This window comes from Mobula hypostoma, chromosome 9 (genome assembly GCF_963921235.1).
Source record: "Mobula hypostoma chromosome 9, sMobHyp1.1, whole genome shotgun sequence".
NCBI classification, from domain to species: Eukaryota; Metazoa; Chordata; class Chondrichthyes; order Myliobatiformes; family Myliobatidae; genus Mobula; species Mobula hypostoma.
This window is the reverse complement of record NC_086105.1, coordinates 149,539,915-149,612,003: the sequence shown is the minus strand read 5'-3', so window position 1 is coordinate 149,612,003 and position 72,089 is coordinate 149,539,915. Positions and strand designations below refer to the sequence as shown.

Here is a 72,089-nt window from a genome sequence, read left to right as displayed (position 1 = left end):
CATTGGTTGTGGGAACACCAGAAGTAGGAAACAACAGGAATTCTGCAGATGCTGGAAATTCAAGCAACACACATCAAAGTTGCTGGTGAACGCAGCAGGCCAGGCAGCATCTGTAGGAAGAGGTGCAGTCGACGTTTCAGGCCAAGACCCTTCGTCAGGACTAACTGAAGGAAGTAGGGTGAGTGTAGTTATCCCCTTTTGTTCAGGAGCCTGATGGTTGAGGGGTAGTAACTGTTCTTGAACCTGGTCGTGTGAGTCCTGAGGCATCTGTTCCAGACATCCCACCCTGCAAAAACTCATTTCAGGGAGGTCTCAACCGGAAGTCTCAACCTCATAGCAGTCTGTGTCAATGAATTTGTTAATTTTGCAAGATATCAGATTCACAAGTGTTTTGTGAGACAGCTGACTTCTGAATTCTGTCTTAATGTGCCAAGTTCACAATAGCTGCTGTCTTGGTTGATGAGCAGGCATAGTTTTTTGATATTTCTGAATCAGGAAACATTTTCCTGAATAGCTTGCCTGTGTGCTTAGACACCTGGAATGGCAGGTTATGCTCAGTGATGAAAGATGTAAAGTACACCTCAGCTCTAGTGACCTTCTCTGTCAGACTTTGGTTTTCTGCTGAAAAGAACTGTGAAATACTTCAGCAGCCTTCCCTGCGATTAGCGTCCCTAATATGTTGTGGCCCCTAAAAGAAATAAAAGCATAAGGTGTATCCGTATTACAGGTGTGCGCCGCTTAAAGTCCATTCGGACAACGTCTGATCGCATATACGTCTGTAGTCACGCACACCCACCCACCCCCTGCGATAGTCAGGATCAGAACTTACTTTTTTACTTCAAAATGGGGGATTTTAAATGAATGATTTAGAAGTTCTGTATCTTCAACTTCAAGTTTATTGTCATCTGGCTGATTGTCCACAAACAAAACAACCTCCGTCCGGACCATGGTGTAGCCACAATACATATATCACGCACACCACATAAAACAATATATTACCACATTATTTAATAAAGTGCACAGCACAGGTAAACAGTTCGCTGTCCTAATGACGAGACCTTGGTGGGGGCCGGGTATTTATTAAAATCGTTTTTTCTTCTGAAAATGGCTGCGCTTAAACCCAGCCCATTGCGGGCTTCGATGTACCTGTAAGTGGAAGTGTTTCAGGAAAAAACCCCCGAAGAATTTGCTTGCTGAGAATGTGTTTTTAAAGATGTCTAGGCGGGCGATTTTGGAATTTAGCTCCAATTTAAACCCCGCTCTAATCCCCTTTAAGACGCCAACACGCCCCGCCCGTGTAGGACAGAATCGCGTAGTCAGTTTGTCACCCCCAGCCTTGGGAATTTCTTCGTCAGGCTTTTGTACTTCATCACCGACAGTTATCCGGATGATTTCAGCGTCATTACAGACGGCAGTAACTGAACTGATGGAATATAGAAGAGAGAGAGAGGTTGACTGAAAGCCCGCCCTCAGAGAAAACTGATGGGTCTACTTAGCACAAAGAGAGATCGAACAGGATTCATTCATTTTCTTTCTTTCTTTTTTTCTCTCTCCCACTCCCTCTCTAAAAAATCGATTTCTGGGATATTGTATATAATTTACGGGCATCAGGGAGCTGCTATCGATATGCGGGAGACTCCCGGAACTCCCGGGAGAGGTGGGATGTCTGCTGTTCCTTCTACCAATGGCAGCAGTGAGAAAAGAGCACGGCCTGAGTGGGGAGGATCTTTGATGATGAATACTACTTTTCTATGGCAACATTTTGTGTTGATGTGCTCAGTAGTTCGGAGAGTTTTACCCAAGGAGCAGCACTGAGGGAGGTTGCTGAATCCAGGACCTTTTGTAGGACTTTCTGCTCAAAAGCATTGGTGCTCCCATACCAGGCTGTAATGCACCCAGTCAGCATACTTTCCACCGCACATCTATGTAAGTTTGCCAAGGTTTTTGAAGGTATGCGGACTCTCTGCAGTCTCCTGAGGAAGTAGAGATGCTGTTGTGCTTTCTTCACAATTATATTTTATGATAGGTCCAGGACAGGTTCTCTGAGATAGTGACACCCAGGAATTTAAAGTTACTGACCCTCTCCACTTCACATCCTCCGATGATCACTGGCTCATGGATCAAGAGGCCAAGTACACATCCCTGCAGCGCTCCTGTGCAGATGGAAATTGTGGAGGAGATGTTTTTGCCAGTCTGAACTGACTGGGGTCTATAAGTGAGGAAATCCAGGATCCAATTGCACAAGGGGTTATTGAGGCCCAGGTCCCAGAGTTTACTAATTAGTTTTAAGGGGATGATGGTGTTAAGTGCTGAGCTGTAGTCGATAAAGAGCATCCTGGTGTATGCATCTTTTCTGTCCAGATGTTCCAGGGATGTGTGAAGAGCGCTTGCACCTTGGCCCCAAAGTAACGCTGTTTTGTTTGGCTGTATTCATGGGTATTCATGTTTGGATGAATGACAATTAAACTTGAACTAGAAATAGGCACAATGGTTAATTTGTCTGAAAAATATCCAGTATATAAGTCGAAGGATAGAGTTTAAGAGTCACGATGTAATGATGCAGCTCTATAAAACTCTGGTTAGGCCACACCTGGAGTACTGTGTCCAGTTCTGGTCGCCTCACTATAGGAAGGATGTGGAAGCATTGGAAAGGGTACAGAGGAGATTTACCAGGATGCTGCCTGGTTTAGAGAGTATGGATTATGGTCAGAGATTAAGGGAGCTAGGGCTTTACTCTCTGAAGAGAAGGAGGATGAGAGGAGACATGATAGAGGTGTACAAGATAATAAGAAGAATAGATAGAGTGGATAGCCAGCGTCTCTTCCCCAGGGCACCACTGCTCAATACAAGAGGACATGGCTTTAAGGTAAGGGGTGAGAGGTTCAAGGGGGATATTAGAGGAAGGTTTTTTACTCAGAGAGTGGTTGGTGCGTGGAATGCACTGCCTGAGTCAGTGGTGGACGCAGATACACTAGTGAAATTTAAGAGACAACTAGACAGGTATATTGGAGGAATTTAAGGTGGGGGGTTGTATGGGAGGTAGGGTTTGAGGGTCGGCACAACATTGTGGGCTGAAGGGCCTGTACTGTGCTGTACTATTCTATGTTCTATATACAGTAATGTGGGATTGGAGAGTTTCATTTGTAACAGGCTGATGTGGTAAAGCATGTAATTAGGGAACTCAACAGTGCTTAGTGCAAGCAAAATTGAATATAAAACCAGTGAAATTACTGGTGATCAGAAACCCAAAACGGTCCCTGTCCACTGTCTGGTATGAGGGAGCCCAGTTCTGTGTCTGTCTGGTGTGAGGGAGTCCTGTATGGCATCCATCTGGTGTGAGAGAGGCCAGTTCTGCATCCATCTGGTGTGAGAGACAGGCATGATTTTCATTACTTCTTGTAAAACTGCATTTCCTACTGTCCAGGGTGAAAACAAGAACAGAAACAAGTACTCACTCTTGAAACCGTATTTCCTGCAAATACCTCACCCTGCGCTGTAAACCTCAGAGTTTTGGTGCTGTTGAAAGAGGAAGAAAAGATGGCAAAAAAGAACAGGGTTAGATTTTCTGTCAGGAAATAAGTGTTTAGTACGCCATCGTGAAATGTGCTCCACAGGTTGTCAGTTTCTATGTTCCTGTAACATCTACATCATCCACGTGGAGCTGCCTAATTTCTTCACATGAAGTGTAAAATACTTGCTGAGTTACACTTCCTGTGTTCCTGTTGCTCAGTTCCTTCCTCCACCCATACCCTCTCAGTATTGCTTAACTTTTCAGCTCCCTGTCCCACAACGTGTAACTCATTTCTTTCCAGCCCCTTCCTCTGAATAACAAACAAGAGGAGAAGTGGGATCTGCCAGTGGCCACCCATTTTAATTCCACTTCCCATTCCCATTCGAGTATGTCCATCCTTGGCCTCCTCCACTGTCGTGCAGAGGCCACATTTAGGTTGGAGGAACAACACCTTATATTCTGTTTGGGTAGCCTCCAACCTGATGGCAAGAACGTTGATTTCTCAAACTTCTGGTAATGCCCCCAACACTCCCCCCTCCTTCACCATTCCCCATCCCTTTAACCTCTCTCACCTTATCTCCTTGCCCGCCTATCGCCTCCCTCTGGTGCCCCTCCCCCCTTTTCTTTCTTCTGTGGTCTTCTGTCTCTTTCACCGATTTACTTCCCCGCTCATTACTCCATCCTTCCCCCTCCAGGTTTCACCTGTCACCTGGTGTTTGTCCCTCCCCTCCCTCCCCCCACCTTTTAAATCTGCTCCTCAGCTTTTCTCTTCAGTCCTGCTGAAAGGTCTCGGCCCAAAACATTGACTGTACTCTTTTCCGCAGATGCTGCCTGGCCTGCCGAGTTCCTCCAGCATTTTGCTCTAAATAGCAAATTGCTTTATTTCGTTCATTCCCAGTGTTGATATGCTTAATACCAGGAGACATGGATTTTAAGGTGAGAGGGAATAATTTCAAAGGAGATATGAGGGGCAAGTTTTTTTACACCGAGAATGGTTCCAAGTTCAAAGTTAAATTTATAATCAAAGTGCATAAATGTCATGGTTCAAGGTTGTTATGGCCAGGGGTGGTAATGGGGACAAGCTCTCACTACCCACTAAATGCTTCCAGTGGCGTGCACCTCAAATAGCCTCTGATGACCAAGTCCAGCTCCTGGCCTTCACGTGTGGCTTAGCTACCAAGCCCAATGGAACTGTTTCTACTGACAGGGGAAGGGGCAAAGGGGTGTCTGACACCTTAAAACCAGTCGCTTCAGGCAGATGGGGCTTGTCAGCCGTGGTTGTCAGCTCATCTAGGAGAAGGAAGTCTCTGATCTCAAACCTCCGCTGCCTAGCTTCGGGAGTAAACTCCGAGGGAAAAATCCGGAGCTGGAGTCCCAAAGGCAGTCCCACATTGAGTTCAATGCTGACCAGCAACTCCTGCAGTGCCTCAGAAAGACGGCGTCAATCATTAAGGGCCCTTCCTGACCCAGGACACGCCCTTTTCTCACTGTTACTGTCAGCAAGGAGATACAGAAGCCTGAGGGCACACACTCAGTGATTCAAGAAAAGCTTCTTCCCCCCTGCCATCCAATTCCTAAATGGACTTCGAACTCATGAACACTACCTCACTTTTTTTTATTATTACTTCTGATTTTACACTATTTTTAATTTAACTATTTAATGTACATATATATATACTTACCGTAATTTATTTTTCTATATTATTATGTATTGCATTGAACTGCTGCCACTAAGTTAACTAATTTCACAACATATGCAGGTGATATTAAACCTGATTCTGTGACGCTGCGGTGCCAGACTGCCTCAGTTTCTGCCCTTCCTCTGGGTTCATCAGATGTGTGGAGAAGGGGAGCTTGCTACTTGGGCAACAGCTTGCTCTCCATATTGTACTGCCCAGGCTTGCGTATCTAGACAGCTAGGATGCACTATCCATGGTCACCCTCAACCAACGAAGGCCTACTACTACAGACATCCCACCTCTCCTGGAAGTTCCGGGAATCTCCCGCATATCGATAGAGGCTCCCCGACGCCCGGAAATTATATACGGTATCCCAGAAATCGATTTTTTTGAGAGGGAGAGCGAGCATCCTGATTGGTCTCTCTTCGTGCTAAGAGTGGTCCCCAACCACCGGGCCGTGAGGAAACGATACGATTTGGCGATATGAGTCAGCTGCACCTCTCCTCATTCCCTGTCACGCACTGTTGAATTTTAATGCATGCGAGGTCAACAGTGACCCACGACGTGCAAAGGAATGGGTCCGTGACCCATTTGTGAATGTCCCTGGTGAATCATCCATGTCAACACAGGAAAAAGATCAACTGTTCAAGCTTGCAAGTGACGGTGGGCTGAAAAGTATGTTTGACATAACATCTCTGCTGGCATTCTGGATCAAAGTCAAGGCTAAATATCCTGAGATAGCCACAAAAACACTGAAAACATTGCTTCCATTTCCAACATATTTCTGCGAAGCAGAGTTTTCTGCAATGAATGCAACGAAAACTAAATTGCGGAATAGACTGGAACCCCCTTCGAGTATCGCTGTCTCCCATCACCCCTTGATAGGACTGTGTTGTTGTAGGAAAACAAGCCCAGGGCTCCCACTGATTCAGCGATATTGGTGTGTTGCAATGATTTTATATGTTCATATGAAGAAAATATGCACTGTGTGTTTAATATCCAAACGTTACTTAAAATGTTATGATGCTATTGACTTATAAGTGACTTATAATTCAGTGGTCCCCAACCTCCGGGCCGCGAAGAATACAGCGGTGGCCAGAACGCACCCAGCACATCTTTAGGAAAAAAGCCGAAATAAACAAGCTAATTAATTAGGTGCCGCCCGGCACGTAAATGTTGGCCCAGATCAGAGGCGATTGCCGATTGCGTCGTCTCAGATCTGGGCCGACATTTATGTGCTGGGCGGCACCCAGTCAATTAGCTTGTTTATTTCGGCTTTTTTCTTAAAGATGTGCTGGGTGCGTCCTGGCTACTGCTGTACCACTGCATTCTTTGCAGCCCGGAGGTTTGGGACCACTGTTATAATTGACTTATCACTACATTCATGCGAGGAAAATATACGCTGTGTGCTTAATATTAAATTTATTAGATAAACCCCTTTAGAAACGAAATTGAGTGTATTAGCCACTTACAAGTGACTTATAGTTGACTTTTCACCTATATTCCGGTGCTGTTTAACACCCCCCCCCCCCAGGGTCGGCTGGTCCGCGCTGCAAAAAGGGTTGGGGACCCCTGATTTAAACTAGCTGGCTAGCTGCCAAGGAGCTACGCTATTGATGCCCTACGTGATGAGGCCAAACTCCCTGTAGACTTGCTTAAAGTTGTAATAGAATAAACTTGATGATATAATATAAGTACATATTTTAATGTCACATTTGCTCCATATACCCAACTTGGTTTACAGATTAGACAAGATCACTAAACAAAGTATTATATACACCCTTGGAGGTCGATGGGGGCGGGGAAGGGGGATATGGGGTTGCGGGGGGGGCGGGGAGCTACCTCCCTGAAATGAGTTTTTGCAGGGTGGGGTGTCTACTACTACATTTATGTCATCGTATACAACCCTGAGATTCATTTTCTTGTGGTCATACTTAATAAATCCAATACTGTAACCATGATAGAATCAGTGAAAGACCACACAAACAGTGTGGACACCCAGTGTGCAAAAGATAACAACTATGCAAATACAAAAAGTAAGTAAGTCAGTAAGTAAATAAATAAATAAATAAGCAAGCAAGCAAGCAATAAGTAGCAAGAACATGAGGCGAAGAGTCCTTGAAAGTGAGTCTATAGTCTATGGAAACAGTTCAGTGATGGGGCAAGTGAAATTGTGCGAAGTTTTCCCCTCTGGTTCAAGAGCCTGATGGTTGAGGGTTAGAACTGTTCCTGACCCTGGTGCTGTGAGTCCTGAGGCTCCTGTACCTCCTTCCTGATGGCAGCAGTGAGAAGACAGCATGGCCTGGGTGGTGGGGGTCCCTGATGATGGATACTGCTTTACTGCTCTGGGTGGTCCTGTTCAGTGGTGGGGAGGGCTTTACTACTCATTCACTACTTTTTGTATTTGTAGTTGTATTCACTACTTTTTGTAGGATTTTCCATTCAAGGGCATTGTTGTTTCTATACCCGGCTGTGATGCAGTCAGTCAATATACTCTCCACCACACATCTATAGAAGTTTTCCAAAGTTTTAGATGTGGTGCTGAATCCTTGCAAACTCCTCAGGAAGTAGAGACGTTGCCGTGCCTTTTTTTGAAATTGAACTTACATGCTGGGCCCAGTGCAGGTCCTCCAAAATGATAACACAGAGGAATTTAAGGTTGCTGACCCTCCCCACCTCGGATCCTCTGATGAGGACTGGCTGATGGACCTCTGGTTTCATCCTCCTGAGGTCAACAATCATTTCCTTAATAATGGTTGGTGCCTTTTTGAGCCATCACCTTTCGAAGCTGTCCTTGATGCAGGGGAGGACATAAACTTCTATATACTGTAAAATATATAATATTATACTATAACAACATGGATGTAATGCAGATGCCTCACTTGGAGAATTTTAAGCAGTTTTGTGCTCCTTATCTAAGAAATGATGTGCTGACATTAGAGAAGGTTCAAAGAGTTTCACAAAAATGATTCCAAAAAATGAAAGACTTATAATATGAGGAAGGTTTGATGGCTCTGAGTCTGTACTTACTGGAACTTAGAAGAATGAGGGGTGACCTCATTGAAACCTAAAAATGTTGAAAGGCCTAGATAGAGTGGATGTGGAGAGGATATCTCCTGTTGTGGGGAGAGTCTAGGACCAGGGGGCACAGCATCAGAGTAGAGGGACGTCCCTTTAGAACAGAGTTGAGGAGGAATTTGCTTAGCTAGAGGGTGGTGAATCTGTGGAATTCATTGCCACAGTTGGCTGAAGAGGCAGAAGTTGGTAGATTCTTAATAAGTCAGGACATGAAAGGTTACAGGGAAGAAGGCAGGTAAGAATGTCACCGAGAGGGAAATGGATCAACCAAGATGGAATGGCGGACCAGACTCGATGGGCCAAATGGCCTAATTCCGTTCCTGTGTCTAATGGACTTCCGGAAATATTTGGGAAGCTTCTGAGAGATTGAAGCAGTCAATGTTTTGGGTCATTTACCTCGGGGCCCGAAGTATGGTGAATCAGAATTAGAATTAGCTGCATTATCATTGACTTACAGGACATGAAATTTCTTGTTTAGCAACAGCAGCAAAATTCAAAAACATGGAGTTGTTATTAATTACAAAACCATATCACGCAAAACAGAGGAATGGTGAGGTAGTGTTCATGGGTTCATTAACCATTCAGAAAATCTAGCAGAGGGGAAGAGATTGTTCCTGAACCATTGAGTGTGACTCTTCAGGATCCTGTACCTCCTCCCAGATGGTAGTAATGAGAAGAGGGCATGTCCTGGTTGGTGAGGGTCCTTAGCGATGAACACTGCCTTCTTGAAGATGTCCTCGATGGTGGGGAAGGTAGAGCTGACTGACTCTACAACCCTCTGCAGCCTATTTCGACCCTGTATCACTGGAGCCTCCATACCAGTCAGAACGTTGTCCACTGTACTTCTGTAGAAATTTATCAGAGGCTCCTCAAACTCATAATGAAGTCGAGTCACTGGTGTGTTTTCTTCGTCATTCATAAATGTGTTGGCACCATGACAGATCCTCTGAGGCGAAGATGGGAATGATACTCCCTCCCCTCCCAGAGGGTCAAGAGGATCACAAGAATGAGAGGGTTAATGCACGAAGCCTCTGGGACTGTACTCGCTGGAGTTTAGAAGAATGAGGGGGGATCACATTGAAATCTATCAAATATTGAAAGGCCTTGAGTGAATGTGGAGAGGATGGTTCCTATAGAGGGTGAGTCTAGGACAAAAGAGCACAGTCTCAGAAGGTTGTCCCCTTAGAACAGAGATTAGGAGGAATTTGTTTAGCCAGAGGGTACTGAATCTGGGGATATTTAAAGCAGAGGTTGATAGGTTCTTGATTAGTCAGGGTGTCAAAGGTTACAGGGAGAAGGCAGGAGAATAGGTTTGAGGGGGATAATAAATCAGCCATGATGGAATGGTGGAGCAGACTCGATGGGCTGAATGGCCTAATTCTGATACAATTTTTTATGTTCTACCTGGCCAATATTCTCAGCAGTGAGGTTTCACTCTGCAGCCTCACATCAGACTCCAGAGGTAGACACCCTGTCCTAAGCTCTGTGGTGGGATGAAATGGCCAGGTAGACTGAAAAGGATTCAGGGATTTGCTCGAAGTGCAGGTGGAACCCCTCCTTTGCCTACTCCACCAGCTGGCTGTAAGTTTACAGAAAGCTGCAGATTAACGTAATGCCATCATTACAGGCTGTACACTGTAAACTATATTTGTGTACAGTAAAAGCAACATATTCTGCTCTTGTAAACACGTGCAGTATCATTCTGAAGTTTCAGGTTGTGGCTGAGATCCGGCAGCCTCAGAGCTGACCGTTAATCAGGTGTACCTCCTCTGCCTAATGAAGTGATTACTGGGTGTACGTTCGTGCTGTAGCCCGTCCACTTCACGTGTTGTACACTCAGAGATGCTCATCAATAAATCCAATAACCATAATAGAATCAATGAAAGACTGCACCAACAATCAGGGTGCAAAAAAAAACAAAGAAAAAACTGAGCAAATGTAAAGAGAAAGAAAAAAATGAGAAGAATAAAAATAAATAAATAAGCAATAAATATCGAGAACATGAGATGAAGAGTCCTTGGTTGTGGGAACAGCTCAGTGATGGGGCAAGTGAAGTTGAGTGAAGTTATCCCCACTGGTTCAACAGCCTGATGGTTGAGGGGTAACAACTGTTCCTGAACCCGGTGGTGAGAGTCCTGAGGCTCCTATACCATCTTTCTGATGGCAGCAGCGAGAAGAGAACATGGCCTGGGTGTTGGGGGTCTTTGATGATGGATGCCGCTTTCCTGTGACAACACTCCATGTAGATGTGCTCAATGGTGGGGAGAGCTTTACCTGTGATGGACTGGGCCAAATCCACAACTTTTTGTAGGAATTTCTGTTCAAGGGCATTGGTGTTTCCATAGCAGGCTGTGATTCAGCCAGTCAGTGTACTCTCCACCACACATTTGTAGAAGTTAGTCAAAATTATAGATGACATTCGAATCTTCACAAACTCCTAAAGAAGTAGAGCTTTCTTCACAATGGCAAAAGTGCTGGTCCCAGGACGGGTCCTCTGAAATGATAACACCAAGGAATTCAAAGTTGCTGCCCCTCTCCACCTCTGAATCCCTGATGAGGACTGGCTCATGGATCTCCAGCTTACTCCTCCTGAGGTCAGTAATCAGCTCTTTAGTCTTGCTGACATTGGATAAGAGGCTGCAGTTGTGCCATGCTCAGGCAGATTTTCAATCTCCCTCCTTTGTGCTGATTGATCACTGCCTTTGATTCGGCCTTCGACAGTGGTTTCATCAGCAAATGTTAATATGGTATTGGAGCTGTGCTCAGCCACACAGTCATAAGTGTAAAGTGAGTGGGAGCAGGGGGCTGAGCACACAGCCTTGGGGCGCACCTATGCTGAGGGAAATTGTGGAAGAGATGTTGTTGCCAATCTGAAATGACTGGGGTCTGCAAGTGAGGAAACCAAAGATCCAATTGCACAAGGAGGTATTGAGGCCTGGGTCTTGGAGCTTATTGATTAGTTTTGAGGGGTTGATGGTATTGAATGCCAAGCTCTAGTCGATAAAGAGCATCCTGATGTATGCATCTTTACTCTCCAGATGTTCCAGGGTTGGGTGAAGAGCCAATGAAATGGCATCTCCTGTGGGCTTGTTGCACCAGTAGGCAAATTGGAGTGGATCCAAATCACTTCTTGGGCATAAATTGATATGTTTCATCACCAACCTCTCAAAGCACTGCATCTCTGTGGATGTAAGTGCTACTGGACGATAGTCATTGAGGCAGGCTACTATGTTCTTAGGCACTGGTATAATTGAAGCCTGCTTGAAGCAGGTGGGTACCTCAGACCTGCGAAGGAGAGGTTAAAGATCTCAGTGAACACTCCAGCCAGTTGATCAATGCAAGCCTTTAGTGCTCAGGCAGGCACCCCGCCTGGGCCGATGCTTTTCGTGGGTTCACCCTCTCACATGCCCTCCAATGCTCTCACATCGGCCTCAGGGACTGAAATCACAGGATCATCATGGGCTGTTGGACTTGGTAATGGTTCCTCCATGTTCTGATGGTCAAGGTGAGCACGGAAGGAACTGAGCTCATCTGGGAGCAAACTTTCCTGGTCACCAAACTGGAAATGCCTCTGACCTGGCCCCCAGCAGATTGTGGATCTCATGGTTCATCCAGGGCTTCGGGGTAGGGGAGACTCTGAGTGAGATTGTGGTGACACACTCGTCTACGACTGTTTTTATAAAGTCTATGATTACCATGGTGTATTCATTCAGATCCACAGATGAGCCCCAAACACGGCCCTGTCCACTGACTTGAAGTTTGGAGGACCATACTCTGTGTAAGTTTCATTATGGTCAGGTATTACTTCCCTTCACTTCCATCCTACACTGCCCTGTCCTCTCTTTCTTACTGTCCCACTCCCACCATCTTTCCCATCCCATTCCTTCTATCCTTCACTATCCCATTCTGTCCTGTTCCCTCCATCCCTCACTATCCCATTCCCTCCATCCCTTCCCATCCCATTCCCTCCACCTCACTCTGTCGCATTCTCTTCATCCTTCACTATCTCATTCCCTCCATCTCTCCCTGTCCTGTTCCCTCCATCCTTCACTATCCCATTCCCTCCATCCTTCCCACTCTGTTCCCTCCATCCTTCACTATCCCAATCCCTCCATCCTTCCCACTCTGTTCCCTCCACCCCTCACTACCCCATTCCCTCCATCCCTCCCCGTCCTGCTCCCTCCATCCCTCACCATCCCATTCACTCCATCCTTCCTACTCTGTTTCCTCAACCCCTCACTATCCTGTTCCCTCCACCCCTCACTATCCCATCCCCTCCATCCTTCCCTCTCTGTTCCCTCCATCTCTCACCATTCTGTTCCCACTATCACTCTTGGTCCCGCTCCCTCCGTCCAACATGTCCCTGCCCCGGGCTGAGTCACTCCTGACTAGACTGCCCTGTCGTAGGTGGGAGAGACGTGCGCTGGACGACACGCTGTACTGCCATCCTGGCCTCAGGAAGGCCAATGCTCCCAGTCCTCCAGAAACGTAACCGAGCCAGGCTGGGTTGAACAAAATGCACCGACTAGGCCCTGGCTTGGGAATAGTCTTCTGTCAAGCTGACCACTCGGCTGAATTTGCTGATTTTGGGCATTGTTCTTTGTGTGAGGGCACCTTAGTTCAACACGTGTCACTTCAGGAGAAGACACGTGGATATGAATTCTGCTTCCTTGTCCCTGTTCTCTCTCCACTTCCACCGTGTGATTTCATTGCTGACTACCGGCGCAGTGGCTGTTGTTATCTATCGACCGAAGCTTACAGAGGCTAAAATGAGGCATTGTTTTAAATATTTCAATTAACCCTGACATGTAGAATTATTCAGGGATCTACATGGCCATTTGGCCTATTCAATATATGCAGTTACACTCAGTGGCCAATTTATTAGGTACACCTTTCCACCTCGTTAATATAAATATCTAATCAGCCAATCATGTGGCAGCAACTCAATGCATAAAAGCATGCAGACATGGTCAAGAGGTTCAGTTGTTGTTCAGACCAAACATCACAATTGGGAAGAAATGTGATCTATGTGACTTTGTCTGTGGAATGATTATTGGTGCCAGACAGGGTGGTTTGAGTATCTCAGAAACTGCTTTTTTTAATTGCAATGTTTTAATTGTCCTGAATTTTTCCCTCTTTGGACTTGTTCTCCCATCCTCCATGACTCAGTTCCTAGAATGGTTTCCATTATCTGACTGGACTGTCCCACTAATGGGAACATCCAGCAGGCTGGAGTAGATTTAGATTTCAGTTTAGAGATACTGTACAGCATGGTTACAGGCCCTTCCAGCCCAACGAGCCTGTACCACCCAATTACACCATGTGACCAATTAGCATACAAACCTCTACGTCTCTGGTGTCAATTTAGGAAAAGGGAAAGTACAAAGAGATCTAGGTGTGCTTGTTCATCAGTCACTGAAAGTAAGCATGCAGGTACAGCAAGCAGTGAAGAAAGCTAATGGCATGCTAGCCTTCATAACAAGGGGAATTGAATATAGGAGCAAAGAGGTCCTTCTGCAGTTGTACAGGGCCCTGCTGAGACCACACCTGGAGTATTGTGTACAGTTTTGGTCTCCAAATTTGAGGAAGGACATTCTTGCTATTGAGGGAGTGCAGCGTAGATTCACGAGATTAATTCCCGGGATGGAGGGACTGTCATATGTTGAAAGATTGGAGCGACTAGGCTTGTACACACTGGAATTTAGAAGGATGAGAGGGGATCTGATTGAAACATATAAGATTATTAAGGGATTGGACACGCTAGAGGCAGGAAACATGTTCCCGGAAGAGATTTGAACCAGAGGCCACAGTTTAAGAATAAGGGGTAGACAATTTAGAATGGAGTTAAGGAAAAACTTTTTCACCCAGAGAGTTGTGGATCTGTGGAATGCTCTGCCTCAGAAGGCAGTGGAGGCCAATTCTCTGGATTCTTTCAAGAAAGAGTTAGATTGAGCTCTTAAAGATAGTGGAGTGAAGGGATATGAGGAGAAGGCAGGAAAAGGGTGCTGATTGTGGATGATCAGCCATGATCACAGTGAATGGTCGTGCTTGCTGGAAGGGCTGAATGGCCTACTCCTGCACCTATTGTCTATTGTCTTTGGGATGTGCGAGGAAACCAGAGTACCCAGAGGAAACCCACTTGGTTGCGGGGACGGTCTACAGATCCCTTACAGACAGCGGCAAGTTTGGAAAATGGAAGGATGTGGACATTGTGTAGGCAGAGGGATTCGTGTAGTTGGCCTTTTGTTGACTGATTTAATTGGTTCAGCACAACATTGTGGGCCAAAGGGCCCATTTCTGTTTTGTACAGTTTTATGTTCTATGTTTTAATGGCAGAATTGAACTGGGGTTGCTGGTGCTGTAAAGTATTACGCTACCTTGCCGCCACGTGGTGGAGTCTGTCCTCTCTGCCAGGGGAAACTGTTGTACCACATGAGACTTGCCCTATAATTATCAGCCTTCTCAGCTGGACGAACCCAGCACCACTGCCGGGCTGATGGGCCGTGAGGAGAGCCGGGTGCTGAGACATTGGACTTAACGAGGTTGAAGACAACCCTGCGAAGGGCCAGTCTGAGGAGGCAGGTTCACTCTCCTGCCTCGCCACTGGTAATGTGGTGACCAGACTGCACATAATATTCCAATCAGCTGCAAAATGACATTCCCAACCCTCATACTCAAATCTCCCCGTCTGTGAAGGCAAGTAAGCCAGACACCTTATTCACGTCCCTGTCCACCTGTGTCACCATTCTCAAACCTCTGCCTCCAATCATCTGCTTAATAGTTGACCCAGTTGCTCAAAGCACCTTCAATCCCACATGTCCCATCTGACCTGTCTACCATGCAGCATCTAGTCAAATGCTTTGCTAAGGTCCATGTAAACCAAGTATCTTGTCTCGTTGCCATCTAATCAGTTTCTTAGCGACCTCCTCAAGAAGGCAGAATTTCCCACGCAGAAAGCCATCCTTACTGCCCCTATGGTTCACCTCCCCTGGTGCCCCTCCTCCTTCCCTTTCTCCCATGGTCCACTCTCGTCTCCTATCAGATTCTTTCATCTCCAGCCCTTTACCTTTTCCACCCACCTGGCTTCACCGATCACCTTCTACCTGTCCTCCTTCACCTCCCCCCACCTTTTTATTCTGGCATCTTCCCCCTTCCTTTCCAGTCCTAAAGAAGGGTCTCACCCTGAAATGTCGACTGTTTATTCCCCCCCATAGGCGCTGCTTGACCTGCTGGGTTCCTCCAGCTTTTTGTGTGTCCTTGCCTTTAGACTGATTATTGATCTTTAAATATTTTTCCCTACCACTGATGCAAGGCTCACCATCCTACTGTCTCCTGGCTTAACCCCACCGCCCTTCCTGAATATAGGAACAACATTCGCTTCCCTCCAATCTTCGAGTACCTCACCCCATGGCTAAAAATTGCGCAAAAGCTCCAGCAGAGACCCAGCATTCCCCTCCCTTGCTTCCCATGGAATCTATTTCAGCAGGCCATGAGGGTTTGTCCACCTTAAAGAACATCAATATCTCCAACTCTCCCTCTTTGCTGATAACAAGAAGCTCAGAGACCTCGGCCTTGACCCTTCCTTGAGCAGCTGGATCCTGGACTTCCTGTCAGATCACTGGCAGGTGGTAAGAGTCAGCTCCCTCACCTCAAACCCTCTGACCCTCAACACAGGTGCCTCTCAGGTCTGTGTCCTAAACCCCCTCCTTTACTCTCTGTATACCAAAGACAGCTCCAATCTGCTAATTAAATTTGCTGATGATACTATGCTGATTGGCCTAACCTCAAATAATAATGAGGCAGCCTACAGAGAAGAAGTCATCACCCTGACACAATGGTGTCAAGAAAACAACCTCTCCCTCAATGTTGCAAAAACAAAGGAGCTGATTGTGGATTACAGGAGTAATGGAGACAGGCTAACCCCTATTGACATCAATGGATCTGGGGCTGAGAGGGTAAACAGCTTTAAGTTCCTCGGCATACACATCACCGAGGATCTCACGTGGTCTATACATATCGGCTGTGTGGTGAAAAAGGCACAACAACGCCTCTTTCATCTCAGACGGTTGAAGAAATTCGGTATGGGTCCCCAAATCCTAAGGAGAAGTACAATCGAGAGCATCCTGACTGGCTGCATCACTGCCTGGTATGGGAATTGTACTTCCTTCAATCGCAGGACTCTGCAGAGAGTGGTGCGGACAGCCCAGCGCATCTGTAGTTGTGAACTTCCCATGATTCAGGACATTTACAAGGACAGGTGTGTAAAAAGGGCCCAAAGGATCACTGGGGACCCAAGCCATTCCAACCACAAACTGTTCTAGCTGCTAACATCTGGGAAACAGTACTGCACCATAAAAGCCAGAACCAACAGACTCCGGGACAGCTTTTTCCACCAAGCCATCAGACTGATTAATTCATGCTGACGCAATTGTACTCTATCCTATATTGACTGTCCTGTTGTACATACTATTTATTATAAATTACTATAACTTGCCCGTTGCACATTGTGATGGAGACATAACATAAAGATTTTTATTTTTCATGTAGTTGAAGGAGGTAAGTAATAAAGTCAGTTCAATTCAGTGTGCAGTACGCATGTTCCAGACCATCAGCAGACAACTCCCCTGGCTCTCCAAAGCATCCTAAATGGATGCATCCTAGCTTTGTTATTAATTCTCTGCCCAAGGCTGAAAGGAACTGCAGAGTTGTGTGCACAGCTCGGCACATAACAGAAACCAGCCTCTCCACCATGGACTCTGTCTAAACTTCTCCCTGCCTCAGTAAAGCAGTCAGCGTAATCAAAGATCCTACCCACCCCAGATATTCTCTCTTCTCCCCTCTCCCATTGGACAGAAGGTACAAAAGTCTGAAAGCATGTACCGGCTGGCTGAACGACAGCTTCTAGCTTGCTGTTGTGAGATTATTGTCCCTACTGTCTCTTCCTCTACCACCATCCTGGCAGCCAATTCCAAACCCCCATCACTCTTTGTTTAAAAAAACTACCTCCGACATCCCTCAGACACCTTCCTCAAAAATGCTTAACGTTATGCCCCCTTGTATTACTCACTTCTGCCCTGGGAAAAAGCCACTGGCTGTCAACTCTGTCTATGCCTCTTTTATGTCTCTACCCAAGGCTGGCGGGGTGGTGGGGTGGAGATACATCTCTACCAAAGGAAGCGTAAGGGGCTCCTTCCCTCCGCTAGCCTGCAGGTCACCCTTGGGCGAGGTGTAGCCCCCGATCAGGGTCACGTGAAGCCATGGGAGCAGGTGGTGGATGGTCGTACGAGCAGCCGGTGCAGATCACAAATCCTGGTTATGTGACCACTGACACCAGGCAGATAATCTCTGAAGAGTATTGATAATGGTTGGGGTCACCCATCGTGTAAAGACACTGCCCAGAGGAAGGCAATGACAAACCACTTCTGTAGAAAAATTTGCCAAGGACAATCATGGTCACGAGACTGTGATGTCATCGTCACAGCGCATAATGATGATGTCATATGGCATGGTGCACAATGATAATCTCATATGACATGGTACATGATGATGATGACACTTCTATCAAGTTTCCTCTTCAGCTTTTTTTCTGACAGACACACACAAGCTTTGTACTTTCAGAATTTCACTTTTGAAGGCCTCTCTCTTACCAAGTACACTTTTGTCAGAAAACAGCCTTTCCCATTCCAGATTGACAGATCCTTTCTGATACTGTACCATCAAAAATTGCCCTTTCTCTAATTTAGAATCTCAACCTGTGGACCACACCTATTTTTTTTTTTTGCAAAACAACCTACCTTTTTGCATCCTCCCTCGCTCCAAAGAGAAAAGCCCTCACTCTCTCAACCTCTCCTCATAAGACATGCTCTCTAATCCGGGTAGCATCCTGGTAAATCTCTGCACCCTCTCCAAAGCTTCCACATCCTTCTGATAATGAAGCAACCAGACCTGAACACAATACTCCAAGTGTGGTCGGTCTTGCCAGGGTTTCACAGAGCTGTAAATTTACCTTGCAGCTCTTGAACTCACTTACCCACTCACTTGATAAGTCTCTTATACCTGACTTCCTTCTTTGTCCTGAATAACCCCTCAGTTTTCTGTGTTCCCTAATCTTATCCTCTTTACCTCCTACCCATACAGGGACACGCTGACTCGAGCTCATACTGTTTTACTTTGCTAGACACGAGAGGAAGTGGTTTAAATGGGTTCTCCACACAGAAAGTGGTTGATATCTGCCAGAGAGGGTGGTGGATTCAAATTGCAAAGTTCAAAGTAAATTCATGATCAGAGTGCATACATGTCACCACATACATGTCACCACACAATGAGATTATTTTTCTGTGGGTATACTGAGCAAATCTATAGAAAATAACTGTAAACAGGATCAAAGAAAAACCAAGAGCATAGAAGACAACAAACTGTTGAAATGCAATGATAAACAAATGGCTATAAATATTGAGACCATGAAATAACAAGATGAATTGTCCTTAAAGTCAGATCATTCGTTGTGGGAACATCTGAATAGATGAGTGTAATTATCCCCTTTTGTTCAAGAGCCTGATGGTTGAGGGGTAGTAACTGGTCTTGAACCTGGTGGTGTGAGTCCTGAGACTCCTGTACCTTCTACCTGATGGAAGCAGTGAGAAAATAGCATGGCCTAGGTGGTGAGGATCTTTGATGATGGATGCTGCTTTTCTACAGCACTGGTTTGCCTTTCTTCTGGGCAGTGTCTTTACAAGATGGGTGACCCCAGCCATTATCAATACTCTTCAGAGATTGACTGCCTGGCGTCAGTGGTCACATAACCAGGACTTGTGATCTGCACCAGCTTCTCATACGACCATCCACCACCTGCTCCCATGGCTTCACATGACCCTGATCGGGGGCTAAGCAGGTGCTACACCTTGTCCAAGGGTGACCTGCAGGGTAGCGGAGGGAAGGAGTGTCTTACACCTCCTTTGGTTGATACGTATCTCCACCCCACCACCCCGTCAGCCTTGGGTAAGGGAGCCTAAAACTAGAGGGTGCAAGTTTAATGTGAGAGGAGAAGTATTTAAGGAACAGCTGAGGGACAGCGTTTTGCACGCAGAAGGTGGGTGGGTATTTGAAATGAGCTGCTAGATGAAGTAGCAAGAATGGATACAATTGCAAAGTTTAAAAGCCACTTGGACAGGTACGTGGACAGGAAGTGTTTAGGGGGATACAGGCCAAACTCAGACAAATGGGTCTTGATCAGGCATGAGTCAGTTGGGTCGAAGGGCCTCTTTCTGAATTATATAACTAAGTATTTATATAGCTCTCTAAATGTGCAGTTTCAATAATAAAAAGACCATAAGACAGAGGAGCAGGATTAGGCCACTCAGCCCATCAAGTGTGTTCAGCTGTTCCATTTGTTATCCCTCTCAACCCCATTCTCCTGTCTTCTCACTGTAACCTTTGACGTCCTTAATAATCAAGAACTACCAGCCTCTGCTTTGAGTATACTCAAAGCCGTGGCCTCCACAGCCATCCGTGGCAAAAGCCACGAAACTACAGAGTGTGGTGAAGATCCATCTGGCTCCCCAAGGTCCTGCAGGGAAGGGAATGTGCTGTCCCCGTCAGTGGCTGCAAAGCCCAGAGCAAAGTGTTTGATTCAAACTGGTGTCCTGACGAAGGGTCTCGGCCTGAAACGTCGACTGCGCCTCTTCCTATAGATGCTGCCTGGCCTGCTGCGTTCACCAGCAACTTTGATGTATGTTGCTATCTGAAGTGACCTGGCAGGTCACACAGAGAAGGACAACCCAGCCTTCAAAAACAAAATTGTGGAAACCCCCTTGTTATTTTATAGTCATGCATTATACATGAAAGAAATTGATGTCACACTGATAATGTAAATTAGCATGGACTGATCTGTCTTGTAAGTTCTAGTTCAAGTTTATTGGCATTCAACCGCACTCATGTGAACAGCTAAACGAAACAACGTTCCTCTGCGACAAAAATGCAAAACACACTACCTCGGTCACATACACATAAAATAATTTTTTTTAAATTTATTTTTTATTGAACATAAAATAATATTAACAGACAAAATAATTTTAAAAACATTCTGCAGATGTGCAAGTTGATTGCCCTCTGGTCCTAGATTCCCCCACTATTGGAACATAGGAAGGCATGTATTCAGTACTATATTAGATTATCAGATTTTATTAAATAAATATATTTCTGAAAATAAATTAGAGGCTACCTATAAATGCTGGGTCCTTCCAATGTCAATCCAGCCTGATAAATAAAGCTCTCATTCTCTTAAGCTTCAGGAAGTACAGGTTTAGTGCATTTAGGCTCACCTCCTAGGACAACCACACGTCCTCCCACTCCCTCTATTGCATCGCTACACCCAGCGGTCACTTTATTAAAGACCTCCTGTTCCTAATAAAGTGGCCACTTTGCTTTTCTGTATGTTCATAGTCTTCTGCTGCTGTAGCCCATCCACTTCAAGGTTCAATGTGTTGTGCATTCAGAGACACTCTTCTGCACACCACTGTTGTAATCACGGTTATTGAGTTACTCTCATCTTTCTGTCGGCCTGAACCAGTCTGGCCATTCTCCTCTGATCTCTCTCATTGACAAGGCCACTCACTGGATTTTTTTTTGTTTTTCACTCCATTCTCTGTAAACTCTAGAGATTGCTATGTGTGAAAATCCCAGGAGATCAGCAGTTTCTGAGATACTCAATCCACCCCATCTGGCACCAACAACCATTTAAAGGTGAAAGTCACTTAGATCACATTCCTTCCCCATTCTGATGTTTGGCATGAACAGCAACTGAACCTTTTGACCATGTCTGCATGCTTTTATACATTGAGTTTCTGCCACATGATTGGCTGATTAGATATTAGCATTGACAAGCAGATGTACAGGTGTACCCAATAAAATGCAAACTGAGTGTATTTAGTCTAGACAGGAAGACTAGATCTGCATGTAATATTACCAGTGTGTTCTTACCAGAACTCTGTACAAAACAGGAGAAACATATTGTTTTCAAATTCTTTTGCAATCGAGCTCTACATATCATATTCTTTAATTTCCTGATTGCTTGCACTTAAAATCAATGTAATTGAACTTCACTTCCATGAGTCCCACTCCCATCAGGGAGGAGGTTACATAGCATCCACACCAGGACCACCAAACTCAAAAACAGTTACTTTCCCCAAGTAGTAAGGATGATCAACACCTCCACCCACTGACCCACCCCTAACAATCACTATTTAATCATTTCCTGTCACCTTAAGTACAGACAATCCTGTGCTTAGCATCACCTTATGGACATACAACTGAAGTGAGGCCTCCATCTTTTAGAGTTGGCCATGGATATTGTGTCCTAGCTGTCTAGATACCCAAGTCAGGGCAGTATGATATGGAGAGCGAGGTGGTGCCCACGTAATAAGCTCCTCATCTCCACACAGCTGATGAACCCAAAGGAACGGCAGAGACCAATACAGTTTGGCACCAGCAACGTCACAGCAATTGCCAGTCAGTGTAGGTCTGCCTTAGAGACATACAAATAACTTACGTATCTCAATTATCTATGCATTTATACTTACTGTGTTTTTTTGTGCTGCATTGGATCTGAAGTAATAATTATTTTGTTTTCCTTTACACTTGTGTACTGGAAATGGCATTAAACAATCTTGAAGTAGATTCTGTCTCACACATTGTTTAATCCCTGGGACCGAGTTTAAATGCTTTGTTTAATGATCTTGATGGAGCAATAATATCAGCTGTAACATCATGAAGAACTCCCCTGTAAATTAAAAAAAATTGTCTTGGGATCTTTTCAATCCATCTGAGATGACAGATTTAATTTTACAACCAAAATGCGTTGGAGTCAGCTCGAACTGGTTCACGTGCTCATGATTCAGGAGTGGGTCTTCAATCCATAAACCTCTGACCAGAGGCAGGAGTGATATCAGCTGATTCATCCATCCAGCCTCCTCTTTGAGTTTCTACCATCAGGCAGGAGATTCTGATTTACAAAAACAACAACAGTCAGGATTTTAAAGGTTTCTTCCCCCAGGCCATTAGGCTTCTGAACTTCCTGCCCGCAGTGTATTCTAGTCACTGGTTAATCTGTTCTATATCTTACAATGTTTAATGTATGCACTTTTCTTTGTTTGTTTATGTGTAATTCTTCTGTAGATTTTATCCTTACTTCCCTGAATTATTGTGTGTTACATGTACTACAGTGTTAGTCATAGTCATACTTTATTGATCCCAGGGGAAACTGGTTTTCATTACAGTTGCACCATAAATAATAAATAGTAATAAAACCATAAATAGTTAAATAGTAATATGTAAATTATGCCAGTAAATTATGAAATAAGTCCAGGACCAGCCTATTGGCTCAGGATGTCTGACCCTCCAAGGGAGGAGTTGTAAAGTTTGATGGCCACCGGCAGGAATGACTTCCTATGACGCTCTGTGTTGCATCTCAGAGGAATGAGTCTCTCGCTGAATGTACTCCTGTGCCCACCCAGTACATTATGTAGTGGATGGGAGACATTGTCCAAGATGGCATGCAACTTGGACAGCATCCTCTTTTCAGACACCACCGTCAGAGAGTCCAGTTCCATCCCCACAACATCACTGGCCTTACGAATGAGTTTGTTGATTCTGTTGCTGTCTGCTACCCTCAGCCTGCTGCCCCAGCACACAACAGCAAACATGATCGCACTGGCCACCACAGACTTGTAGAACAACCTAGACTCATAGACTCGTTTTGCACCCCAGTCTAGAGAAAATGATTGTGTTACATGTACTACAGTGCTTTACACCCCAGTCTAGAGAAAAATTTGCCAAGAACAGCCATGGTCAAGACCATGATCGCCCACATCAAATGTCACAGCACGTGATGATGAATGAATGAATTATAACTTACAGTGATTTTTAATACCTAGCACTGTACTGCTGCTACAAAACAACAAATTTCATGACATGTCAGTGATGATGAACCTGATTCAGAATCTAACTTTTTGCCAATCATTACGAATCCCATTATCCCACATTAGGGCCACCTCCTTCTCTGCCCTGCAACACACACAAAATGCTGGTGGAAAGCAGCAGGCCAGACAGCATGCATAGGAAGAAGCACAGTTGATGTTTTGGGCCGAGACGAGGTAAAATCCTACAAGAGGTAGTGGATTTGGCCCAGTACATCACAGGAAAAGCTCACCCAACCATTGAGCAAACCACTTGCCAAACACCCTCTTTGCAGTCCTGTTTACCTGTGTCACCACCTTTAGGGAACTGTGAATTTCTACCCCTTGGTTGGCTTGTTCCACAGCAATCCCCAGGGCCATCTCATTTACTGCAGACATCCTGTTGTGTTTTAACTTCCCAAAATGTATCACCGTTCACTTGTCTGAGTTAAACTTTATCTGCTAATCCTTCGCCAACTTTCCCAATTGATGTAGGTCCTGTTGTAACCTAAACAACCTCCTTCCCTGTCCACCATACCAATTGTTGTGTCATCTGCAAACTTAGTGATCATTCCACCCACACTCTCATCCAAACCATTAACAAGCACTGATCCCTGCAACACCGCTGTTCACAGACCTCTGGTCTGAAAACCAACCCTCAACCTCCTTCTACCAAGCCAGTTTTGTCTTCATTTGGCTAATTCACCCTGGATCCAATGTGATTTAACCTCCTGTAGCAGCCCGCCAGGTGCCCTAGAGTAATAAATCATAGAATATCAAATTCAGCATTAGCATCCATTTTGAGAGGACTGGAATACAAAAACAAGGATGTAATGCTGAGGCTTTATAAGGCACTGGTGAGGCCTATGAGGGAACATGCTATCTTGGATCTGGTCCTGTGCAATGAGACAGGTAAAATTAGCAATCTTTTAGTTAGGGATCCGCTTGGGAAGAGTGATCACAGTATGATTGAGTTTCTCATACAAATGGAGGGTGCAATAGTTCAATCAAAAATCAGTGTATTATGCCTAAACAAGGGAGACAACAATGGGATGAGGGATGATTTGGTTAACTAAGGAAGTAAAAGAAGGCATCAGACTACAAAGTCAGCAAGAGTACTGGGAAGCTGGAAGATCAGAAAAACTTTGAAAAACAACAAAGAACCACAAAGCGAGCAATAGAGGAAGGAAAGATACATTATGAAAATAAACTAGCACAAAATATAAAAATGGATAATGTAAGTTTTTATAATTATATAAAGCAAAAAGGGTGGCTAAAGTGAATTTAGGTCCTTTGGAGGATGAGAAAGTGGAATTGATATTGGGTAATGAGGAAATGGCAGAGGCTTTGAATGACTATCTTGTGTCGGTCTTCATGGTGGAGGACACATCTAACATGCCAAAAAGAGATGATATGGATGTGATGGGAGGTGAGGTCCTCCATACAATAGCTATCACTAAAGAGGTAGTGCTGAGCAAATTTGTGAGCCTGAAGATAGACAAGTCCCCTGGTCCTGATGGAAAGCATCCCAGGGTACTGAAAGAAATGGCAGAAGTTATAGCAGAGGGTTCGGTGATGATTAACCAAAATTCTCTGGTCTCTGGCCAGGTCCTGTTGGATTGGAAGAAGGTGAATGTCACGCTACTGTTCAAAAAAGGATGTAGACAAGAGGCAGGTAACTATAGGCCAGTTAGTTTAATATCTGTAGTTGGGAAATGCTTGAAGCTATCATCAAAGAAGAAATAGCAAGGCATCTGGAAAGAAATGGATCCATCAGGCAGACGCAGCATGGATTCATCAAAGGCAGGTCCTATTTGACAAACTTACTGGAGTTCTTCGAGGATATAATGAGTGCAGTGGATAAAGGGGAACTGATGGACATTATTTACTTGGAATTCCAGAAGGTGTTTGATAAGGTGCCACATAAAAGACTTATCCATAAGATAAGGATGTATAGAGTTGGGGGTGTCGTATTAGTAGGGATAGAGGATTGGTTAACTCATAGAAAGCAGAGAGTTGGGATACATGGGTGTTACTCTGGTTAGCAATCAGTGGTGAGTGGTGTGCCGTGGGATCGGTGCTGGGCCTGCAACTGTTCACAATATACATTAATGATCTGGACGAGGGGACCAAGTGTAGTGTATCTAAGTTTGCTGATGATACTAAATTAAGTGGAAAAGCAATTTGTGCAGAAGATACAAAGAGTCTGCAGAGAGATATAGATAGGCTAAGTGAGCCGGTAAGGGTCTGGCAGATGGAGTACAATGTTGGTAAATGCAAGATCATCCACTTTGGAAAGAAAAATGAAAGAAAAATTATTTAAATGGTAAAAAATTACAGCATGCTGCTGTGCAGAGGGACTTGGGAGTACTTGTGCATGAATCACGACAGGTTGGTTTGCAGGTGCAGCAGGCTGTCAAGAAGGCAAATGGAATCTTAGCTTTCATTGCTAGAGGGATTGAATTTAAGAGCAGGGAGGTTATACAGGGTACTGGTGAGGCCACATCTGGAGTACTGTGTGTAGTTCTGGTCTCCTTATTGAGGAAGGATATACTGGCTTTGGAGGTGGTGCAGAGAAAGTTCACCAAGTTGATTCCAGCGATGAGGAGAGATTGAGTCACCTGGGACTGAACTTGTTGGAATTCAGAAGAATGAGAGGAGATCTGATTGAAACATATCAAATTATGAAAGGGATAGATAAGATAGAGGCAGGAAAGTTGTTTCCACTGGTAGGTGAGACTAAAACTAGGGGACATAGCCTTAAGATTCGGGGGAATAGATTTGGGATGGAGATGAGGAGGAACTGCTTTTCCCGGAGAGTGGTGAATCTGTGGAATTCTCTGTCCAATGAAGCAGTGGAGGCTACCTCAGTAAATATAGTTGAGACAAGGTTGGATAGGTTTTTGCATAGTAGGGGAATTAATGGTTATGGAGAAAAGGCAGGTAGGTGGCAATGAGTCCATGGTCAGATCAGCCGTGATCTTATCGAATGGCGGAGCAGGCTCAACAGGCCAGATGGCCGACTCCTGCTCCTATTTCTTATGTTCTCACTTGGAATACTGAGAGCAGTTTTGGGCCCCTTGTCTAAGAAAATGAATTATCTTCACCCACCAGAGATAAGTCTCTACTAAAGGAGGTGTAAGGCACTCTATCCTGCAGGTCACCCTTTTGGCGAGGTGTAGTGCCTGCTTAGCCCCCCGATCAGGGTCACATGAAGCCATGGGAGCAGCTGGTGCAGATCACAAGTCCTGGTGATGTGACCACTGTCGCCAGGCAGACAATCTCTGAACAGCAAACACAAGAAAATCTGCAGATGCTGGAGATCGAAAGCAGCGCCCACAAAACCAGCTGGCCAGGCAGCATCTGTGGAGAAGAATAAACAGTCAACATTTCAGGCCGAGACCTTTCATTAGGAATCTCTGAAGAGTATTGACAATGGCTAGGGTCACTCATCTTGTACAGACACTACCCAGAAGAAGGCAATGGCAAACCACTTGTGTTGAAAAATTTGCCAAGAACAATCATGGTCATGGATAGAGAAGATGGAAGACCATAAATGCCCACATTATTGGACATGGCTCATAATAGAGTCATAGGAAAGTACAGCACAGAAACAGGCCCTTCCACACTCACACATACACAAACACACACTCACCCGTACAGAAACACACTCACCCGTACAGAAACACACTCACACATACACAAACACACACTCACGCATACACAAACACACACTCATCCGTACAGAAACACACTCACCCGTACAGAAACACACTCACACATACACAAACACACTCACGCATACACAAACACACACTCACACATACACAAACACACACTCACCCGTACAGAAACACACTCACCCGTACAGAAACACACTCACACATACACAAACACACTCACGCATACACAAACACACACTCACACATACACAAACACACTCACACATACACAAACACACACTCATACACAAACACGCTCACACATACACAAACACACTCACACATACACAAACACACACTCACGCATACACAAACACACTCACCCGTACAGAAACACACTCACACATACACAAACACACTCACCCGTACAGAAACACACTCACACATACACAAACACACTCACCCGTACAGAAACACACTCACACATACACAAACACACACTCACGCATACACAAACACACTCACACATACACAAACACACTCACACATACACAAACACACTCACACATACATACACACACACACACACATACACAAACACACTCACACATACATACACACACACACACACACACATACACAAACACACTCACACATACACAAACACACTCACACATACACAAACACACACACATACACAAACACACTCACACATACACAAACACACACTCACGCATACACAAACACACACACATACACAAACACACTCACACATACACAAACACACTCACACATACACGAGCACACTCACACACACATACACACACACGCACACATACATACACACACACGCACACACACATATACAAACACATTCACACACACATTATGAACTCCTTCATATACACCCCAGTTTAAAGCATACAAATATTGCCACAAAACTTGCATTTTTATGGCATGTGTAACATTTATTCAAATACTGTATACACAACGTGCTGACTTTGGTATTAAATAATAAATTCAGACACAAATGCTGAAACTTATATTCAGATACACACCCCAGTAATTTACACAGTGCTGTAGTAATTTTATGTATTGCACTGTACTGCTGCCACAAAAAAAGTACATTTCATGACACATGTGAGTGATGATAAACCTGATTCTGATCTGGGTCTCTATTGTGGACTGAGGGTGGGAAGAGGGAGAGGGAGAGGGGAATCATGATTGGGAAAAGGAGAAGGGAAGGTGAAGTTGAGTGGGAAGCACCAGAGGGACATAATATAAATGATCAATAAACCAATAGTTTGGGATCAAATGACCTTGCCTGGTATCTCAGGGCTGGGCGTGTCTGGATCCAGATCACCCCCTCTTCCCGCTCCTTCTGTGCCAGCCGTCCCACACCCCTCCCGCGGCACTCCACCCTCACCATTTCCTGCATTGTTTGCTCCTGCCAGATTTACAGACTCGTTCTCCACTCCACGTTGACAAATACAGTGCTGTGCCAAAGTCTTAGGCACCCTAGCTATATATATGTACATGGCCAAGATATTTGCACAGTACAGATAAACTCACTGGACAGAGATACGAATATGAGGGGGCATAATTTTAAAGGTGATTGGAGGAAAGTATGGTGGGGGTGTCAGATGTAGGTGGGTGGGTGAACACCCCGCCAGGGGTGGCAGTAGAAGTAGATACATCTGGGACGTTTAAACAGACAGGAAAAACCATCGAGAAGATCACTGGAGTCTCCCTCCAAAGTCTGTGACATTTACCAGGAGCGTTGTAGATGAAGGGCATGAAACATTGCTGAGGATCCCTACCACCCATCCCACGATCTCTTTGACCCACTACTGTTGGGAAGGGGGGACAGGAACATCAGGACTAGGACTGTCAGACTGGGTAACAGCTTCTTCTGACTGGCTAATGAGGTCTGGTCACTGGGACAGCGAGCTGTTTACTGTTTACCTGTGCTACACACTACATGCATCTTTCAATTATATTTTATTAACTTATTTGTGGCAATATTTTGTTTTCTATGCTGTGTGTGATATATGTTGTGTGTGACATATGTTGTGTGTGATATATGTTGTGTGGGTGCAGCGTGGTCCAGAGTAACATTGTTTCGTTTGGTTGTTTATATACCCAGTCTGAGGACAATAACCTTGAACTTGAACTTTAGAGACTCTTTAGACAGGCACATGGATGATAGAAAAATGGAGGGCTATGCGGGAGGGAGGGGTTCGACTGATCTTAGAGTAGTTTAAAGGGTCAGCACAACGTTATGGGCCGAAGGGCCTGTACTGTGCTGTGGTGTTCTATGTTCATTAATAACACAGTAGCTGCACTAATCTCTTTCAGCCCTTTGATCAAAATACATAAAGCTATCCAGAATTGCTAAATTACAGAATTATCTTCTGTCCAACTATGGAACAAATTCCTTCGTTCTCCTCCACAGCCTCACCCCTCACAGGGAGAAAAGTGCACTGTAGTCCTAGTTCTCTTGGTTTCCTGTAGGGAACTTCCTCCCCTTACTAATGCAAAGCAATGCACAGCCAGTGCAACGTTCCAGCCGTGGGCAACACCCTCTCACTTCATCTGCTGCATAGTTTCCAAACCTAGAACATAGAACAGTACAGCATGACGTTCAGCCCATGATGCTGTGCTGACCCTTTAACCTACTCCTAAATCAATCTAACCCTTCCCTCAATTTTTCTTTCTAAGAGTTTCTTTAATATCCCAATGTATCTGCCTCTACCACCACCCCTGACAGTGCTTTCCACATACCAACCACTCTCTGTGTAAAAACAACCTCTGACTTTCCCCCTATACTTTCCTCCAATCACTTTTAAATTATGCCTCCTTGTATTAGCCCAGGGAAATGGTGCCGACTGTCCACTCTGTCTGTGCCTCTTATCATCCTACACACCTCTACCAGTTCCCCTCTCACCCTTCTTCAATCTAAAAAGAAAAGCCCTATCTTGCTTAACCTATCTTCATAAAATATGCTTTCTAATCCAGGCAGCATGCTGGTAAATCTCTGCACCCTCTCTAAAGCTTCCACATCCTTCCTGAGGCGTCCAGAACTTTATAGGGATATCCAAGCTGTTGAGAAGGTTTTTGAGGAGTCCTCCAAAGTCCACCAAGTTTGATCAAAGCTCCAATAAAACACAGAATGTACATGCTTGGGGAACTTTCAGCTGCGATCCTGAGCAGTGAGTCCCCAGAGCTTGAGTTTTGAGTATACCAGGGTCAAGTGGGACACTGATTTCCACCTATTGATGTACGAATTGCCCATTGCTTCTCTGCACTGTCTTCCTACATCTCTTTCAAGCCTTTCTACACCTGTTTCAAGACCTTTGCTGTCCATACATTCCAGGGTTGGGTGAAGGCCCAGTGAAATGGCTGATCTGTTGTGCCGGTAGGCAAACTGGAGCTTCTTATACAGGAGGTGACATGTTTCATCACCAGCCTGTCAAAGCGGTTCACCACGGTGGATGTAAGTGCTACTGGGTGATAGTCAATGAGGCAGGTTACAACGGTCTTCTGACACACCGGTATGAAGCATGTGACTACCTCAGACTGCCGAAGCAAGACGTATGTATTTGTTATACATAAACAAAGACTGACAAAAAACGAATGTGCGAAAGAATCGTGCACATGAAAAAGATACTACTGGGAATATGAATGGTAAAAAGTCCTTGAAAGTGAGTCTGGAGGTTGTGGAATCAGTTCAGAGGTGAGGTGAGTGAAGTTATCCACACTGGTTCAGGAGCCCGATGGTTGTAGGGTAATCACTATTCCTAAACCTGGTGGAGTGGGACCTAAGGATTCTAAGAATCGACCCTGTAAAATGTCCCCTGCCTTCTTGGAACACCAGGATTGCACAGCGAACCTTATAATCTCCACCCGTCTACAGCATGATGATTGTTCAATCTCCACTAAATTGTTCACAGCCCCTCCCTGCTTCACTCTTATCTCCGACTTTCACCAACAATCTATTTTTGAACTACACACGCAAATTACTGGAGGAGCTCAGCAGCTCAGCCATTGTTGGCAGAACCTAGATGGTGATGAACGGGTGTACAGGAGCAAGATATGCCAACTAGTTGAGTGGTGTAGCAGCAACAACCTTGCACCCAATGTCAGTAAGACCAAAGAATTGATTGTGGACTTCAGAAATGGTAAAAATGAGGGAACACACTCCAGTCCTCATAAATGGATCAGAAGTGGAGAGAGTGAACAATTTCAAGTTCCAGGGTGTCAATATCTCTGAGGACCTGACCTTGACCCAACATGTCCATGCAGCCATAAAGAAGGCAAGACAGCGGCTACAGTATGTTTCATTAGGAATTTGAGGATATTTGGTATGTCACCAAAAACACACACAAATTTTTGTTGTAAAATCAGCTCTGTCATGGGCACTAGCCTCCATAGTATCCATGATATCTTCAAGGAGTGACGCCTCAGAAAGGTGGTGTATATCATTAAGGACCCCCACTACCCAGGGCATGCCCTTTTCTCACTGTTACCATCAGGGAGGAGGTACAGAGGCCTGAAGGCACACACTCAGCGATTCAGGAACAGCTTCTTCCCCTCTGCCATCCGATTCCTGAATGGACATTGAACCCTTGGACACTACCTCACCACTCTTTTATTTCTAATTTTTCAGCACTACTTATTTAATTTAACGACTATATATATATTTACTATAATTATTTTTTTTCCTCTATTATCATTGTACTGGTGCCACAAAGTTAACTCATTTCATGGCATATGCTGGTGATACTAACCCTGATTCTGATTCAGGTCGGGCAGCATCTATGGAGGGAGAGGAATAAGCAGTTGACACTTTAGGTCAAGACCCTAGGATTCCTCTTCTCCTCACCTGCCTATCCAGTGCCCCTCCTTCTTCTCTTTGTCCCATGGTCCACTGTCCTTTCCTGTCAGAATCCTACACCTTCAGCCGTTTTACCTCTTCCCCCTAACCCTCTCAGCTTCGTACTTCAACCCCCCCTCCTCCACCCTCACGTGCTTTCACCTATCATCTGCCAGCTTGTACTCCTTCTCCTCCCACCTTCCTGTGTTTGGCCGAAAGGCTTTTAAACCTCTCCTATCTGGATGGGTTTTAAATGGTGCTAATGCGCTCACCTCAACCACCATTTCTGGCAGCTCATTGCAAATACCCTGCACTACTTGTATCTGCCTACCTGGACTCCATTTTGTCACTCATAGTTCAGTCTCTCCCCACCTACATCCGGGATACATCCCATGCCCTCCACCTGTTCAATAACTTCCAGTTCCCCAGTCCCAACCGCTTCATTTTCACTATGGATGTCCAATCCTTAAACACTTCCATTCCCCATCAAGAAGGCCTCAAAGCCCTCCGCTACTTCCTGGATAATAGACCTCACCAGTTCCCCACCACCACTACCCTCCTCCGGTTGGCAGAACTGGTTCTCACACTTAATGACTTCACTTTTGGCTCTTCCCACTTTCTTCAGACTAAGGGTGTAGCTATGGGAACTCGCATGGGACCCAGCTACGCCTGCCTCTTCGTTGGTTATGTGGAACAGTCTGTGCTCCAAACCTATTCTGGTACTGCTCCCCAACTTTTCCTTCGCTACATTGACGATTACATTGACACTGCTTCCTGCACCCATGCTGAGCTCGTCAATTTCATCGACTTTACTTCTAACTTCCACCCAGCCCTCAAATTCACTTACTCTATCTCGGACATTTCTCTCCCCTTTCTCGATCTCTCGGTCTCCATCTCTGGAGACAGACTGTCCACTGACATCTCCTACAAGCCCACTGACTCTCATAACTACCTCAACTATACCTCTTCCCACCCCGCCACATGCAAAAATGCCATTCCCTATTCCCAGTTCCTCCGTCTCCGCCACATCTGCTCCGAGGATGAGGCTTTCTGTTCCAGGACATCTCAAATGTCCTCTTTCTTTAAGGATCGTGGTCTCCCTTCTGCTGTCATTAATGATGCCCTCACCCGCCTTTCCTCCATTTCCCACACTTCGGCAATCACCCCATCCTCCCGCCACCACAACAGGGGCAGAGTTCCCCTTGTCCTCACCTACCACCCCACCAGCCTCCGGATCCAGCACATTATCCTCCACAACTTCTGCCACCTTCAACAGGACCCCACCACTAAGCACATCTTTCCCTCTCCAACTTCCACAGGGATCAGTCCCTCCGCGACTCCCTGGTCGACACATCCCTCCCCGCAGATCTCCCACCTGGCACTTATCCCTGTAAGCGCAAGTGCTACACCTGTCCCTACACCTCCTCACTTGCCTCCTTTCAGGGCCCCAAACAGTCCTTCCAGGTGAGACAACACTTCACTTGTGAGTCTGTTGGAGTCATCTATTGCATCCGGTTCTCCCGGTGCGGCCTCCTCTACATCGGTGAAACCCGACGCAGATTGGGGGACCGCTTCATCGAGCACCTCCACTCCGTCCGCCACAACAGACAGGATCTCCCGGTAGCCATCCACTTCAACTCTGCTTCCCACTCCCATTCAGGTATGTCCATACATGGCCTCCTCTACTGCCATGATGAGGCTAAACTCAGGTTGGAGGAGCAACACCTCATATACAGTCTAGGTAGTCTCCAGACCTTTGGTATGAACATAGAATTCTCCAACTTCCGGTAATTCCCTCCTCCTCCCTTCCCCTATCCTTATTTCACTCTGCCCCCTCCCCCAGCTGCCTATCACCTCCCTCATGGTTCCACCTCCTTCTACTACCCATTGTGTTTTCCCCTATTCTTTCTTCACCTTTCCTGCCTATCACCTCCCTGCTTCCCCTCCCTCACCCCTTTATCTTTCCCCTTACTGGTTTTTCACCTGGAACCTACCAGCCTTCTCCTTCCCACCCTCCCCCCACCTTCTTCATAGAGCCTCTGCCCCTTCCCCCTACAGTCCTGACGAAGGGTTCCGGCCCGAAACGTCGACCGATCTTTTCCACGGATGCTGCCCAACCTGCTGAGTTCCTCCAGCATGTTGTGAGTGTTCCCTCCACTATTTGTGGCCACGAAGCTGCCTCTGATCTCCCTTTTAAAATCTCACCCGTGATTTTTTTGCCCCCCCCCCGGTGTAAAAAGACTACATGCTTTCACCTTGTCCCTATCCCTTATGATCTTATATACAGGTATATAAATCTCAATCTCTTACGTTCCAGGGAATGAATTCCTACTCTACGCAGCCTCTCCTTGCAATTCAGACGGCGAAGTCCAGGGGACATCCTGGTAAATGATTTCTGAACTCTTTCCAGTTTAATGACCCAAGATGTACACAGTACTCCAAGTGCGACCTCGCCAACAACTTACGCACTGCAACCTAATGTCCCAGCTCCTGTACTCCCTGACTGATCAATACCAGCGTGCTAAGAGAAACTTGTTCACCATCCTGTCTACCTGTGACTGCTTTCAGTGAACTATGCTCACGGGCTCCTCTGCTCTTCTATCCATTGCACTCCCCCAGGCCGTATCATTAACTGTATGAGCCCTCTGCCGAGCCTGTTAGTTTCATTTTCAAGCACCCATACTCAGCCTATCACCTTCTAGATATCCTCCTCCCCCCACCTTTTCATTCTGGCGTCTTCCCCCTTCCTTTCCGGTCCTGAAGAAGGATCTTGGCCTGAAACGTCAACTGTTCATTTCCAGGGGTGCTGCCTGACCTGCTGAGTTTTGTATGTGTTACCGTGTACTAAGTCCTGCCCAACATCACAAGCATTAACTAATAGTTTCTATTTTACAGGTGACGATGAGGCCACAGTAAGTTTTCCGTTTCATGTTATAGACCATGAGTCTGTACACTTGTGTCAGCTCCTTCGTGAGTAATCTGCCGTTTCTCGAGGATGTAAGGTCCTACAAAGGAAGTTAGTAAACAAATTTTATGCATGGAAACTGAGGGGTGGATTGAGAATCAGACAATAGAAGCCAAAGAGCATCAGAATCACAATCAGCTTTAGTACTACTGACATACAATACTGAGCACCCTAGACTTTTTAATATGGTTTCAGATGGTACGGGCTCCACAGAGCCCTGATCGCAACATCATCAAGGCTGTCTGGGATTATCTGGAGAGACAGAAGCCAGTGAGAAGACAGGGATCTTTGGAATTCTGGCCTGGGGGCCAGTGGAGATCCAGTCACTGAGTTCTGGACAACAGAGGAGGCAAGGGTGCCGGGGTGGGCATACGCTTGTACAATGAGGTAGTAAAGTTGAGAGGCCCAGGAGCTGAATCCTGCCCTGGTCTGTGCTTTGCCATTACAATCCACACAACGACATCATCACAACCCCGATCGTAGACTGCCCTCCAAACACCGATCTCCTCTGGATGGTCAGGAGGAACTTCGTGGGTTTCATAAGAGATGTTGATTTTAGGCTGAATTGGAGACCAGAAATCCAACAAAACAAACATTTTCTATGGTCATCAGCTGGTGATTCAAGCCTTTACCCCCTCTCCCCGTTTTTTACTGTGAACTTGAGTCCTAGTAATGCAGGCATGTTGACCACTGAATATCGTCAAATGAGATTCTGTGAATAATTGTGGATGTCATTACATTGCGATGACATCTTGTCCTGCAAAATGAATGAAATCTCACCGGCCTGTGCATAATGACAAAACAAGTGCCAAGTCTTGGAGGCAGAGCCATGCCAATGCCAAAGATGGCTGCACCCAGTGCCCAGGGCCCGCATGCTCTGTAACCTTCCCCATCCGGTGTCCAGGGCCTGCATGCTCTGTAACCTTCCCCATCCAGTGCCCAGGGCCTGCATGCTCCATCCAGTGCCCCACATACCTGTATCCTTCCCCACCCAGTGCCCACATACTCTGTAGCCCTTCCCATCCGGTGCCCAGCCTTTGCAACCCTCTCCCATCCAATGCGAGTGTTAGCACATGGTGTAACCTTCCCCATCCAGTGCCCAACCCCTGCATTCTCTGTAACCCTCCCCATCCAGTGCCAAGTGACAGCATTCTCTGTAATCTTCCCCAGCCAGCCCCCCTGCAGTTGTCTCTGTAACCCTCCCCATCCAGTGCTCCCCACCATTGCATTCTCCACGACCACCCCATCCAGTGCTCCCTGCATCTGCGTTCTCTGTAACCTTCCCATCCAGTTCCCACATAATCTGTAGCCTGTCCCATCCAGTGCCCATGGCCCCTGTGGCCCTTCCCATCCAGTGTATGCATGCTCTGTAACCCTCCCCACCCAGTGACAAAAGTGCCTGTGATCTCTGTTAACCCCAAATCCAGTGCCCAGTGGTGGCAGGCTCTGTAACACCCCCCCACCACCAGTGCCCAACATCTGCATACTCTGTAAACCCCCATCCAGTGCCCCCACAGTTGATTTCTCTATGACCACCCCATCCAATGCCCAAATTCCCAGTAACCTTTCCATCCAGTGACCCAGCACCTGCATGCACTGTAACCTTCCCCATCCAGTGCCAAGTGACAGCATTCTCTGTAATCTTCCCCAGTCAGTCCCCCCTGCAGCGCAGCTGCATTCTCTGTAACCTTCTTCATCCAGCGCCCAGTGTTGGCATGGTCTGCAACCCTCCCCACCCAGTGCCCAGTGTCTGCATGTTCTGAAACCTTTCCCATCCAGAGATGGCAGCCTCTGTAACCCTTCCTACCCAGCGCCCACATTCTCTGTAACCTTTCCCACCCAGCGCCCACAAAACCCTTCCCATCCAGTGACCGTATACTCTGTAACCCTCCTCACCCAGTGGCAAAGTGGCTGCTCACTGTAACCCCCCCATCCATCCGGTGGCCGGCAGGTTCTGCTGCCCTCTCCCGTCCAGTGCCCAACGCTGGCATGCTCTGTCCCCCCCCCCCCACACACACACCAGTGCCTGGCGCCTGCATACTCTGTAACCCTCCCCATCCAAGCCCCAGAGTTGAATTCTCCACAACCACCCCATCCAGTGCCCAATTTCCCTGTAACCTTCCCATCCAGTGACAAAGTGACCACAATTTCTGTAACGTTCCCCATCCAATGCCCAGCGCCTGCATGCTCGGTAACCTTCTCCGCCAGCCCCCTCCCACAGTTTCATTCTCTGCAACCCTCCCCGTCTAGCCCCCCCCCACCAGCTGCATTATCTCTAACCTTTCCCAGCCAGTGCCCCCTCGCAGTTGCATTCTCTGTAACCCCCCACCCAGTGTCCCACAGCTGCATTCTCTGTAATTTTTCACATCCAGTGCCCCGCAGTTGCATTCTAGGTGGCCTTTCCCATCCAGTGTTGTGCAGCGGCACTCTCTGTAAACTTCCCCAGCCAGTGCCCCCACTGCGTTCTCTGTAAACTTCCCCAGCCAGTGCCCCCCACTGCGTTCTCTGTAACCTGCCCCAGCCAGTGCCCCCACTGCGTTCTCTGTAACCTTCCCCAGCCAGTCCCCCGTTGCATTCTCTGTAACCTGCCCCATCCAGTGCCAAGCACCTGCATTCTCTGTAACCTGCCCCATCCAGTGCCCCACTGCGTTCTCTGTAACCTTCCCCAGCCAGTGCCCCACTGCGTTCTCTGTAACCTTCCCCAGCCAGTCCCCCCCCACTGCGTTCTCTGTAACCTTCCCCAGCCAGTGCCCCCACTGCGTTCTCTGTGACCTTCCCCAGCCAGTGCCCCCACTGCGTTCTCTGTAACCTTCCCCAGCCAGTGCCCCCACTGCGTTCTCTGTAACCTTCCCCAGCCAGTGCCCCCACTGCGTTCTCTGTAACCTTCCCCAGCCAGTCCCCCCCCGTTGCATTCTCTGTAACCTGCCCCATCCAGTGCCAAGCACCTGCATTCTCTGTAACCTGCCCCATCCAGTGCCCCACTGCGTTCTCTGTAACCTTCCCCAGCCAGTGCCCCACTGCGTTCTCTGTAACCTTCCCCAGCCAGTCCCCCACTGCGTTCTCTGTAACCTTCCCCAGCCAGTGCCCCACTGCGTTCTCTGTAACCTTCCCCATCCAGTGCCAAGCGCCTGCATTCTCTGAAACCTGCCCCATCCAGTGCCAAGCGCCTGCATTCTCTGTAACCTGCCCCATCCAATGCCAAGCGCCTGCATTCTCTGTAACCTGCCCCATCCAGTGCCAAGCGCCTGCATTCTCTGTAACCTGCCCCATCCAATGCCAAGCGCCTGCATTCTCTGTAACCTGCCCCATCCAATGCCAAGCGCCTGCATTCTCTGTAACCTGCCCCATCCAGTGCCAAGCGCCTGCATTCTCTGTAACCTGCCCCATCCAGTGCCAAGCGCCTGCATTCTCTGTAACCTGCCCCATCCACTGCCAAGCACCTGCATTCTCTGTAACCTGCCCCATCCAGTGCCAAGCGCCTGCATTCTCTGAAACCTGCCCCAGCCAGTGCCTGCATTCTCTGTAACCTGCCCCATCCAGTGCCAAGCGCCTGCATTCTCTGAAACCTGCCCCATCCAGTGCCAAGCGCCTGCATTCTCTGAAACCTGCCCCATCCAGTGCCAAGCACCTGCATTCTCTGAAACCTGCCCCATCCAGTGCCAAGCGCCTGCATTCTCTGTAACCTGCCCCATTCAGTGCCAAGCGCCTGCATTCTCTGTAACCTGCCCCATCCAGTGCCAAGCGCCTGCATTCTCTGTAACCTGCCCCATCCAGTGCCAAGCGCCTGCGTTCTCTGTAACCTGCCCCATCCAGTGCCCGCATTCTCTGAAACCTGCCCCATCCAGTGCCAAGCGCCTGCGTTCTCTGTAACCTGCCCCATCCAGTGCCTGCATTCTCTGAAACCTGCCCCATCCAGTGCCAAGCGCCTGCGTTCTCTGAAACCTGCCCCATCCAGTGCCAAGCGCCTACGTTCTCTGTAACCTGCCCCATCCAATGCCAAGCGCCTGCATTCTCTGAAACCTGCCCCATCCAGTGCCAAGCGCCTGCATTCTCTGAAACCTGCCCCATCCAGTGCCAAGTGCCTGCATTCTCTGTAACCTGCCCCATCCAGTGCCAAGCGCCTGCATTCTCTGTAACCTGCCCCATCCAGTGCCAAGCGCCTGCATTCTCTGTAACCTGCCCCATCCAGTGCCTGCATTCTCTGTAACCTGCCCCATCCAATGCCAAGCGCCTGCATTCTCTGTAACCTGCCCCATCCAGTGCCAAGTGCCTGCATTCTCTGTAACCTGCCCCATCCAGTGCCTGCATTCTCTGTAACCTGCCCCATCCAATGCCAAGCGCCTGCATTCTCTGTAACCTGCCCCATCCAGTGCCAAGCGCCTGCATTCTCTGTAACCTGCCCCATCCAGTGCCAAGTGCCTGCATTCTCTGTAACCTGCCCCATCCAGTGCCAAGTGCCTGCATTCTCTGTAACCTGCCCCATCCAATGCCAAGCGCCTGCATTCTCTGTAACCTGCCCCATCCAGTGCCAAGCGCCTGCATTCTCTGTAACCTGCCCCATCCAATGCCAAGTGCCTGCATTCTCTGTAACCTGCCCCATCCAGTGCCAAGCGCCTGCATTCTCTGTAACCTGCCCCATCCAGTGCCAAGTGCCTGCATTCTCTGTAACCTGCCCCATCCAATGCCAAGCGCCTGCATTCTCTGTAACCTGCCCCATCCAGTGCCAAGTGCCTGCATTCTCTGTAACCTGCCCCATCCAGTGCCAAGTGCCTGCATTCTCTGTAACCTGCCCCATCCAATGCCAAGTGCCTGCATTCTCTGTAACCTGCCCCATCCAGTGCCAAGCGCCTGCATTCTCTGTAACCTGCCCCATCCAATGCCAAGTGCCTGCATTCTCTGTAACCTGCCCCATCCAGTGCCAAGCGCCTGCATTCTCTGTAACCTGCCCCATCCAGTGCCAAGCGCCTGCATTCTCTGTAACCTGCCCCATCCAATGCCAAGCGCCTGCATTCTCTGTAACCTGCCCCATCCAGTGCCTGCATTCTCTGTAACCTGCCCCATCCAATGCCAAGCGCCTGCATTCTCTGTAACCTGCCCCATCCATGCCCAATTCTCCCTGTCACCCTCCCCATCTCTGGTGATCTCCCTATTAATTGACAGCATCTCCCTTAGCCACGGAGAGAGGGGGCGCAGGCAGGCAGCCCGGCAGGAAAATAAACATAACAACAACACATGCATGTTTGAAGCTATTCCTGCGGATATTACTAGCAGTAATTTGCAGACGATGGAGGCGGCAGAGCTGGCGGCAGAGCACAGGTCAGGATGGCGATAGGCAGCCGCGGACGCTCCCCCCACCCGTACGCCGGTGGTAGAGTCCCCGGGCGCGGTCACGTGGGGGCCCGCGCCGCCATTTTGTCCGAGTCGGTATTTAGGGCGCAGCCGGGACGGAGCGACCGAGTGCGGAGCGGCGTCGGGACCGGAGGGAGGATTCGCAGCGCCTCAGTCGGCAGCCACCAGCCCCTAGCCCGCTTTGTGCCCGCCTCCTGGAGCAGGTCGTGCCTAGGCCTCCCTACGCCCGCTGCGAAAGCCGCTGACAAGATGTCCACTCCCGAATCTCCCGAGTACTCTCCCTTCTTCGGCGTGATCGGCGCCTCGGCCGCCATGGTGTTCAGTGGTGAGTCGGGCAGTAAGGGAGGGAGTACGTGGTGCTCAGTGGTAAGAGTAGGTGGGGGTACGTGGTGAGGTGGTGAGGGGGTGAGGGAGGGAAGGAGGGTGGGGGGTACGTGGTGAGGGAGGGAAGGAGGGTGGGGGGTACGTGGTGCTCAGTGGTGAGGAAGGGTGGGGGTACGTGGTGTCAGGGCGAGTGGGGGTACGTGGTGAGGGTGGGGGGTATGTGGTGTTCATGGGGGGGAGACTCGAGGAAGTGTGATAGTGGGGGTGTGGGCAGGTGTACCCTGGAGCTGTGTGTTTTGGGAGGGTGGGGGGGTACGTGGTGTTCAGTAGAGAGGGTGGGGGGGTATGTGGTGAGGAAGGGTGGGGGTACGTGGTGTTCATTGGGGGGGAGACTCGGGGATGTGTGATAGTGGGGGTGTGGGCAGGTGTACGCTGGAGCTGTGTGTTTTGGGAGGGTGGGGGGTACGTGGTGTTCAGTAGTGAGGGTGGGGGTACGTGGTGTTCATGGGGGGGGAGACTCGGGGATGTGTGATAGTGGGGGTGTGGGCAGGTGTACCCCGGAGCTGTGTGTTTTGGGAGGGTGGGGGGTACGTGGTGCTCAGTGGTCAGGGAGGGGGTACGTGGTGTTCATGGGGGGGAGACTCGGGGATGTGTGATAGTGGGGGGTATGGGCAGGTGTACCCTGGAGCTGTGTGTTTTTTTGGGGGGGGTAACTGGTGGTGCATGGCGTTGGGGAGGGTAAGGCCGGGCTGGGGGGGGGGAGTGTGTGGGGGTGCAGACCGTGGGGTTTGGGGTGGAGGTCACCGAGAGGGGAATGGGGGGCCCGGACCAGGGGGTGAGTGAGGAGCAGACGTGGTGGTAAGGGTGGGCAGGAGGCGGACTGAGGGTGGACGGTGGTAGTGGTACTGGTGTTTTGGGGCATGTTCCGCGGTTTGGCACCCCGGGTACGCTCGGTTCGGTATCGGTGAGGACACCCCCAGCTCTCGGGGTTTAAATGCTTCCGCACTCCGAGCCATCTCGGCGTCTCCGTGGACGTGTCGCCCCGTCCCGGCGCCGGGCCTGCGGCGGACTCTCCCCTCGGTCACCTGACGACGGCGGACGGCTCGGCACTTTCCGTGACCGGCAACGGGGCGCTCGGGTGTCTCCGCCGGCAATCTCGGTGCTGCAGAGCGGAGGCGGGCGACGCTCGGCAATTTCCGGAGCGACCGTCCCGAGTCGGTCATATGACTCGGTGCGGGTGCGCGGTCTCGCCTACGTGGACTGCAACATTTTACTCTCTGATTCGGAAATAACCCTGCATTTTCAAAGAATAATTCTGTCCCTGAGCCATCGCAGAATGAGCGTCACGTCTCTGACCTGATGACATTGACATTGTAATTTTATTGGGATGTTGAAATCAGAATCTTTAAAGCGTGGCTATTTTCCAGCAGAGATCATTTGTTGTGTTGCTGGTAACTGCAGAAGAGCTGTGACTGGCATGTAATTTAGGAGCTTGTTACCTTTTGAATAAATCCCTTTCCTTTGAAAATGGGATTTGTATTGTATTGGCATAGTGTGGAGAGTGGCCAATCCTGTTTAAAGGTTTGTTTGTTATGCCAGGGTCCAAAGTAAGGTTTTTTTAAACCTCTTTTGCCATGGTCTAGTCCTCCCACTTTCTCCCATTTTAATTCTTCAAGGTGGTCTCATTGAAAGTTGTGATTAACACTTGTCTGACCTGTGTTCTTCCAACATTTTGAAGAATTTCTTGTGTTTATGATTTATCTGCAGTTTTAACAAGCAAGGTAGCTATAGTTTGCCCAGCTGACTTCAAGAATCATGTCAGTGATGAAGAAATTCATAATTTACCAATGAACTTTACTAGCCCTACGCAAAATTAAGGAAAAGACAAGTCTATACAAAACTTTTGGCCTATAGAGCAGTCATTCTTCCCACAATTAACTTTGGCTACTGTTAGCCATAGCTCAAAATACATGCATCCCGGTCCAAAATGTTGACTGTTCATTCATTTCCATAGATGTCGCTGACTTCCTCTAGAATCGTGTTGCTTAGATTTCCAGCATCTGCAGAATTTGTTTATGGAAGGCTTAAGATGTGAGCAGCAACTGATGGTTTGATTTGTAACAGAACTGGACAGTAACTGGTTATGTTGTCTTTGATTGGACTTGGGCTGTTAACATACAGCCTTTAACTGCAGTAATTTGCCTCCATTTAGTTAATAGCACTTGATATTTCAGCATCAGTCTACTTTACTCGTGTAGCCATTGGTGGTGTCTTTGGAGTGGATATTTAATTAGGTTTGTTCCTGAAATATGACATTCCTTGAATTCAGATAGCCCTGGTCAATATTTGCCTCAGTTGACTTTATTGAGTAGATTGTCTGGTCACGATGTGGAGTTTGACTTGTGTTCCATGTGATCTCACAGTAATGTCCTAAGGATTACACTTCAGAGCTAACAAAGGCTTAAATGTAGATTCTTGTGTGAAGGAAGGGGGGCTTTGGGGCTTCATTGTTTCTATCATTCATTCTATAGGGTTTCTTTTGTGGATGTCTGAATGGTATGAATTTCGGGTTGTATACTATATAATTGATCTTAAAATGAACCTATTAAACAATTTTGATGCAGCTGCTGTTAGCATCATCTCTGGTTCATGTTGCACTGTCCTTGAATTGTAGTAGCTGGCTTGTGGACTTGACAAAACACTTTTTGTTTAACTGCTCTAGAGTTTTATGCACTAATTGGGTATTTCATGATCTTGCTGCATCTGATATCCTGGGGGGAATTTTCACTTCAGAAGTGGCGGTGTCATATGCTAGATGTTGCATCACTTTCTTCAGTTTACTGGTGGCAATGACCAAGTTATTCATGTTTTGGAGAAAATTTGTGTAACAGCTTAAATGTGAGCCTTTGCCAAAATCAAATTCTGCTTTTCTATTCTGACCATGCACTTTCCTCATTGGTGGTTGAGTATGGTGCTTTCCATCTAGATGTACAAACATCAATTAGCAGTACGTGACTTTAATGTAGCTGTCACTTAAGCTTGTGGCGCTCTGATTATAACCTTGTCTGTTTTCCTGTAGAGTCCTCAAACTTGTCATCTCTACTTATTGGAAACTCCACCTTAATTATTTGGGCTGTAGGGACTCAGCACCTCAGACAGCATCTATGGGGGGGGGGAAATGATGTCACTTTGTACAACCCTGAGATTCACTTTCTTTCAGGTATTCACAGTAAATACAAATAAACATAGAATTAATGAGAGTGCATGAGATGGGCAAACAATCAGTTTGCAGAGGATGATGAACTTTGCAAAAACAAATATATGTATATTGACAACATGAGATGAGTTCTTGAAAGTGAGTCTAAGGACTGGTTGAGGGAGCAGTTCAATGTTGGTGAGTGAAATTCTTCCCCTGAAGAAATCAGCTAAAAATGATCTGGAGGGGTGGTGAGATTGTTTGGAATGCTGCTTTCCAAGTATTTGCACTGGAGTGTAGAATAGCTTAAAGTTTAAATATTGTGGCTACCTTCTCATTAATGTAATTTGCTGAAATTAAGCCTGTTTGGTTAAGTTGAATGATTTGCCAGGTTGCTTGATATTCTGATCTCAATTGTTCACGCATCTCAATTTACCATTAACCTGGTCATTTCCTGTTGTGGTGGAAGGCATTGAATCCTTAGCGGATTACAGGCAAATAAGCGGAATGTTCCCCCTAACCTTGACGTTGATCAAAAGAATTTTGTACTGTTGTTACAAAGGTAGGTGAAGATTGAATCAACTATCAAATCTTGTCCTGAGTTGTTTTAACAAGCTCTTTCCAATGGCTAAAGTTATCTTTGGTTGAGACTTGTTAAAGCAGGTTTAGAATAGAACATCCCACCAAATGCAGCTGAAGTAAAATCAAGTATTCCATAAAGACGAATGTGACTTGTTAATGTGTCTAAGTTTTTAACTTATTTGTTGCACAACAAAAGACTCCCTCCCTTGAAAGTGAAATATTTTGATAATAGGGAAGTAACTGAATGAATACTGGTTAAACTGGTTCGGTTTAGTTTCTTGAGTTGTTACTCATTTTACTCCCTTTGAGAATGCTTTCCTTAAATACTAAATTCATTGTTTTTAACTTGCTGAATATACTTTCAGCTATCTAGTGAATTTAAGAATTGTGGAGACTCCCTAAAATTACTAAACTAGTTAGCTTTGTATTTCAGTACTAGAACATTATAGTACAGAAATGGGCCCTTTGGCCCCTCTAGTCCATGCTGAACTGTTCTGCTGAGTCCCATAGACCCGTACTAACTTCAACTGTTGCATCCAGATGGAAGGTCTAGAGCAGCTCAGTGGGAATGAATGCTGAGATTAAAACTTTGTCACTTAGAATGATTGGAGTATGAGGAATACTAGAGAATGGGCATGTCTAAATGCTGGCCATGCAGGGATGACAACACGGTGGATCCACCAGATTGGAATGAAAGCAAAGCCTTGTGTTGAGAATGAGTTCTCATGAAGGATGCAATAAGCAAGAGTAAAAATAACAGGTGGTGTTGTAACCATGAAGTATGATGAAATAATGGAATCTTGGTGACAGATCCACCATATCTTTAAAGTAGCAGGTCAGTTCATATTCAGGCCTGAGCTTTTAAACTAAAATTGAAAGTTGTAAACTCAAATATGAGAATCTGAAGATGCTAGAAATCTGAATCAGTGTGCACAAAATGCTGGAGGAACTTGTCCAATCAGGTGGCATCTATGGAAAAGAGTAAACACGGTATTTCAGGCAGAGATACTTCATCGGGGTTGGAAAAGAAGGGGAGAAGTCAGAATAAGTTGTAAACGTGACCAGCTCCATGGGCACTAACCTCCCCAGCACTGGGAATGCCTCGGAAGAAAGCCTCCATTATGGACGTGCCCTCCTCTCATTCCTACCATTGAAGGAGGTAGTCTGAAAACACACATTTCAGGAACAGTTTCTCTTCCACAATTGGATTTCTAAATGTTCAGTGAACTCATGAACACTACCTCACTTTTTAAAGTTTTGCTCTTCTTGCATTAATTTAATTTTGTATATACTTGTAATTTATAGGTTATTTATTGTAATTACCACTGCCACAAAATAACAAATTTCATGATGTGCCAGTAATATTAAATCTGATTGTAACTTTATTCAGAATATTGAAAGGATAAACCAGGCAATGTCTTTTCATTTGTACATTATACTTACAGCCATTGCCCTACAATAGCACAGGCTGCCGACAGCAACTCTGGAGTCATCTGTACTGGGCCGATCTTTCTAGTTACCCCTGGGTGTAGCTTATTGAAGATCCTTCCCCCTCAGGGATGAGGTCTTTGGAACTTCTGTGGGCATGGGGCTAGCAACTACATCTCATCAAAACCCAGAGCCAATCTTTTTACAGCCAGGTGGAGTTCTACATTTGTAGACAATGTGTTTGGTGTTAAATTGCATTTATTTTTTTTTAAAAAAGGCATTTGCATAGTGCTTGCCCTGGGATGCTGCACTATTCCAGTAATTGAAGGATCTCCTTACCAATCTGGCCCCTCCCTGTCCAGAAGCTGAGTCATTCAAAGCAAGTGTTGGGTTGTGCTGATTGGTTGAGTATTGAACCACATTACAAGAAAAGATGGCTTGTATTTGAGAATGTGCAAAGGAGATGTTTGAGGATTGGAATATTGAGGTAGAGGTTTAATTTTGAACAGATGGCTATAAATTACTATATATATGCAAATGAAATAGTGAGGTAGTGTTCAAGGACTCCATCTCATTCTTGATATTTTTATTTTTTTCTTGTGCTTTGCACATTGGTGGTTTGTCTATAATGTGTGATCTTTGATTTTATTTCTTGAATTTACTGTATTGGCATGCAAGAAAACATCTTGGGTTGTATGTGGTGATATGCATGTAATTTGATAATGATTTAGAACTTTTGAGAGAACTCATTCATTCTGGGTAATATAAATAGTTCGGGGACAAGAGGCTGTGTTTGGGTAATTAATAGGATTGGAGAGGATGGGCCAGTGTTTGAAAATTTGCATAGTTGTAACAAATTTGAACAGTTCATGTGTACTTGAATGACCATTACAGGGCTACAGTCCAAGTAATCGAAGATGACTGGCCTGCTGAGTTCTTCAGCATTTTGTGTTGCTTTTTTAAGCTATTCTGTTCTGTTGTGATTTGTTGCTATAACAGAATTTGAATTGCCCCTTGTTTTCACTTCAAGTTTGAGTGAACATGGACTGCTTGATCCAGATCAGAGATACCATTTGAGGTCATGTGCTACACATCCCCTGTTCCTATGAGTCTATTACCCAGTTGATTTGTGGTCTGTGCCTTGTATATAAATGACTTCATACTTAAGACATTTGAATGGGCCTCCCAATTCTTTCCTTGGTGAAGATTAGTTTTATTATCATATATATCAAAAAATACTGAAAAATAGTGTTTGTGTCATTGACTAACAGTCTGAGGATAGCTGGGTATAGCCAGCAAGTGCCCATAAGACCATTGACATGGGAGCAGAATTAGGCCATTTGGCCCATCAAGTCTGCTCTGCCATTCAATCATGGCTGATCCTCCCCACTCCTTGGCCTTCTCCCCAAAACCTTAGGTTCTTGATTGTACACTGCATCAATCAATCTCTGCCTTAAATAAATCCATCAACCTGGCCTCCACAGCTGCCTGTGGTAACAAATTTCACAAATTCACCACCCTCTGGCTAAAGAAATTTCTTTGCATCTGTTTCAAATGGACTTCCCTCTATCCTGAGGCTGTGCCCTCTTGTCCTAGACTTCCTCGCCATGGGAAACATCCTTTCCATATCTACTGTCTAGGCCTTTCAGCATTCAAAAGGATTCAATGAGACTCTCCCTAGTCTAAATTCCAGTGAGTATAGATGCAGTGCTAACAAATATTCCTTGTGTGATAACTTTCATTTCTGGAATCATTCTTGTGACCCTCATCTGAACCCTCTCCAATGCCGGCTCATCTTCTCTTGGATGAGGGGCCCAGAACAGTTCACAATACTCAAGGTGAGGCCTCAGCGGTGCCTTGAAGCTCATCATTGCATCCCTACTCTCGCCACCACACTTCTGGTGCCAACACAGCGTGCCCACAATTTACCAGCTCCAACACGGTCTTTGGTGTGTGGGAGGTGGGGAGAACGTGCCATCTCCTTGCAGATAGCTGCAGGCATTGAGTCTGCTGTGTTACCCAGTTTTCTTCCCTTGGCACTTGAAGATTCTGAACTGTAATTTTAAAACTTGCTAATTACCTTTTCTGTAAAATGGTTAAATTTTAAACTAGTGTATTTAAGCAACACATCAAAGTTGCTGGTGAACGCAGTAGGCCAGGCAGCATCTCTAGGAAGAGGTACAGTCGACGTTTCAGGCCGAGACCCTTCGTCCTGACTGTACCTCTTCCTAGAGATGCTGCCTGGCCTGCTGCGTTCACCAGCAACTTTGATGTGTGTTGCTTGAATTTCCAGCATCTGCAGAATTCATGTTGTTAGTGTATTTAAGCTTGTTTATATAATCTACTTGTCCTGAAATTTTAACCTCATCTGTAGATAGAGATGATAATTGAGTTTGCTGCTCAAATGCCCTGCCATTGTATCTTGAGTTAATGAGCTATGAAATTGGTTAACAAATCTGACCAAGCAGAATAGTTTCTAGAAAGCTGGTCACTTTCCAGATGTTAGAGAATGTAAAGGCACAATGTGAATAAACAGCTGGTTTTCTTCGTAACGTGGGTTGACCTTCAACCGTCTACAAAGTTTGATAAATGGATGATTTTTAGTTTGACAAGCAGCATGCCACAGTTTTGACTGACAAAACTTTAGGCTATTGTGGCCAAACTTGCTCTGAAAGATGTGATGCAGCAGTGTGAGGAAACAAAGGAATACAGATGGGGTAAATGGAGATCAAAGAATTTTAGGACTAATTAAAGCCAAATGTAGAATGATCTTTTGTAAACATGGGGAGGGCAGAGGGTAAAGGTGATGGAGTAGCAATGCCACAGGAGCACAGGTCTTTGGGCCATATCTCAAGCACTGACTGTTTCCTCAGTTTGCTGTGGATATGTTGAAAAGCTTCAGATTTTGGGATTAGTTTTGGGCTACATTTAAGTTTGGGAGAATGAGCTAGTTATTAGCTGGGACTAGGCAAGGAAAAATAGTTTGGCACAGATTACAAAAGAAAACATGAGGAAATCTGCAGATGCTAGAAATTCAAGCAACACGAAAAAATGCTGGTGAACGCAGCAGGCCAGACAGCATCTATAGGAAGAGGTACAGTCGACGTTTCGGGCTGAGAGCCTTAGTCCTGATGAAGGGTGCCTGCCTGGCCTGCTGCGTTCACCAGCATTTTCTGTGTGTGTTGCTTGGCACAAATTAAATGGGTTATGGGGAAATGACATTTATTTCCATTGAACTGTGAAGGATTTTTCAGAAGGTTCTTACTGAGTCCTGTTTCAGGTGATGGTAAACTGGTTAACCAGTCTTGTTTCTTTGCTGTCGTGCTCTGAGTGGGCTTTAAATTGTCCTGATGTGGTCACTTAGAATTTAATGCTCTGTGGTAATACTGAATGCTGGATTCTTAACAGGTTAGTGTCTGTGGAGAGGGTGTTTTCAGAAGGTCCTGATGAAGTCTCAACTTAATGTCAACTGTTCATTTCCATAGATGCTGCCAGACCTGAGTTTCTACAGTATTTAGTATTGCTCTGGAATCCCAGCGTCAGCAGAATACTGTTTGATATTTCTCCTGTGGGATGTGGTGTCCTTGCTGGAATCAGAATGGACTTCTCTCTGTTATTTAGAGATGTAGCATGGGACAGGGCGATTTACAATGACTGATAAACCTACTTACTCACTGTGGGAGGAAGTCCGAGCACCCGGAGAAAACCCATGCGTTCACAAGGAGAATATACAAACTCTACAGACAGTCTTAGAGTTTGAACTCCGATACCCTGAGCTGTAATTGCATTCAAAGTCCATTTATTGGCAAAGTACGTATTCCACATGCAACCCTGCATTCGTCTCCTGCAGGCAGCCACAAAACAAGAACCCAATAGAGACAATTTTTTAAAAAAACTGTAGGCACCCAATGTGCAGAAACTCAAATCGTGTGTTTTTCTAACCACTGCATTTTGTGGCTTTGACTGTGTCCTCAACAGATTTCAATGTCTGAATTCATTTGGGAATACAGTTAAATTCTAGTGTCTTTATTAGTCTATCAGCATTATGAATAGTGAACTAATTGGAGTCTGGTTTAATATCACTGGCATGTGTTGTGAAATTTGCTATGCAGCAACAGTACATTTAAAAACTAAGCTACAATAACGCAAACGCAAGGAAATCTGCAGATGCTGGAAATTCAAGCAACATGCACAAAAAAGCTGGTGAACACAGCAGGCCAGGCAGCATCTATAGGAAGAGGTACAGTCGACATTTTGGGCCGAGACCTTCGTCAGGACTAACTGGAAAAAGAGATAGTAAGAGATTTGAAAGTGGGAGGGGGAGATCTGAAATGATAGAAGACGGGGAGGGATGGAGCTAAAAGCTGGAAAGTTGATTGACAAAAGGGATGAGGCTGGAGAAGGGAGAGGATCATGGGATGGGAGGCCAAGGGAAAAAAGGGGGGAGGGGAGCCCAGAGGATGGGCAAGGAGTTATATTGAGAGGGACAAATAAGGGATGGGGTACGAAGGGGAGGTGGGGCATTAACGGAAGTTGGAGAAGTCAATGTTCATGCCATCAGGTTGGAGGCTACCCAGACGGAATATAAAGTGTTCCTCCAACCTGAGTGTGGCTTCATCTTTACAGTAGAGGAGACTGTGGATAGACATGTCAGAATGGGAATGGGACATGGAATTAAAATGTGTGGCCACTGGGAGATCCTGCTTTCTTTGGCGGACAGCATAGGTGTTCAATGAAACGGTCTCCCAGCCTGCGTTGGGTCTTGCCAATATATAGAAGGCCACATCGGGAGCACTGGATGCAGTATATCACCCCAGCTGACTATCAGATGAAGTGTTGCCTCACCTGGAAGGACTGTCTGGGGCCCTGAATGGTGGTGAGGGAGGAAGTGTAAGGGCATGTGTAGCACTTGTTCTGCCTACAAGGGTAAGTGCTGGGAGGGAGATTGGTGGGAAGGGATGGGGGGGAGCGAATGGACAAGGGAGTTGCGTAGGGAGCGATCCCTGCGGAAAGCGGGGCCCCCGGGAAAGCGGGAGGTGTGCTTAGTAGTGGGATCCTGTTTCTCCATAACTTCTGCCACCTCCAACAGGATCCCACCACTAAGCACATCTTTCATGCTGCCTGGCCTGCTGCGTTCACCAGCATTTTTTGTGTGTGTAAGCTACAATAAACTTGTATTTTAAAAAATTTTTAGTAGAAGAAGAGTGGGGGGGGTGGAGTAGTGAGGTCATGTTCATCGGTTCAATGATCATTCAGAAATGGGGTAGTGGGGGGATAAGCAGTTCCTGAATTGTGTTTGCCTTCAGGCTCCTGTACTTGCTGCTGGTAGCAATGAGCAGAGGGCATGTCGTGGCTGATGTGATGAGATCCTTGATGTCCTGAATGTTGAGACTAGTGCTGATGGTGGAACTGGCAGTTTATATTAATGCTGTGCAGTAGCCCCTCCATACCAAACAGATGCAGCCAGTTAGAATGCTAATGGGGTAGCTTTATGTACTTGACTGCTTCAAAACCAGTCTGTGCAGTTATGGCTGTCAGTGAGTTTTGGTCTGTAGGTTGCAGCGTCAAGTCTTGAAGGATTCTCTGCCCATAGGAAATTGAGACCAATTAGTGCTCTTTCTTTGCATCTTTCATGAAATTTGAGGGGGTCAGTAACAAGATGAGTACACTTAACCTTTGGAAATTGCTGAATTGTAATTGGTGGTGTGGTAGCATAGTGGTTAGCACAATGCTTTACAGTACCAGTGACCCAGGTTCAATTTCCACCACTGTTTATAAGCAGTTATTCCCATGACTGTGTGGCTTACCTCCAGGTGCTCTGGTTTCCTCCACAGATCCAAAACCTACTGGTTAGTAGGTTAATTGGTCATTGTAAATTGCCCTGTTATTAGACTGGTTAAACCAGGCACTGCTCAAAATGCTGTATCTCAAATACTGGGGTTTGACTGAATAGGCCTCGACTGCACTGTAGCAACATCTGCTTGTAAAAGGTCACTAATTACAGGAATGCTTTGTGACCAGTTCTCTCAGGATAAAATGAAACATTGAATGTCTGAGCTGAATTTGACACCAGGCATCAATGTCTACTTAGATTTGTTTGCTCCATCTGATTGACTAGTACTCTTGGGAAATCTGGTGGCTTGTCTATTGGGAAATTTCTCCTCTAATGTGAGGCAACATTGAAGTTCCTACTGCAGTGTTGCATCATGGTCCAAGTCACAGGACTACTGGAGTTGTTATATGGGTAGAGGAAGTGGTCCTGGAGTCTCGGTATTAACCATGCTGACATTTCACAACTTGATAACATTGTCCTCAAATGGTTTGTGTTGATTCTGCAATTATTCAGAAATGTGATGGCTGCCTGAATTATTCAGTGTGCCCTCAAGGTCCTCAGTCTATTTTTTGTCAATTTCAGTCATGATGCAGCCCCTTGCACTGGCTACCATTTAGTTGATGTTGTGTTGCCAGTAGTTTAAATTTAGCGAGTGGAGACCACAAGCTCTCTATATTCTCTGGGTCACCATGGGCTTGGTCAGTATTGCAGTAAAGAGGGCCTCGGCACACTAAGTATTTACCACAGTCTTGACCTGCCAATTTGAGTGATCAATTTAGATAAGTATTTGTAACTGTAACTTGAGTTTACTGAATGCTTCGTCTTTCTTGTCCTGTAAATAGTTAACTGACTTGCTGGTAGTGAGCGTCTCCTGTCCTCACTCACTAAACCCATGAACCTGATTTCACGCGTCAAGAAATTGTTGGGTTTGGCAAAACCCCCAAGATCAGGGGATCGCAACCCTGTGTCCTCAGACTCTTGTTAATCGTGGGGGTCCATGGCATAAAGGTTGGGGCCCCTGCTCTAGAGAAACAACATCTTCGTTGCAATACTGAAGTTCTGTACTCCTGGATTAGTCATGTTTAGCCAAGTTATGTCATACAAGATGACAAACAGTGGAATCTTCCTGGTTTTTTTACAAAATGACAAACACACTTTACCTCGCTCTAGTTGGTCTATTCCCATCACTGCTATTGTACACATTGAAAACTCGTCCCCAGCCACTGGCTTCTCAGGGACTCCCAGCTTGTGTAATTTCTTGCTCCAACTATGGATCAGTAGAGGAATTGGATCAAGTTTGTCATTCAACCATACACATACAGCCAAACAAAACATGTTCCTCAGGCCAAAGTGCAAAACACAGTTTCACCAGTCACTTAGTACAAAGCACAATAGCATATACAGTAATTAAGGTAGAAAAATGGTTATTAAAAAGTCCAAGTTCCCTGAGTCTCATGGCCTGTAGATTAAAGGTGTATATGATGTCCTGGAGCCATGTTTCTGCCAACACAAGTATGCAGCATTTGCTCATCGCTTGCTAGTTCAACTGGAGATGAATGCAATGCAGCTTGTCTTTCACTGAGTGAACACTGGTGGGATAGCACCAGCAGCAGTCCTGCTATGCCAGTGCCCTCTTTCTCCCCCCCCCCCCCCACAGCCTCTAGTATCTTCTCCTTGGGCAGCTACAGCAGGTGACCCTGCGTAATGAGGCTGTGGTCTACACAACATTTGTCACATGCCCATTGAAACAGTGAAATGCATTGTTTTAGTCAACGATCGACGGTCGAGGAGGTGCTGGAGGCTGCCTGTAAGCGTCATCATGCTTCTGGCACTAACAGCATGCTCAGTCACAGGGGGAACATACAGAAATAGTATCATAATTACTGGTGTTGCAAAATTGTGCTAACCACTACACTGAATTGGTTAGATGACTGTTGGCAACAAGACAGAATAGGCCTTCTCCAAGGCAAGGGGGAGGGGTGGAATCCCCAATAGTTGGGTTACTCCTAGCATAAGGTGGTTTGGGTTGGTGAAATGTGACTGGGTTTACTCATAGTGCTGTCCCAATCATCAATAACTTGCATGTGGCTTGGTTTGTTCAGTGGAATATTTGCAATTGCTAACAGGTAAGAAATGTTCACAAATACATCCAAGACCAACTGTATTCTTGTCACTTAATTGTATTACTGTTGCTGAGGATCCCACTGGTATCCTGAGGTGGGTTTGTGCTGGCATGGCATTGACCAAGCCAACCACATTAATGATTAACAAACCAGGGCGTGTGTATCTGTGCTTCAGAACAGCACAAGCAAACTTGGAAGTTAACACAGATCCAGCATGTCATCTAAAACTTTGAACTTCTATAGATGTGGTGGATTCTTATTCTTACAGAAACACCTGCATGATGCTAAGCTAGGGCACATCATCAGTGATGTTACCTGGGGTCGTCAGGTGTTTCAGGTCTTTCAACAACATACATCCTCACCTAGGTGACCTGACTGGTGTTGATCAGACCCCAGCCTGTGCCCCAGCAGCATCCCACGGATCTGCCCTCTTTATCCGGAGCCATCTTGATGCTTTCTCTGTTGCATCTGTGGTGGCAGAAATGGCTCTCCTTCTCTCTCCTGTGATTCCAAGTGCAGTGTGTACCTTGCAGAGTGACTGGCCTGCAAAGCCACGACACCCAACCTCCATGGGCCAACACTTTGCTCTCCAGCCTCTTCTTTAGCAGTTATTCTTCAGATCTTCATACTTGGCTCTTTTCTGCTCGTAGGCCTCCTCCATGCGTTCTTCCCAAGGCACGGTAAGCTCAAACATAAGAACATGCTTCGATGAGTCGGACCACAACACAATGTCGGGCCGCAATGTAGTCTCTGTGATGTGGGGAGGAAACTGCAGCTGTTTTCCCAGGTCTGCTTTCAGCTTCCAGTCCTGCGCAGTGAAGAACAACCCGGTTGCTTTCTGGTGTTCTGTTGGTCTTTCCCCCTCTTTGACAAAGCAGATGGTATTCTTGACCGGACTTGTTTTCCGGCAGATGTTAAGGGTGCTGCAGATTGTCGCAGCAGTTGTCCAGAGGACCTGATCATGCCAGCACCGATGACGGCCATCTGCAAGAGCTCTGGGGCAGCAGCTCAGAATATGCTCTAGCGTACCGGTCTTCTCACAGAGGGGGCAAACTGGTCGTTCTGCAGGGCCCCAGCAGTGCAGGTTGGATGGGCTAGGAAGGACGTCATAAACAGCCTGGATAAGGAACTTGATGTGGTATGGATCCACCTTCCAGAGATCATTCCACATGATCTTTCGCTCGATCACCTGCTCCCATTTGGTTCAGGCTCCTTGCTGTTTCATTGCCACTGCTCTGCTGGTCCTCTCCTCCTCCACAGCTGCCCTTACTTCATTCCGGACCAGTTCTCGTCACTCTTTCCCTTGTACTTTCAGTATATTGACTGGTTGATTCACGCTTGGTATAGAGCCCTCAAATACAGAAAGTAGTGAATACAGACCAGCCCATCATGGGTAAAGTGCTCCACACCATTGAGCACATCTAACAGCTGTTGCAGGAAAGCAGCATCCAACATCAAGGACCCCCCCACCGTCCAGGTTATCTCCTCCTCTATGGCCATCAGGAAGAAGGTACAGGAGCCTTGGGACCAGTATCAGGTTCAGGAACAGCTGTAACCCCTCACCATCAGACTGCTGAGCCAGAGGTGTTAACTTCAATCTCGCAACACTGAACTGATTCCACAACCTATAGGCTGACTTTTAAGGTGTTCCTTATTGATTATTTTTATATTTTTGTATTTGAAATTTGTCTTTTTCACATTGTCATGTGTGCAGTTTTCCATTGTTTTTTCTGTTAATACCTGCAAGAAAATTAATCTCGGTAGCATGGTGACAATTGTACTTTGATAATACTTTGGTTCTTTAACAAATTGACTGAACTTTGTAGCAGGTAATGGGAAATGCTAATTGCACCTCTTGGACCAGGAGTTCCCAACCTAGGGTCCATGCACTGCTTGTTTAATGGTATTGGTCCATGGCATAAAGTTGGGAACCCCTGGTTTAGGAAATGTGAGCTTCATTAGCCTCCTATCTAATTCAGTCCTTTCCATTGCGGCCTGACAAAAGTTTTGTACAGATGCAGTGTGACTTCCAAGTTTTATTCAAGGCCCTGACTGGAAAAGACAAGCATACTGGTTTTTTAATCCTACCTACTGGTTGTCAGGAGCTATGGACTTGGATCCTAAGATCCATCTGTACAATGTCTGCCAAGGGTTCTGACATTCTCTGTATTTACTCCTGCATTAGACTTCAATAAATGGATCCTCTTGCACATCTGGGTTAACCTATCTGCTATTTCTCTGGTAGTGTAACAGATAGCACAATGCTATTAGATTATGAAGACACGTAGTCCCCTTTTATTGTCATTTAGTAATGCATGCATTAAGAAATGATACATTATTTCCTCCAGTGTGATGTCACAAAAACACAGGACAAACCAAGACTGAAAAAACTGACAAAACCACGTAATTATACATATAGTTACAACAGTGCACAATACCATAACTTGAAGAAGAAAGTCCATGAGCACAGTAAAGTTCAAAGTTTCTCAAATGTCCCACATCTCATGCAGATGGGAGAGGGGAGGAAAAACTCTCCCTGCCATGCCGACCACAGTCTGACTCTGAGTCATCCAAAAACTTTGAGCTCTGATCGGCTCTCAACACTGAGTACTAAGCATCAGCTCTGTCTGAGTGATTTGACCTCTTTCTCGGTTGCCAAAAGCAGGCAAGGCCGGGGATTTTGAGGCCTACCCTCAAAGATTCTCGACCCCACAGTAACGACAGCAGCGGACGGGCATTTCAGAAATTTCTCCAGATGTTCCTCTGTGCTTTCATGTCTAATACACATTCTTAGTGGGTATCTCATGTGCAGTTATACAGATGAGCTAAGAGCAAAGGCAGAGTGGGAAGGAAAAGGGACGGTTTCACGATCAAAATTACTTGACAGACTTCAAAGTAAGTCAATTCTATTTTTCAACAAAAAAGTAAATGATGCTAGGCAGACTAATCAAAAAAACTTATGAACATTTAAAACTTGGCAGTAGTTAGAAAAGGAAAGGAATTATCATATTGGGGGTTATTTGAGGCATTGCGCACTAGACGACGATGTTCACGTGATTTGTGATACAACAATCTGCTGGAGGAAGTCTGGATAAAACGTTTCAAGTGGAAATGGGGAAGAATCGTCGTGTGTTTTTGGTCAAAACACTTTCAGTTCTTCAGGAGATTAGTGTGCAAACTTAAAGCACACGGTATTGGGGGTAAGGTATTGATGTGAATAGAGAATTGGTTGGCAGACAGGAAGCAAAGAGTGGGAATAAACAGGACTTTTTCAGAATGGTAGGCAGTGACAAGTGGGGTACCGCAAGGCTCAGTGCTGGGACCCCAGTTGTTTACAATATATATAAATGACTTGGATGAGGGAATTAAATGCAGCATCTCCAAGTTTGCAGATGACACGAAGCTGGGCGGCAGTGTTAGCTGTGAGGAGGATGCTAAGAGGCTGCAGGGTGACTTGGATAGGTTAGGTGAGTGGGCAAATTCATGGCAGATGCAATTTAATGTGGATAAATGTGAGGTTATCCACTTTGGTGGCAAAAACAAGAAAACAGATTATTATCTGAATGGTGGCTGATTAGGAAAAGGGGAGGTGCAACAAAACCTGGGTGTCATTATACACCAGTCATTGAAAGTGGGCATGCAGGTAGAGCAGGCAGTGAAAAAGGCGAATGGTATGCTGGCATTCATAGCAAGAGGATTCGAGTACAGGAGCAGGGAGGTACTACTGCAGTTGTACAAGGCCTTGGTGAGACCACACCTAGAGTATTGTGTGCAGTTTTGGCCCCCTAATCTGAGGAAAGACATTCTTGCCATAGAGGGAGTACAAAGAAGGTTCACCAGATTGATTCCTGGGATAGCAGGACTTTCATATGATGAAAGACTGGATGAACTAGGCTTATACTCGTTGGAATTTAGAAGATTGAGGGGGGATCTTATTGAAACGTATAAAATCCTAAAGGGATTGGACAGGCTAGATGCAGGAAGATTGTTCCCGATGTTGGGGAAGTCCAGAATGAGGGGTCACAGTTTGAGGATAAAGGGGAAGCCTTTTAGGACTGAGATGAGGAAAAACTTCTTCACACAGAGAGTGGTGAATCTGTGGAATTCTCTGCCACAGGAAACAGTTGAGGCCAGTTCATTGGCTATATTTAAGAGGGAGTTGGATATGGCCCTTGTGGCTAAAGGGGTCGGGGGGGTATGGAGGGAAGGCTGGTGCAGGGTTCTGAGTTGGATGATCAGCCATGATCGTACTGAATGGTGGTGCAGGCTCGAAGGGCCGAATGGCCTACTCCTGCACCTATTTTCTATGTTTCTATATCTATCTCCATCAAATCAGAAATTGTCCACGGTCCCTATTTAACAGATACAACATCATTTTTCACCGGAGAGCTGCGCACACGCGATGCGCTGCCATCTTCTCCCACCTATTACAGCTTGGAGTTGGAGTTCAATTGTCATCTGTAAGCAGTCTGTACTTCCCTGTGGAATATGTTGGTTTTCTCCAGGTACGGTTTCTTCCTGCAGTCCAAGAAACTACTGGTTTGTAGATTAATTGGTCATGTAAGTTGTCCTGTGATCAGGGTCATTGAACAGCCCATCCAGACTAACACTATCTCATAGTGGTAATGCATACAGGCTCTTTGGCCCATCTAGTCCATGCTGAAACTATTTAAACTGTCTACTCCCATCGACCTACATCGGGACCATAGCCCTCCATATCCCTACTATTCATATACCTATCCAAATGTCTCCAACAGTGAAATTGTGCTCACATGGACACTTGTGCTGGCAATCTCAAACTTTTCACCTTTACCCTTAAACCATGACCTTTGGTTGTAGTCCCCCACAACCTCTGGAAAAATGCTTGTTTACCCTATCTATTCTATGCCCCCTTGTAATTTTGTATACCTCTATCAAATCTCCTCTCGATCGTCTACATTCTGAACAGTGCAGTCCTAACCTTTTCAATCTTTCCATATAACACAGGTCCTCCAGTCCTGGCAATATCCTTGTAAACTACTTCTGTACTCTTTTCAACCTTGTTTACATCTTTCCTGTAGGTAGGTGACCAAAACTGCATACAATACTTCAAATTGGGCCTTACCAACATCTTGCAGAACTTTAATGTAACATCCCATCTCCTGAACTTGATTTATGAAGGCTGAAGTAAGTTTAAGTAAGAAATGTAGTGCAAAACAGTGAGGCAGTGTTCATGGAACTTTCAGAAATCTGGTGGAGGGGCAGAAGCTGTTCCTAAAACGGCGTCTTCAGGCTCCTGTACATCCTCGGTGGTAGCCATGAGTGGATGTCTCCCCTGGGTGATGCGTGTCCTTGGAGATGAATGCCACTTTGCAGAGGCATTGCCTTCTGAAGGTGTCTTTGATGCTGGGGCAGCAATCGCCTATGATAGAGTTGGGTGAGTTTGACCTTCTGCGGTTTTTTCCAATCCTGTGTAGTGGCTCCTCCTTACCAGATGGTGATGCAACAGATAGAATGCTGTCCACTGTATCTGTAGAAATCTGCTGCAGTCTTTGACATGGCAAATCGTAGCTCTTAATGAAATAGTTAATGTACTTTTCTAATTGCATCACATGCAACAGGTCAAAATGGAGATGTTTCTACAAAGGGATTGGTTGAGAAGAAACTGCGTAATTTCCTTTGGACTGTGTAGGATTTTTCAGAAGTTTCTCATTGAGTCCTGTTGCAGATGGTGTGCTGGTAAAAATGGAATTGATTTGGTAGTAATGAAGATCAGTCCTTCTGTCACAGATCATTACCATCTGCCACCTTCCTATGGAAGATGTAGATTTGCAGATCCAGTACACCTTGAATTGCATAGACTAAGAATTTCTCAAGCTGCTGTTTCCAGTTCCCATTGTTCTGACTTGCTACCTAATGTTGGTTGTCCATCGTATCCAACAACGAGACCTGTACGAGAGTTTTTAAAGTGGAAAAGCCTTTGTACTAGGACAGTTCCATTCTCATGACCTCAAGTCTGGGTGCAGTGATGTGTAGTTGTCGCAAATAGCAGTCTGCCCTGCTTGCTGTGGATGACCATGTCTGCTTCTGTGCCTTGTAATACCCTTCATTGTCCAGTGTTGCAGAACCACTTTCCTGGCCACTGGTCTCATCTGCCCAGTCCACTGAAGCTGACTGGCATGTCCCCATCTCACCAGCTACTCCCACCTGGTTTAACCTGCTTGTTGAAGCAGAGTACTGGGTGCAGCTGCTGTTGCATGCAAACAGCTATTTGGGGCCACAGAGCGGGGCGTCCAGAGGGACCCAAAAGCGAGCCCTTCACTTGAGGTGCTACCCCTCCCTGGGCATGCCATACAACCCACTACCAAAGCTACCTAGAAGTTTTTGACTAATGCACCAGTGTGTCCTTTTTTCTACAAATTATGAAATCCAGCATCTTGTACAACTGGTATTAAACTTGGTGTGAGCCAGTGTTTGATTTTTTTCTCTCTGTTTAGCCCTAGGAGCGGCTTATGGGACAGCTAAGAGTGGTACAGGAATTGCGGCCATGTCGGTCATGAGGCCTGAGTTAATCATGAAATCCATCATTCCAGTGGTCATGGCAGGTATCATTGCTATCTATGGACTGGTAGTGGCAGTATTAATTGCCAACTCACTCACAGAAAAGATAACATTATTTAAGTAAGTATCTGGGTCAGATATCTACTGTCTTGTATTAAATGAAGTTTGTTTCTGAGCATCAAAATGAACAGGTGTGGAAGGTAGTCTATTCATTGAGCCCATGTACAGCATCTTTTAATATTTAATATGAAATATTCAGTAATCCTTGCTGTGTGCTCATAACAATGTTAAGTTTTTATTCCATTTTGTATGCGGTCTTCTAAAAGTATGGCCCTGATTGTCTTTAAAGTATTTATGGTTTTATCATATTAACTACTCCCATGTCTAAAGGAAATTGAGGATTACAGACCTGCTAATGGGCAATAATAGCTGGGTCATCAATTTTAAAAGCCTTTGGCTGAAATATGTGCAAAAGGACAAAGGAACAAAGTTTGAACTGGGGGATGTGGTGTGGACCTAAGATATTTGTCACGAATTAGATGAGAACAGTGATTGCCAGAAATTGAGCATATTGATGGCCATAGCTAGTGGAATATCAGAGCTTGATCAGATTTGGTGGTTGATCTGTCATGGGCCTGCCGAGGAGGGTTGTCTTTGTTACATTATTTATCCAGATGCTCGTGGATGAAAGAGCATTACGGTGAGGGGAGTTGAGTAAATTAATCATAAGACCATAAGATATAGGAGCAGAAGTAGGCCATTTGGCCCATCAAGTCTGCTCCACCATTCAATCATGAGTTGATCCAATTCTTCCAGTCATCCCCACTCCCCTGCTTTCACCCCATACCCTGTGATGCCCTAGCTAATCAGAGCCTTAAATACACCCAATGTCTTGGCCTCCACATCTGCTGGTGGCAACAAATTTCATAGATTTACCACCCTCTGACTAAAGTAATTTCTGTTTCTCAGTTCAAAAAGGACATCCTTTAATCCTGAAGTCATGCCCTTTGTCCTAGACTCCCCTGCCATGGGAAATAACTTTGCCATATCTAATCTGTTCAGGCCTTCCTATGAGATTTCCCCCAGCCTCCCTATTCTCTTGAACTCCAGGGAATACAGCTGAAGAGCAGCCAGATGTTACTCATATGGTAACCCTTTCATTCCTGGAATCATTCTTGTGAATTTTCTCTGATCCCTCTCCAATGTCAGTATATACTTTCTAAATTAGGGAGCCCAAAACTGCGCACAATACTGTGTGGTTGCACAAGTGCCTTATGAGCAAACATGAGGAATTCTACAGATGCTGGAAATTCAAGCAACACACAAAGTTGCTGGTGAATGCAGCAGGCCAGGCAGCATCTCTAGGAAGAGGTACAGTTGATGTTTTGGGCCGAGACCCTTTGTCAGGACTGTACCTCTTCCTAGAGATGCTGCCTGGCCTGCTGTGTTCACCAACAACTTTGATGTGTGTTGCTTGCCTTATAGAGCCTCAACATTACATCCCTGCTCTTTTATTCAATACCTCTAGAAATGAATGCCAGTATTGTACTTGCCTTCTTCACAACTGACTCAACCTGGAGGTTAACCTTTAGGGTATCTTGCATAAGGACTCCCAAATCCCTTTGCATTTTGAATTCTCTCCCCATCTAAACAATAATCTGCCAGTTTCTTTCTTCCACCAAAGTGCATAACCATACACTTTCCAACATTGTATTTCATTTGCCACTTTGCCCATTCCCCTAAACCATCTAAGTCTCTCTGCAGGCTCAGTTTCCTCAACACTACCCACTCCTCCACCTATCTCTGTATCATCTGCAAACAGCCACAAATCCATTAATACCGTAGTCCAAATCATTAACATACATCGTAAAAAGCAGCGGTCCTAATCGTGGAGCAAGTTGGAAGGTCAGCACAACATTTTGGGGTGACATGCTTGCACAGTTGCGTTCTGTGGTAGGGAATTTAAAATACTAGAGGGTGTAGGGTTTGGGTGACAAATGAGACTGAGTGGTGTGCTTTCCCCACAGTGATCAGTATGGAATGAACTTCCAGAGGAAAATAGAAGTGAGGACACAAGATGGGTACATAGGAAGCCTGTATACAGGCAAAGGGATTGACTAGGTGGGCACCATGGTTTGCAAAGTTGAGTTGGGCCAATGGACCTGTTTCTGTGCTGTGAGTGTGTGGTAGCTAGTCACTTGAGTGTATCTGCTTTGCCAGTGCTTTATAGTTTAGTGACTAGTACTAACATCAATTGGACAGGTGTTAACCCCCAAGTCTTTAGCAGAGATGGGTTAAAAACCACTGGGCTGCAGTTGTCATGTCATATAGGGTTTTGGCCTTGGTTTGTGTTTCCCTGTGACTTGGGCATCTGGACATTTTCCAAAAGAACTTTGTCGGAGCTTTCAGGCTCTAGCTAGATTACTGAAGTTGTTCTAAGTAGCAAGAAAAAGGTAATAATTGGGGGGGGGGGGCGGGGGAGGAAAGGGCAGATGTACCAAATGGGTACTTTGCACCTGTCTTCACTGTGGAAGATGCTAGCTATGCCAGAGGTCGGAATGTTGGTGAGCAGAAGTGGGTGTCATTGCTATTACAAAGGGAGAAAGTGCTAGGCAAACTCAAAGGTCTTGAGGTGGGTCAGTCAGCTGGGCCAGATGGACTACATCTCAGAGCCCTGAGAGGTTATTGAAGAGATAATGGATTCATTGGTTATGATCTTTCAAGAATTACTTGATTCTGGCATGGTCCTGGAGTACTGAAAGATTGAAAATACCACTCCACTTTTTAAAGGGAGGGGAAGCAAAAGGAGGAATTGTAGGCCAGTTAGCCTAACCTCAGTGGTTGGGAAAGTGTTGGAGTCTATAAGAGGATGAGGTTTCGAGGTACTAGGAGACAAAGGGTAAAATAAATCGAACTCAGCATGATTTCTGTAAAGGGAAATCTTGCCTGACAAATCTGTTAGTTCTTTAAGGAAGTAATAAGCAGGGTTGGCAAAGAGGTAGTGGATGTCATTTACTTGGATTTTTGGAAGGCATTGGATAAGGTGCCACACATGAAGCTGCTCAGTAAGATGAAATACTATCAGGAGAGATGCATGGATAGAGGAGTGACTGACGGGCAGGAGGCAGTAAGTGGGAATAAAGGGGACTTTTCTGGTTGGCTGCCAGTGACTAGTGGTATTGGGACTGCTACTTTTCAAACTGTCAATGATTTGGATAATGGACTTGATGACTTTGTGGCAAAGTTTGCAGATGATACAAATGGGTGGAGGGGTAGGTAGTGCTGAGGAAGCAATGTGAACACAGCAGGACTTGGATAAATTGGAGGAATGGGCATAAGTGGCAGATGAAATGGTGTTGGGAAATGTGTGATAGTGCATTTTGGTAAAAGGAACAATAGTGTAGACTATCTAAATGGGGAAAAGGTTCAAACATCAGATGCAGAGGGACTTGGGAATCCTTGTGCAAGACTCCCATACAGGCTGAGTGTGGTAAAGAAGACAAATGCAACGTTGGCATTTATTTCAAAGAGAATAAAAATAGAAGCAAGGAAATGATGCTGAGCCTTTAAGATGTGTCAGGCCACACTTAGGAATATTGTCAAGAGTTTTGGACCCTATATCTCAAAGGATGTGTTCTCATTGGAGAGACCAGAGGCAGCTCATGGGGGTGATTCCAGGAATTGAGGGGTTAACAAGGAGTGTTTGGCAGCTTTGGCCCTGTACTCACTTCATTTATTAGAATGCAGGGGGATCTCATTGAAACCTACCAAATGTTGAAGGGACTAGATGGGGGTATGTGGAGAGGATGTGGGGCTATCCAGAACTGGAGGGCACAGCTTCAAAATTGAGGGGTGACCTTTTAGAACAGGTAACGAAGATTTTTAGCCATAGTAAATCTCTGGAATGTTCTGCCGTAGACTCAGTCTGTGTAGACTCTCACGCCAAGTCCATGTGAAGATTTAAGGTGGAAGTTGATAGTTTCCTGATGGTCAGGGCATCCAGGGATTTGACGAAGGCAATTGTATGGGGTTGAATGGGATCTGGGATCAGCCATGATGAAATGGCAGAGTGAACTTGATGGGCTGAATGGCCTAATTCTGCTCCTGTCTTGTGATCTAAAACAAGTGGATTGTCAGATTTTTCCCCCCCCCCCAGGGTTGAAATGATTAATATGAGGGGCATAACTAAGATGACTGATGTGCCCCCCCCCCAATACTTTCCTCCAGAGGTAAGTTTGGTATGTGGAACGTGCTGTCAGGAATGGTGGTAGAGGCAGATGCATCAGGGACATTTAAGACTCCTGGGTATACACATGATAGAAAAATGAGTTGTGTGGGAGCAAAGAGTCAGATTGATCTTGTAGTAGGTTAAGGGGTTGGCTGAACAGTTCCATACACCTTTATGGCCAATCGATCAATCACTAAATTACAAAACAACTTGAATTGCTTCCTCTATAGTTAAAAGATCCTTTGTTCACTGGTTGCCCCAGTAACCTGGAGACATTTCTACTGTGGATTCTTGTTAGTTGGGCCTTTGGTTAATCGGGCAGTTGCTTATTCATTCCTATTTATCCAGTGTGCTGATACGCTGTTCCTTTGACAGTAAATGAGCAAAGTCAGCACAGACACCTAGTGTAGATAACGGACTGCCTTCATACAATGCTGTCAATTATTGCATCCTCGATTTTTTTTTGTTGTAACTTTCAAGGTGATTGTCCATACCTTTAAATTCTTTGTGGTTTCTACCTAACTTGTAGTAAAGTGGTTTCATTTTTCAGTCCTGGCTGATTCTGACATCTCCAAGCTTGGATACTTGAAACTGCAGTAAGCAAACAATTCTGAAATGTCTTGCTGCTTGTATCTCTCCAACTATCAATGACCAAAAAAAACACTGCTTTTTAAACACGTGCAAATGACAGTATTTAAACTGTTCTAAGCACAGTGTAGTGTAATGGCCACACAAGTGGGCACATGTGATGCTAGTTGGGAACTGTTTGGCAACAGCCTCCTGCCCCTATTAAGCAGTATAGTGTCCAATAAGCAAAGGTAATTCCAACTATTTTCTGTTTTTGTTCTTTGAGTTGTCCCAAATAAGCAGCTGCATCAACTGAGGGCCCAATTAACTGGAATCCACTATATAAATATCCCTGGGATACTGGGGCAACCTTTGGTTGTCCCATCAAAATCCAATGATGACATCCACTCCTTTCACAGTGAGATCTTTGACTATACAGTCCTATCCTGGACCCACAAGCTCTATTGCAGGTAGGACATGTATATGTGGTAGTGGTGGCAACCATGGCTGCATTTCTCCTGGCTCTCTTCTGCTGTCTTCTGGTTGTTCTTTCCATCTCCAGAATATGAACTCCGTCCCTACACAGCTGTCACCTAGTGGTACGGTCAGCAGCAACATCCTCCAGGTCCTCGGGTCTGATCTTGCACTTAAAGCATTCTTCATCTGATCCTCAAGGCACTTCTTCAGCCCTCCAGCTGAGCGTCGACCATGATGTAGCTGGCCGTATAACCCTCTGCGGGGTAGCCGACATGGGGGCATCCTTATCACGTGCCCCAGCCACTGCAGCTGGTGCTGGGTGATCATGGCCTCAATACTCCTGCAGTTGGTCTTTTAACTATATGGAGGAAGCAATTTTAAGTTTGTAATTGAGCGATTGGGTGAATGAGCCTAAAGGTGCATTTGCTCATTACAATGTGGAGCCAGTGTTTTGATGGCATTGCTTTTAGTGAAATGGCTGTTGGTATGGTACCTGGACGAGTTATTTGACTAGTCAGTGCTGCTGAGCTCCACGGTGGAAGGGGTGCCACACTGGGGTGTCTTGTGATTTGCCATTGTCCTGTGAAACGTTGCAGTACTACCTTCACATGGGTGTGAGCACTCAGCTGTTGTACTGACACTTCTCATTGGATCTGAGCATTTTTGGGTTTATCATGTTTAAGTAACATGAAGGTCATGGCCTAAGAATTGGATATTGAGTGTGTGCCCTTGTGGGACAAATGAGATTGGGGACTCTTCTACTTTGTATTATTGGAGGAAAGAGTTAATAGTCATAGTCATACTTGATCCCGGGGGAAATTGGTTAATGAGCAATGTACTAATGTTACTTGGCCATCTTGGAGTATAGAGCTTCATTACTAAATGGATGTGCTCGTGCTATTTTCTTGTTTAAATGTTTGTGTTGAAGTTCTTCAGCCATCTTATTAACCTCTGGTGAAGTTTACTTTGAATTTACAGTACTGTAATTGAGTTAGTACCAGGCACAGAGGATAGATTTCCAGGAATGAAATAGCTAATGGAATGAGTCATTGTAGAATAAAGTGCAGGAAGATTTTTACAGCATAGCATGTTATAAAATTTGATGTGGATCCAGCATCTCCATGTCATTGGGGAGCATGGAGTATTGGGTGTACAGAGGTGATTGGTATAGCTGCTTAGTGCTGAGATGCATGGGCTGACTCACCAACATGGTAAAGCCATGCTGCCTTGTATGTTCCCACAGCAGAGATTATTTCTATGGCCAGGTTTGCCAGTCTGGGGAGAAAATTGGATCTAGTTCTTCAGCCTACATGGACTTGGTAATGGGCCTGTAGCCTGGACAAAGTACAGAACTGATCAGGCACACTTCTCACTGGCCTGGCAAGCCCATCTGTGCCTTGCCTGGTTTGTTATGGGGGTGGTGGAGAGGAAGAGAATGATCATGACTGTCACTCAGTGAAGCTTGCTACTATGAGAAATTACTTTTCTAATAGGAGAATGGGGGGGTCTCATTGTAAACCTATGAATATTGAAAAGTTTAGGTGGTGGATGCAGAGGGGATGTTTACTGTGGGTGGGTACTGAGGGGAGTATTTAGGACCAGAGGGCACAGACTCAATAGAAGGATGTTTCTGTAGAACAGATGGGAATTTCTTCACCCAGAGGTTGCTGGATCTGGAATTCATTGCTACAAGGCTGTGTAGGCAATGTCATTGGGTGTATTTAAAGCTGAAATTGATGGGTTCTTTATTAGTTGGGGTGTCAAGGGTTGTGGGGAGAGGCAAAGAATGGGATTGAGGGACAATTCATTAGCTGTTGGAATGGCAAGTGAGACTTGATGGGCCATGGCCTAATCTGTTCTTGTCCCCTTGACTGACTGACCAGGAAAATTAACATGCTCTGTAAGGTACCACTAAGCAGAATATCTTTGGTCCTCTGGCTCTAAACCTTGCTGGCTTTTACCAACATTTGATAAGAGTAGGGGACTCCAGTATTCCTCATTCTGAATTAGTTGACTGAGGGAATCTAGTTTGGTATTGGGTATAGATGTTCTGGATATTTCCACATGCCCATCATCCAGGTACATAGGACCTTGTGCTGGTTAAGTGACAGCATATGTTATAGATCTCAACCCTTGCCTCTGAGTTTGTATGTGATCTCTGCTCTATGGTTTACTTTGTGTAAGCATAAGATAAAATCTATAATTGGAGTTCTTGCAAGATCAATAGTTTGAATTCTGGGCTATTTTCCAGATGTGCTTGTTTCATTAAACTAGTAAATTCTCCACTGAATAAATTACACTTGCTGTCTGATGTGCTTAGTTGAATTTGCTGGAGTAAACATTCATATTCTCATCGCTGCATAGGACCAAGGTCTAATTCCACATCCTCTCATATCCACCATTTGAAAACATTTTGCACAATCCTTTAGAATTTGTTTTGAGTAAGTTGTCTGTAGATTATTAACCTGCTTTAGTACAGCAGTAATTGATCTCCATGGCCTTAAACTTGCCCCATTCTTACATGGGCTTCATTCCAAATGTAAATGTGCAACATTCCCCACTGCAGTGAGATTTTTTTCTGCCTGTTTGGCCTATTGAAATTGAATAGGAAAGCTTTTAAACGCAACTGGCATGCCTCAGTGTCACACCACTCGGGTTAGTCTGAGGCAGCCTGAACCACATTAATGTGAGAAGGTGCTCAGTTACTGTATTGACAAATCATAAACAGGTTCTACAGAAGGTGGAATCCAGATTAACAATGCTGGAGGAAGTTGTCAGGTGGTATCTACCGAGGAGGACAAAGCTTTGATTTCAAGTTGGGGCCCTTCATTAAGACTGAAGTGAAGGGGGGAGAAGCTAAATAGGGTGAGGGCAGGGAGGGAGAAGTACAAGCTGGCAGGTGTTGGGTGAGACCAGTTTGTGGGGGAAGGTTAGTGGGTAGGGGAGGAGGATGAAGTGAGAAGCTGGATGGAGGAAAAAGGCCTGAAGAAGGAATCTAAGAATTGAATGTACTGAAGGAGATCATCACCTGCCAGCTTGTTCTCCTTCCCCTTCTCCACCTTATTCTGGCTTCTGCCTCCTTCCTTTCCAGTCTTGAAGGGCCTCTGCCCAGAATATCAACTGAATATCAATTCCCCTCCATAGATGATGCCTGACTCCCAACCAGTGAAAGCTTTAACTGTGTTTTGTTTGTGTTCCAGGAGCTTCCTCCAGCTGGGTGCTGGCTTGAGCGTGGGTCTGAGTGGTCTTGCTGCTGGCTTTGCTATTGGCATAGTGGGTGATGCTGGAGTACGAGGGACAGCACAGCAGCCCAGGTTATTTGTTGGAATGATCCTCATCCTGATCTTTGCTGAAGTGTTGGGTCTGTACGGCCTGATTGTCGCTTTGATCCTCTCCACCAAATAAACCCCTGCAATATAAAATTCAGCTCCATTCTTATGGTCTTAACTCCAGAATGTGTACAGTTGTCTCAATTTGGTAGTCAAATCTCTTGTAAATGCACAATGTTAGTGACTTGTCTGTGTGTGTATTTAGATATTTGGTTTTAAGAGCTGGGTGTAGTGGCTCCTGAACATGCGTGCAATTTCCAATTCATATTACTGTTGAGGAGCACTTGGATTCAATTAGAATTGTAAGTTTCATTTCACTGGATTTTTATTTAAGATTTAAAATATTCATCCATTATTATAATGAAGCAAGATTTCTGGAGTCCCCATGATATAGTAGATTGTTGCACTGTCAGTAATCGTGTTTGCTCAGATCTCCTTGGATGTAATAATTGGTAAAGATTGGATCTGATCATAGTCCTTTTGTGTGCTGGTATTGGAGTGAGTTCTACTTGTGTTTTTAACACCCTGACGCACATGTCAATGTTCCCAGTGGTAGAATGTATGCCTACTCATAAGGTGTGCACCCAAATTTGGGTTTCACATTTCTGATGTTTCCAAATAATAAAAAAAAAAAATTCCTCAACTATGTAGAAGTTGTCTGCCATTTTATTTAAAGTTGGTTTTGATTTGACAATGTAGAGTTGCAGATCCTTGGAATGTAGTGTGCTGGATTTGCCCACCTGTATTTTGCTATTTACAATTGCATTTAAGTGGTTGTGTCATTGTCAGGCATGGAGGGGCCACTGCACAGGATTGGGGGTGGGAGAGGGGTGGTTGGGAAAGCCATAGGAAGTTGTAAACTCATCCAGCTCCACGGCACTGGCCTCCCCACCACTGAGGGCATTGTCAGAAAGTATCCTTCCTCCATCCATCCATCCATTAAGGAACCCAACTCCCAGGACATACCTTCTTCTCATTCCTCCAAGGTATAGGAGCCTGAAGGCACACTATTTTGCACTAATTTACTAAATTACAATATTTTGTATTGCAGTGTACTGATGCTGCCAAGCACCGAATTTAATATGTGCCAGTGATATTAAATGTGATTCTGAATTGGGGGCAGCGCTGTAAGAAATGGTGAGCAGGAACCTGCTACAGCACCAGCAATCTGGGTTCAGTTTCAGCACCTCTCTGACTACCTGCATTTGCTCCCACAGTCTAAGGGTGTGATTGGACAGTGTGGGCTGTTTTGCTGTGCCTCTAAACAAAAATGACAGCACTGCTCATTCCTGAACTGCAGAAAGTCTGAAACTGTTAAAACAAACAACTCTTTGGCCATATTGTACAGAAGAGTAAAGTGGCCTTTCTGTATCTCAACAGTGCTTTGATTTTTTTTCCCTGCAGCCTGAATCTGCCTTCTGCATGGCTGCTGGTTACTGTAAACTGTACACAGGGAACTGCCAAACAAGACATGTTCCTTTGGACCAAGGTATACGATACACCCAACAAAGTAATATTACCAAAGTATATCAAGAAGTTAGACATTTGGCATAAGGTGTATGTATGCCAAGTAACAGTATAATGCTACTGGCACTTGTGTGATACCTGGTGGTGATATGGAATTCAGTAGTCTTGCAGCCTGGGTAGCAGAAGCTGTTTTACATCTTCATGGTCCTTGTCCTAGTGCTACGGGGGGGATCATTGATAATGCTGAATGCCCTGTATAGGCAGTGTTCCTGATAGAGATCCTTGCTCAGTCTCAGGATGTGGAGGGTGAGGTTTTTTGTGTGTGCCATACTCTGCCAGAGCCTCGGCAACCACTTTTCAAGTGGTTGTCTTGGAGGAAAGATTCTGTGAGTGGTCCCCCACGTCCTTCTCACAGTGCAGTTTTTTTTTTTACAAGGCCGAGTTGCGAGCTCGACACTCAACCGGGCACAGATGGACTGGATTTGAACTTGGGAACCTTCGCTCTGGAGTCCAGTGCTGATGTCACTGCACCACCAGCTGGTTCATATTGGTAGGTCAAATATGATGGCAGAATATCATATTAATGGTAAGACCCTTGGCAGTGTGGAGGATCAGAGGGATCTTGGGGTCATAGTCCATAGGACGTTCAAAGCAGCTGTGCAGGTTGACTCTGTGGTTAAGAAGGCATACGGTATATTGGCCTTCATCAACCGTGGGATTGAGTTTAAGAGCCAAGAGGTAATGTTACAGCTATATAGGACCCTGGTCAGACCCCACTTGGACTACTGTGCTCAGTTCTGGTCACTTCACTACAGGTAGGATGTGGAAACCATAGAAAAGGTGCAGATGAGTTTTACAAGGATGTTGCCTGGATTGGGGAGCATGCCTAATGAAAACAGGTTGAGTGAACTCGGCCTTCTCTGCTTGGAGTGAAAGAGGATGAGTGGTGACCTGATAGAGGTGTATAAGATGATGAGAGGCACTGATCGTGTGGATAGTCAGAGGCTTTTTCCCAGGGCTGAAATGGCTAACCTGAGAGGGCACAGCTTTAAGATGCTGGGGAGTAGGACAGAGGAGATGTCAGGGGTAAGTTTTTTTTTTTACGCAGAGAGTGGTGAATGCGTGGAATGGGCAGATACAATAGGGTCTTTTAAGAGACTCCTGGATAGGTACATGGAGCTTAGAAAAACAGAGGGCTATGGGTAACCCTAGGTAATTTCTAAAGTAAGGACATATTCAGCACAGCTTTGTGGGCCGAAGGGCCTGTATTGTGCTGTAGGTTTTCTGTTTCTATGTACTTGTAATAAATGAATCCAAATCTGATATTTAAATGCTGTGCCTTTAAAAATATTAGTTATTAGCCTGTACTATAAATGTCCCCAAAACATAAGCTAATAATTAACCAGCAATTGATGACAATTCCCTGTGCATTTCCCTTTATTCTATGATGCCAGTCTCTACACCCTCGATCTCACTGCTCAGTGATCACCACACGAACGTGGCCTTTTCTTCCAGGGACTTGTTTGAATCCATACCACAGCAGCATAGCTATAAGATTCATGTTCAGCCCTGCCACTGTATGTAAGGAGTAGGTATGTTCTTCCTATGACTGTGTGTGTGGGTTTCCTCTGGGTGCTTTGATTTCTTCCCACATTCTAACAACGTACGGATTAGGGTTGGTTAGTTAGCTGTGGGCATGCCATGTTGGTGTCAGAAGTGTGGTAACATGCGGGCTGCTCCCAGCACATCCTCGGGCTCTTGGCTGTTGACACAAAAAATTATTTTGCTGTATGTTTTAATGTACATGTGACAAAACAATTTTTTAAAAATCTTTTTTGAATCTTAGCACCCCCCATCTCCATCTGTCTGGTATGGGGGGGCGGGGAAGGGGGGGCTACTGTCCAGAATTGAAGTTGTGAACTGC

At 45.7% G+C, this 72,089-nt stretch overlaps 1 protein-coding gene across 1 annotated transcript; it reads left to right on the top strand.

The window, feature by feature from the left end:
* Nucleotides 1-40,007: 40,007 nt before the first annotated feature.
* atp6v0cb (ATPase H+ transporting V0 subunit cb) lies at nt 40,008-69,341 on the top strand. Its single transcript, XM_063059454.1, has 3 exons — nt 40,008-40,396; nt 60,034-60,217; nt 68,570-69,341. The coding sequence occupies exons 1-3, from the start codon at nt 40,045-40,047 to the stop codon at nt 68,772-68,774; spliced, it is 741 nt and encodes a 246-aa protein (XP_062915524.1). The 5' UTR covers nt 40,008-40,044; the 3' UTR covers nt 68,775-69,341.
* The last annotated feature ends 2,748 nt before the right edge of the window (nt 69,342-72,089 follow it).

What these genes read in the sequence shown, in the direction of transcription:
- atp6v0cb (XM_063059454.1), top strand. Translation starts at nt 40,045, where the DNA reads ATGGCGATAGGCAGCCGCGGACGCTCCCCCCACCCGTACGCCGGTGGT. An exon ending in GGCCGCCATGGTGTTCAGTG is followed by an intron (nt 40,397 to 60,033) that starts GTGAGTCGGGCA and finishes CTCTCTGTTTAG; the next exon opens with CCCTAGGAGCGGCTTATGGG. An exon ending in GAAAAGATAACATTATTTAA is followed by an intron (nt 60,218 to 68,569) that starts GTAAGTATCTGG and finishes TTTGTGTTCCAG; the next exon opens with GAGCTTCCTCCAGCTGGGTG.